At 43.2% G+C, this 72,089-nt stretch overlaps 1 protein-coding gene across 1 annotated transcript; it reads right to left on the reverse strand.

Moving 5' to 3' along the window:
- Positions 1-18,841: 18,841 nt before the first annotated feature.
- Positions 18,842-45,564, reverse strand: CRACDL (CRACD like; the record flags this gene model as incomplete). Its single annotated transcript, XM_082496359.1, has 10 exons — positions 18,842-18,987; positions 19,812-19,947; positions 21,694-21,893; positions 32,578-34,198; positions 36,781-37,011; positions 40,242-40,310; positions 40,944-41,108; positions 41,479-41,614; positions 44,361-44,526; positions 45,498-45,564. The coding sequence occupies 10 exons, from the start codon at positions 45,562-45,564 to the stop codon at positions 18,842-18,844; spliced, it is 2,937 nt and encodes a 978-aa protein (XP_082352485.1).
- Between the last annotated feature and the right edge of the window lie 26,525 nt (positions 45,565-72,089).

Below are 72,089 nucleotides of genomic sequence, written 5' to 3' on the forward strand. Positions count from 1 at the left end.
AGAGGTGGACATAATGTCAGGAGGGTAGGCAATAGTAATTAGGTGAGAAGATAAAAGTCTGGGTGAACTTTAATAACAAGAAGAGGCAAAGATCTCAAAACCCCAAGGTTTTGTAAGGCCTGTCTACATGAATTTAGAAAGTTCAGGTGATTCCCAGACTAGCAGATTAAGTGACTAGGATACCAATAAGCTCAATGACACTAACCGTTGAATACAGCTCAAGTAGCTCTGAAGCAAGGATGCCTAAACTGTAATCTACCTATACCATTATTTTAGCAGCAGTCAGTTCTCTCTGGAGCAGCTCAGGTGTGCACAAAGGACCAGGCTGCAAGCTAGAAGGATTAACACACTGAGGGCAACAGACAGCTGGTCCGACATGCAAACAAGAGAAGGCAGCCAGGAAAGGAGAAATGTCATCTGATAATGCAAGGAAAGTGAACCACCTGCCTTGCCAGAAAATGCAGGCATCATTTTTACATCTGCTGCAACAAAATCAAGATGTTGTGATCAGGGCTTCTCACTGTGCTATCCGAATGTGCAAAAAATACAGCCTGAAAGAATTCAGAAAACAGAACACCCTAAAAATAATAATAATAAAAAAACAACAACAGCAACACGATTCAATTAGCCATGAGTATGCACAACATTGTGTCAAATTAATAATTATCATGGTTTTGAGTTGGCTGGTTCTGCTTTTATGGTGCTATACCCACTCCTTTTAGCACAGGCAAGCAGCAGCTCAGCCGCAGCTCAGCACTACTTAGACGATTATTCAAGCATTTCACTATACCAAACTGCACACATCAAGGCCACGCATACAACCAGAAGCCTTCCAGCTTTTAAAAACGCAGTTAAACCAGCAGAAAAACCATATGCAGACGCACATAAATTACTTAACCCCCAGGTGGTCACTTTAGGTTTGTTCAATAATTTACCACTGAAACGCTTCAGCAAACCCCCGTCACCGGCGGCCGTTAACGGCCGTTACCTCAGGCTCGCCGGCGCCCTGCCATTTCGCAGCCCAGTCCCCCTCAAGCCCGGGGAAGCGAAGGGGGGAGAAGAAAGGATCCGCTCCCAACCCTGGGAACCGTCCCGAGTTAGTCGGGACCTTCCCCGGTGTTTCTCCGCCCCGGTCGTGGCTATTTAGTCAGGAAAGCGGAAAAAAAAAAAAAAAAAAAAAAAAAAATCAGGCGGGGAAGATAACGCCCTGGCGGGCGCCGACTCTGCCGGGCGGCAGAAGGGGAGAGCGGAGGGAGGGGAGGGAAAGCGCCGGTCCGGGAGCTGCGCAGCGCCCGGTGCATCGGAGGGAGGTTGCGGGAGGCGGGGGGGGGGGAGGAAGAAAGACAGGAAACTGCAAACTCTGCCGACACGGTCTCCCGGCACGCAGGGAGGAGGAGGAGGTGGTGGACAGAGAGAGAAGGGGCAGGGGCAGCGGCGGCGGCAGCGCTCCCCAGCCGGAGAAGGAGGCGGGGGAGCAGCGCCGCCCTCCGCACGCCCCAGGGGCACCCCTAGCACAGGGCGAAGGGAGGGGGCGGCAGCAAGTCCTGAGAAGAAGCCGCAAGCGCTCCTTACCCCGCCGCCACGCAGGTGCATGAGAGCGCGGAAGGGTGCGGGCATGCAGATGGGGGAGCAGGACGGCCCCCAACCAGCCTCCCGCCTGTCCCCCCTCTCCGGCGACACCCGCAGAGACCCGTGGCGCTAGAAGGGGAAGCGCCTCCACTGCCCACCCGCTCCAGAAGGTGCGGGAGAAGAGGGACGCCCGGCCCCCAAGCCTTCCAAAAAGCCCAAGCCGCCTGTGGCTGCCGGCTCCAAGCCGGGTCCGAAAGGCGGCAGCAGGGGTCCGGGGCGTACAGGGGGAACGGGACCCACCGACCGTCACAGCCATCCTCACCTGTGCGCGGCGCTCCGGCAGGGGGAGCCACGGGCAGCAGGCGCGCTGGCAGCGGTGGCGACAGCGGGCAACTGTGTCGGCTCACGCCGGGGCTCTCACTCACCCTCATCCGCTCGCCCGCCCTTCCCTCGTCAGTGACGCACCTGGCTCGCGCAACCGCCCCCCCTCGCCCCGAGCGCCATGGAACCGCGCGGAGGTCCGCCCCGCCCCGCCCCCCGGCGCGGAAACCCCACCCACCCAGCCAGGCACCGGCCCCGACGGCTGCCAATGGGGCGCCGCGCCGGTGAGCGCCGCTCATTGGCTGCGCGGCCTGTCGCTCTCTCCGGCCGCGGCTATAAATGACTCAGTCTCGCGAGGTCTCCCTTAGTTGTTGCGGCGGAGCCGGGGAAGAGGGAGGGTGCTAGTGGTGGGGGTTTTTTTCCGCAGTGGGTTCCCTTTTTAGGCTGTGCTTTTTGGGGTTTATTGTTCTGGAAGAGTCCTAAGAAAGGTTTAGCTGCCCCAGCACTTGGTTACTTGTTGCCCTATGGTCAGCTGTAGGAGGTCCATCTCCCTGGTCACTATAGGTCAAGCCCCTGGCCAGCTGTGTGAGGGTGTACCTACAGTCCTGAGAGGAAGGTGAGCTCAGCAGAGGACATTGCAGACTGCGTGTCAATGCTAAGCAAATCACATGTATTGGTGCTCTATGTGATGTCCTTGTTCACCAGTGACAAGAAGTCACAGTTGTGAATTTTCACAGTCATAAACTTTACTGTTGAGTTCGCGCTGTGCTAATCATCTCCTAGAGTTTGTATCAAGAGTTGTTTGAATTAAAGAACCTCTTGTTGCTTCACACCAGTTGAATGAACCCTCTGTCTGTTGTGCTGTTCACAAGTGCGGCTCTGAGGGGAGCATTCACGTCACGCTGCATGCTGCCCAAGATGCTGTTAAAAAGGTATGGCTTTGGAGGTGTGAAAATGAATTCACTTCCCCCCAGAGAGTCGTCACTGCTGTGTTGTGCAACTGGTGAAAGAAAGTCAGTGGCAGCTTTACTCTGTGGGTTCATTATTTAAGGTTGTGATGTTTCTGTTCTGTAAGTAATCCCCTATCTTCAGTGGTTTGTTTCATATGTTCCTGGAATTTAATGCATGTTTTGCAGTTTGAAAGCTCCCATTAAAATCAAATAGCACCCTCAGGTTAGGATCCTATCTACCTTGCAAGAGCCATGCTCTTACCATGTAGTGCTACCTTGTTAGCAGTGTTTGATCCTTTTGATTGACTCAATTGCTTCACCTTTTTTTCTCATCTTCAGCCTAATTTAGACAAAGTCTACAGTACACATTTTTACTCTTGGTCAAGGCTCTTATGCTAGATATAGTTGGATAGTTCCCCATGAGATCTTTATAAACTGTGCAAAAATCTTACTAGTTATTCTGTCTGAAGAGTGACATTTAACAAGTCTCCATAGATTATTTTTTTTTAACCAATGCTTAAACACATTACAGTATTTTTGCACATTCACAGTAGCACATTTTTGCACATACACAGTAGCCCTCAGTGATTTTACCAGCTTTCTCAAAGCTTGAAAAGCAGGGCTGGTGGCAACTCAGGCAGAGCGCAAAAAAGAAGCTCAGGAGTAGTTTGCAAGGTCTTGACACCCAGGCTGTTCTGTGATTTTATTCATTGAGTGGTGTGAATTTATTATGTAAATGTGGGCTTCAATCTTCCCTTTTATAAAGAAGTGAAATGAAGTGGACTTTTTATTGAAAAAAAAAAAAATTCAGCACAATAACTTTCAAACAAAAATTTCTGAATGCACGTCCTTACGTGTGCACACACATCTATGGCAGAATTTTTTGTAGAGTTCCCAACAAGCTAAGAACATTAAAGCCACCATTGTTTGCCTCTAATAGATTAGTGTTGCTTAGGGATATGAATTTTTTCATTTCTGTGCCAGAAAAAAAAACTGCTGGAGACATTTTCACATAAAAGTCCTTTTGTCAGGAGAGCTTAGTCTGCTGAAGAAAAGGCTCTAGTACAAGATGAGTTTAATGACAGTTATTTTACAAGGACTGTCTGAGCCTTCCTACTTTTTGTTCTTTCACTGATTGAACATTTGCATGAAGGTGGTTTACCAACTGGACCTTGACAGTACCCAATTAACTATTAACTTCCCCAAACAATAGAGTAAGCATAATGTGGTTGTTTCTCGGTTCCTCTGACATCTTTCCTGAAGTTAGTTTCCCAAGAAAGAAGGCAAAGTCCAAGACAGGAAAAAAAAAAATCAACATTGCCCTCATCTGACCTACTACAGCAATAATCAAATGCCCCTTGGCGTATTCCTCTGCTTGATACATGGAAAAAGTGCGCAGTGAAGGAGCTGCCAGAGAAAAGGAGTTGGGGCTGTTTGGCTGACACACTAAAATGTTGCTTACTTCTGGTGAAGGTGGCAGCTTCCTTTTGGGCCTGAACAAGATGACAGCAAATTTCTGAATTGCCTGAATGACGGCAAGTTTCTGAATCCTTTCTTCCTGCAGAGTTATTCTTTCATCCTGCAGCTACTGCTGTTCAACTGGAGTATCAGTTTGAAATTAGAGAAGATTAAGCACTTCCAAACACTTAGTGTTTAAATGCAAGTTTTAAGGTACAAATGCTATAACAACCATAATGGAAGAGACTTGAGAGAAGAAATTGTTTTAAAAAGACGGGAAGTTTAAATCCTTATTGTTCCAGCTTTTGGTTGCTGAAAAAAAGAGCTTGCTATTTTATACCAGCAGGAGAAAAAAAGCCACAAGAGAGAAAAACATAATCATATTTTAACAGAAGGAAGATTTCACACTGGGAAATTTTTGCTAAGGTATTACCTAAATGTCAGAGTACAGACAAAGTGGCAGAAGATGGTCCAGGCCTACCGTAATTGCACGTATGCTGCAAGTGACTGTTTCTGGCATACCTGAGCTGCTGACTTCTACAGGGCTGCGCGGTTGTTGCCATTCATCAGATTTTGGGCTCGTTTTACCCAGGCACTTTTCCTAACTCATTCAAAAGCACAATAGTGGTGTTGTCCTTGTGTTTCATTGTGCTCACATTCTGGCTTTCTCAGACACTAGGAAAGATGCAAAAAAGGTAAAGGTGCTTGGCAGTGGCAGCAGAAGTCTGAATGGTTGCTTGGCTGAAAAACAGCAGTCTGAAAATTGTCTGTGTCTCTTGACTGACAATTGAATCCTGTCTCAGAGATGGAATTTATTCCCGGCCTGCCACTAACCTTGTTTTTTAACTGAGCAAACACCTTAGGACTCTCAGTGCTTCTACTTCCATTTCACCCCAGTTTTGCCTTTTTCAACTGTAAACCTTTCATGACTGAATCGTTTTAGATATATGCTAGCTGAGCACCTCGCTCAGTGAAGCTGTATTTCTGTGGCGCCTTTGCTGCACTCCCATATCAACATTAAAAATAAAGAGGAATGCAAATACACCTGGTGTGTGTCACGGAAGGATTGTCTATAGTTGCCCACTGCCCCTGCAACCAATCTGTGCCCCAGGCTGTCTCCTATGTAAGGCCACAAGCCATTCCCTGCAGCACACAGCTGGTGAAAGGAAAACCCAACTCCCCTTCAACCACCTTCTTGCACATGCTGTGTTGAGGAGACAGGCTTCAATTCATGGTGCAACATCGGGAAGACTTGTGGCCCTCACCTGGCACTGTGGCAGGGTGGTAGGAAGCCAGGCTAATGGGGAGGGAAAAGGAGGGGAAGGGAAGGGTTGGTTTCCCATTCCCCTATGACTAGGTAAAATGGTGCATGTGTAACAATACTGAAGGTTTTCCCATCTCACAGACAGGTTTGATGATCATACAAATTCAGGTCTCATTATGGCTTTATAGACCCAAACTGAAACAAATGAATTCTTCAGTGGATGAGCTACTTTGCAGAAGAGAGTTTTTGTTTCATAGTACTGTAAGCTTATTTTACACACGAAGCTGCTAATGTACATTTCATGTATTAATGGGTGGCTTGTGTAGCACCTATTGTAGTGCTAATACTCAACAAATAGAGATATGTAGAAAATTATCTTAAATGTGATTGTAGATACAAATGCTTAGTAGCCAAAAAAATGCAACTGTTATGTATTCTTTATTCTGCCTTTTCTGTGACTACATTATGAAATAATCTGCTGTTATGTGTCATGATGTTGCTTCTCCACACACAGATGTGTCTCACTCAGAAGTCGTGCGCGATGGTGCCATCCTTTCCAGTAGGTAAATTGTTGTTTCACTTTAACAAGATAAAAACTGAGGTGGGAGACAGCAACGGATCTGTCCAAGAAGTCTCTCAGGGAGGTAGGAACAGAGCTCGATCTCCAAACTCATGTTTCTCTGCCCTCACCCCCACGTCACCATCATTTCACTCGCTGTGGAGGTTCTGAGCTGCAAATGCCTCTACCACATGCTCAGTGGTGATGAACATTTACATTTGTTCATCTCCTTCTGAAAGCAGAGGCTTTTAAATGCATTCCTACGATTACATAAACATAAAACTGTAAACCATGAAGTTCATATTGTGCCAATATTGCTGATGGTAGCTGAGGTCCAATGCCCAGGTAAAGAACAGCCAGTTACATTTACTATTGAAGAGATAGTCTGAGTGAAAGAAAATCACATTAAGAATTTAGGATTTTGATTGCCAGTTCATTTTCCATATGCCTGCTTCATGGTGTTCTCTCTCTCCGGATTTAAAAAGATGGAAAATTTTTCAGGGAAGTTTTGAGAACTAGAGTTCATGAGTTGGATATCTTCATTGTAAGCAAAACACACTGAGAAGATGTCTCCTTTCACTTACCTTGGAGTAACCTGGTGGTTGGTCTACCAATGGCAGGGAAGCTGCAGTCAAAGGGAAGTCTGAATCAGGCCCTCAGCAAGTATAGATTCCCGAAGGTGTCCTTTCCTAGCAAAATTAAGTACAGGTCCAGACAGCATGGGGAAAGGATCCAAGTCAAATTACATAGGCAAAAAATAAGATGTTTTGGAAGGAAGGATTTCTCAAAATCCACTACATCGTCTCATTGGTAGATGAAGCTTTGAGAGGGACTGTGACTCTGGTATAACCCTTAATTTATGTTGTGCAGAATTACTACAAACTGTAAAGATTTTCTAGCTCCACCCACTACAAATGCCCAAATACATGCTGAGTAATGTGCAGTTAAGATTCTAGCATATTCTCCAAAGATGTGGAGATTTGTAAAACATGAGCTAAAATCTGAAAAAACAATGCAAATCTAAATTTCTGCCTGCCAAGAAACACAGGCTAAAACTTCATACTTGACTTCTGGCACGGGCTCCCTTGCCAAAGAGTGGGCCGGCCACACGTTAGTCTTTGCGTTATTTTCTTCTTGTCTAGTCCAGACCGGCACTTTGTCTTTAAGCCTCTTCCCCACAGGAAGGCAGGGTTGCGCAGGACATGGTTCAATCACTTTGTTAGGACCAGACGTTAAGAGTCAAAAACAAGCACCAAACTGTTGGCTAAAACCCAACTCTGGGGCAAGCAGCTCCCTTCTACTTTTTCCCTGTCACCCAGGAGATGTCTGGTCAGTGGGTGTTGCCTTCTTGCACTGTTGGGCAGATCTGGACACCTCGCACAGACCAAACTGGATTAAAGTGATTGCTGCCACATTCCTTCACTTTATTCTCGGTTTCTGATGGAGGTCAATAGCCTGCAAGGAGCCATGCTATGGTGAGGGCTCTGCAGATGGAGGAGCAGGGGGAAAGCTTCCTGTGCTATCTTGCGCCAGCCCGCTATCTTTCTTTGTAGAGGGTGAAGGGTGCACTAGGTGAAGGATGACCTTCATGCACGTTTTTTGCCACTAGGGACAGCACAGGGCAGGGGATGAAAATTCCTTCGCCCACCAAAAGTTGAACAGAGGGGGTTTGTAGCAACAAGTTAATAGATGGGGTTGCTTACAGGGATGGAGCAGGCTGCCTCTCTGTGAATAACAATAGCTGTATGACCCTCTGCATTCATTCTTGGCAAACTAATTCCCAGCCAAAACTGTATGTGGAACCTGATGCTCGAGACGATGGTTGAGTGAGCATTTGCACTAACTGCAGTCATCGGCTGTGGCTTACTGACACTTCAGAGTCAGCATCGCCTCAACAGGCAAAGAAGCATAGCTCTCACTCTTGTACCTTCCTTACCCCGACACCTCCTGCTCTGATCCTGTGCCACTCTCCTGTCTTCCCTGACTGCTTTGCCTTCATAATCCTGTACTAAATTTGTGAAGAACAACCAGAAGTTGTTAAACCAGCTCACACTGGGATGATGGGAAGAAGAAACAGATTCAGGAGTGCCTTGACAAAGCCTGACCGTGCAACTTGTATCCTTCTAATCATGTCCAGCCCCATCACATCAGATACAGGTAAAAAGTTCAAATCCTAGGTGCATCCCTAATCATTGGTATGGTTGGTTTTTTTTGTCTTGCCATCAACCTGTCCTTTCTAAATTTTACCCTGAGAACGCACATTCACTGTGCATGTAATTCCACATCGCAGCAGGGCAGCAGGGCCATGGACAAGTGGGCACAAATCCACTCCATGGAGGATGAGAGCTGTTATTTGAACCCAAGGCATGTGCCAAAGTGATTCTGTCAGCAACTGATTTGGGGCAGGGAGCAGAGAGAAGGAATAAGAGAATGATATCTTTAGATCCCCTTGCTCGAATTACCTATAGTACGTATCATTGACCTTAACTTGTATCCCCCTGACACATGGCAAGTGTCAAGACAATCCCTGTGAGCGTGTGAACGCTGCAGCACTGAAAATTATCAAAGCCACTCTCCATTTTAACTAGCAGAGCTGTTGCTCTGCTGTAATGAAAAGATCTCATGCTTTGCCCTATCACAGCAGCAATCCAGGCTGTATTAAGTCATCCTGACCAGCCTTAAAGGCTTTAGTGATGTTTCTTTCATTTGAGCGTTATCTTTCTGCCAATTTAGAATCCCATCTCCTCCCCACAAAGCAAACCTATAGTTAACCAAGTAGCAGTAGGAGTATGGTAGATGGCAAGGAAAACATAGATAAGACAGGAGCATTCTTCATGGCATTTAGAAATAATGAGTGCAATTTCCCATGTCTTAGGACTTTTTAGACCAAGGTTTTAGGAAAAAGAGAAATAAACCTCGGTCAGACAGGAGCCCTACCCATAGATCTGGAATAACGTGCAAGCAGCAACAAGCTAGGCACTGCTGCATCTCCAACAGGCAACAAAAAATGACAGTAATAACATAAGAGCTTTTGGACTATCAGATAGCTCCATCCCCCAGGAAGGACACCGAGGACACACATTTTTAAATGAAGCAGTGTATTCCTTTCTTCACAGATTCAAAAGAAGCTTTAGATTCCATCTCCACATGCAAACTAGGTGTTCAGCCTCCTCTCAATTGCATGCAGATTACTCTCCTGGCACACAAAGGGAAACCAGCAGTTGAAGAGCAATATGTTGATATTGTATTTTATTCCCAAAAAATACTTTTCAGGATGACAGCTCCCACTGTGATCCCACGTGCTGTGCAACCGTGTGGGCAAATGCTAATTCCACCCACCGAATGTGCAGGCAATGAGAGTGAATGGGACAGGGGTCAGGAGCAGACACCAATCAAAGCTGTTAAGTACCACTGGCAGCCAGAGCACACTGAGCAATTAATAAACTCTTTCTGAAGTTTGTAACATGTCAGTGATGATGAGTTTGAGAACTGCAATTGTTGTATCACTAGCATATTGCATGTCATGCATACTAGTGCTGTTATCCCTATCCTGAGAGAAATAGAGCTGTAAGAAATTACAAGACTGACACATGCAGAGTCCTTTGGTTTTTAGGGTGATTGCACCTTAACCCTAGGTTACAGAGTAACAGCTCATGGGTACTGACATGTTCAAAGTCAGGCCTCAGGACGACGCATCTCAACATGAGGGTGTTTATGGATAATTAAATACTAAAACCATCAAGAGCTGGGTTTTTTCCCTGACCACTAGACAGGAAAATGCAAGGACAAGGTGGAGAGCATCACGCTGGGTGGAGAGCATCATGTTGAGCACAGGTGAAATGGGCTTGTGGGGACAGCAATGGCTTTCCTCCCTATCTCTTCCACGCTGCAGGCTGTGTCGCAGCCCACAGACCTACTTCTTCCCTCTCCCTTTAGGTGAGGTTGCCGGCTGCAGGAGGGTGAGCCCAGGGCTGGCCTTGCTCCTCAAGGAGCACAACTGGGATGGCAGGTGGGTCTTGGGGGAAAATGTCTCACCTTCTCCTTCACAGAGCATAGCTGCAGCCTGGCCTTACCCTCATGCTCATCCTGTTTCAGCAGAACATGTTTGTATTTTTAAATCACAGTAATACCGTATCTGCTGCTAATCACAGCCCAACAATACTAACTCTGTGTGCAAACAAGGCCATCATCCAAGTATTGTTTTGCATAACCAGAATGCTGGGGTTGTGAACATTTGCATAATGTTTAATTATTTAGTCAGAACATAAAATTTGTCTTCCTCTCAAAAATGTTTTTATGAAATGTCTCAATAATTAAACACCACTATGTTTATTAACAGCAGGGAAGATTCATAAAATGTATTAGTCAGAAACAAGCAAGTAACTACATCTCGCTGCAGTAATCAAAACACGCCACTCCAAAGTAGGTCCCCAAGCACGGCAAACACCAGCGTGAACTCCTACATGCGACTGAATGTGATTAAAAGTGTAACAGTTCAGTGGCTGTACCTTGGAGGGGTCAGGGATCCAGAATTCGATAGCTTAATTCACTCATTAATCAATATATATCATTTTGAGAAGAGCGGTTCAATTATATTGAGTCAGCTGAAGTGAGCCCTGCATCTCTGAAAGATAAAACTTGGGGTCAGCTGGAGGCCCGTGCATGGTGCCGCAGCCTGGGGAAAGCATCTGCAGGCTTCTGTTCCCGCATGCTGCCCGTTGGAAGGCGGCAGGACCCATGCACCCGGTGACGGGCCCACCTTTGCACCCCTTGTGTGGGACCTGGGAGCAAGGAGGGGTTCTTCATGGGGTTCCTCTAGGCAATTCCTAACAAGGCTGAAAAGAAGTAAAATAGGATTTGGAAAAGTAGCCAGAAGCACATAATAAAAAGGAAAGCGGTTCCTCCTGCAGTGTTTCTGCACCATTGCTTGCTGATAGGGAAGAGAGGCCAGCTCCAACTTCAGTTATTCTGGTGTGTCAATAGAAAAATATCCCTAAAATGAATGGTCAGAGTCTGGGCTGAAGCTGCTGAATGTGTTGGGGATGTCCCCAGCACCAGGCAAGACCCCCAGGTTCTTTTAAGCAAGTACAACTGACAGGCTGCAGAGGAAGAGATGGACACCGGTTATCACACACTGGAATCCAGTTTGATCAAAACAGTTTCTGTGCCCAAGTGTAAAAGCTCCAAATTGCACTAAGTTGCTTGAAGGGAAGGCAGAATTCAGGACCAGAAATTGGAGTAATCACCCGCTAAATTAAGAGGAAGAATGTCTTCTGTCCTGGGAGCAAGCATTTGCCTCTAAAATAAAATATTTTAATAATTCAAACTTATTAGCTTACATATAAGAGAAGAATAAAATTCAAAGTTTATTTTGTTTACTCAAGATGGAGATTTTTATTGTCCCTTTTAATTTTGACTTTGTACTTCAGTTGTATTTCAATAACATTATGCAAGAAATTAAGCTTGTGTCCTCCTGCCCTCTCTGAAACTCATCTGTTACTTGCTAATGAGGATTGCAAATTACTCGAGCCAATTTCTGAGACATGCTTATTGTTATGAGGCTCCCTTTCTGCCCATCAGTTACACAAAAGCAGGCAAGGAAACCACCTCCTCTCCTCCCATATCCTTGGCGTAACTTCTAAGACTCAGTCTGAGTTGTCACTATTTCACAGCGCCGTGCCAGGGGTCGTGTCAAACAGGAGCTGGTGAGGGTACGGCTTTATATGGTAGGTAGATTTGAGGAGCTGTTTGTGCAACAGGGTAAAGCAAATGGGGAAATCAGGACGAGTCCACCTGTTTAGATGACCACCCTCTGGTTTCCCCGCATGAATGTAAGCCTAGATGAATGGGCTCTCACAGCAAATGCTGCCTTTTTCCTAAGCCAAAGCAAACCCCTCCTTCCCATCCTGCTTTAGGGAACTAGGTCACAGTAAAATCTGCCTCCCACGATTGCCCGTCCACGATCACAAGGTGAGATAAATTACATCCTCACAATGTGGGAAATTGTGGTGTGAAAAGGCAATTCAAGAGCTCTGTGTCTCTCTGGAGAGCAGCTGATGGCATGATCCACCATCAACAATGGCTTGCAACCCGCTGCCCCAAGCTGCTTGTGCCCCACTCCCTGCTGACGGACCGAGCTCGGTAGCTGGATCGGATGTTGAAGAAGTGCAGCCACCCTTTGGTAGCAGGCAACCCACAGGGGGCCGTTCAGCGCACCGGGAAAACAAACCGAAAATCACAGAGGAGGATGAAGCAGCAAAGAAACCAGGCAGTAAGAACCCCCTGCTGAGCAGGAGAGGTTGCCTCTGTTATCCCTAGCTCCAACTTCTTTTTTCTTGTGCTTCCCAGGGGCTCCTGTGGGCGCTGGAGCTGGATTTGCTGCGCCATTGAACCGCTACATAGCCTGGAGGTTTGAAAGAGCGTATGGGCGAGCTTGGCAACGCCAGGAGGCCGGGGTGTGGGGAGAGACTCGTGCCATGGCTCCTCCTACTTGGGAGTCTTTTTTTTTTTTTTTGAACCCAACAGAAGGCTTCATTAAGCAAAAAGCAAGCCGGTTTGTGTACTCGAGGCGAGTGCTGCTGGAAGTGGCAAAGGAGTTAAAATAAGTCAACCTTCGTTTAAAGGGGTGGCCAGATGGGGAAGATGATGTCTGTTTTGCCTGGACAGGCTCAGGGCCTTATTCTTCTGCCTTGTCTGCAGGCAGCCTGCCCATCAAAATTATCTCCTGTATTGCGTGCAGACAGGACGAGCCAACAGCTTATTAAGGAGTCTCTGTTATTTCTGCTAAGAAAGGTGGCTTTTATTTTCCTCAAGGGTTATTAACTGCATTCTCCTCTTGTCACAACTCTGGGTGTTTTCCTCTGCTCTTTCCAGACAGTTCTCCTTGGTTCTTCAACATAGGCAATAGTTTGGAGGGGTTTACTGATAGTCTAGTTACATTTGGGGCAGGGGGGGAAGAATAAAAATAACATGGTAACAGGATTTCTTTGGGAGACATGATCACCAGAGCATGACTTTCGGACAAATTCAACTCTGCAGTTCAGAGACTTCCAGTTTCTGATACAGTGTTGAAATCTTTACAGCACCTTGGGCGGTCACTCGCACAAGCAGTCCCGTGCCTGGAGCTGGAACTGGAGTTTTATTTAGCAAATATTTAACAATGTTATATTAACAATAATAAATATTACTGAAGTAAATATTGTTGCCTCACCTCAAGGTGATCTGATACCAGCTGCTGGCTGGGGAGGGCAGCACAGGTGGTGCCAGACCTTGCCAGACCTTGCCAGATTCCTCTGCCTCCTCACCATCTCTGATGGGGCCATGCTTTTCCATGGTCTGGCCCAAGGGCAACACAGGTGGCCCAGTTGCTTTGTCATCCTGGAGCTGCCGGCATGGATAACAAGTGACAGCGTGGATGCCACATGCTGGTAATCACCACAGGACCCACTGGTGCAAAGTGCCATTTTCCATTAGACACTGAACAAAGATTTCTTTCTTTTTCCTTTTTTTTTTTTTTTATTAAAATGTTTCTCAGGCGGAGTTGACTTTCAAAGGCAGGGTAATAAATTACGTGTCAATCTAAACTTTAGAAATCATACCGTATTTGGGAAAAAACGACAGTGAGTTAAAGAGGCTCTCAGATACCTCAGTACCTGGCTCAGCATCCTTGAATAGGCTTCAGTGGAATTAGGAGCCTGCAACATATACCATTTCATATGCAAATAAGTACATAAACAAAGCAAAAAAAGAAATCAACAGTGAAAGCTCTCAATGTGAAGGTGTGTGAGACAGAAGGAAGGAAAATTGTCCTCTTTCACTTTGCTTTAGGAAAACCTTACCCGCTCTTACTGCATTCCTAACAGTTCTCAAGAGAGTGATTTGGGATCCTGGAGAGGGGGATAGTTCAACGTTTTCCTGAATGACCTCCATTTAAGCTGCCTTAGATGAGCTAGAGAGGTTTTCTTCTGGGAATGCAGCCAGTGTATGTAGAGAATTAGAATCTGTAGGTGAAGCAAAGGCGCTGTAAGATACTGCAAACGAAGAAGATCTGAATGAACTGTGTGAATACGTGTCCCATCAGTCTCCAGCTTCAAAGAGTAACGCGAGGCAGAGAATTATCTGGGAGTAATAATCCATAAAAGTCTTCAAACAGTATTTATTATGTGAAGTCAGACAATAACAGATCCCACGCTATAAAAACCTCAGCGGTTCCTGTCGCCTGTTGAGCGGCTTGGTGAACATCGGCAATATGTGAGCTGAGACCTGTGCCCACTTGGAACTGAAATGCCTTCTCCTACAAGAGTTAATCCCGTGCAGCCACTCCGTGCTAGATCACACAGGGTTACATTCCCCCCTGAGGATTTATGAGACATGCAGCACTGCCCAGCGTTCACAAATGGCTTGCTTTTTTTTTTGCTTCTTTTTTTGACTCTATAACAGTACAAAAGTTATCTTCGAACCGCAAACACAAAATCCTGTAATTAAACCTTTGTTACCCACAGCAGAGTGCTCATCATGTATACAAAGCAAACGTTTTGGCAAGTTTATTATGCTCCTCGAGACTAAGAGGGAATTAATGGCATTGCAAAATTACAGCAAGCTGCTCGCTATGCTGCTGCTGGATATTTTCACTGGCAACAAGATTTTATATTCCTCTTCATCTTGAAAAAAAAATACAACAGAATTAGAAAACATTTTTACTGTCAAAGGCAACACAGTGCAAAACACCATATCAAAGTAAAGGCCAGAGGCATATTTTGGCCTTAAAAATGTATTGCACTTTGCTGTACATTAAAAATAATCTAGTTGTATTTTTTTCGCTTAAAATTACTGAACAGTGGGATAATCCCACTAGTAAACTGTGTAAGTCATCAAACCTGAGGTTTTGCGCTGAAAGACGCCTGCTACACAATTTCATTTGCATTGTGCACAGTCCTTCACCGCTGGGAAGGACAACTGCTTGCAGACTGTCACCTTGCTCGTTAAATGGAAAGCCTTATCATGCAGCATCTCTGGGAGAAAGTCTTCTATTTTTCAAGTCCATTTTGTTGTTGTTCTTTGACTGTAATTCAGACTGTGTTAGTTTATGTGCATGAGTCACGAACCAAGGGTGAATTTTTGCATTTTATTTCACTGTTAAATGTTATACACCAACAATATATATTGCAGCTGCCTGAGCAAAATGGATCAGCCTGGATCGGTCATACTGCTTCTCCGCTGGAAAAGTACAATGACGTCCTTAGGGAAGCTGATCAGATCTGAAAGGTTCTTCAGGTGGTATTGAGTGTGAAACATAAATCATTGTTCACGCAGAGAAGAAAAATATATTTGTATTTGCATCTTTCCATTGTCAGAAATAAGCCATTTGACCAAAGAAGAATACATGGGCTCTAAAACTAGTTTCTGCCTGCCTGTTGACAAGACAGCTATAGGAAGACCTACTTGCATGACTTAGAATGAAGAAATCTGGGTAGAGACTGATGCCATGAGAAAATAAAAATTCCCCCTAGTCAGTCAGATCAGAGGTCCAGGTAGCCAAGTGTCCTCTCTTGCACAAAGGCCCGGTCCATTGACAGCGGTAGGAGAATGTGAATATGACATGAATAGGAAGGAGAATATGAAGAATATGACAAGTCCACCCATCACACGGCCTCCCAAAGCCTTTTGCAATCTCCCAGGCCAAGGCCCTGGCTTTCACGATGAGCAGCACTTGCTGGATTTTGTCTTCCATTGATTTTTCTAGTGGCTTTTTGAAGTCATCTAAACCTTTGGTGTTGACAACCTCCTATGAAGTTTCTCTCATGAAAAGAAGAACACCATGTTACCACTTCTCTGAAGCATATTTTAAATACTCAGAATTCCTCCATAATTATGGCAGAATCAGTCAAGATCCTGAGTTCATTTCACGTAGGTCTGTGGGGCTGTAGCCCCATTCCCTTGGAGGTCAGGTGAAGGTTGCTCATGGGCTCAGAAGGATCTACAAGGCCGGCTGCCACCACTCATGGCAGTCATTCCCACCCACTCGGCGCTAAAAAGCAGAAGTGAGTGGAACCAGTGGAAACCCTAAGGCAGCAATACCTGGACCACGTTGCTGCCAATGGCAAAACATGGGCTAACATCTGCCCCGTGCTTCCTGCCTCAGCATGCTCCCAAATTCAGATCCCAAATGCTGCACAAGGAGTCGGGCTGCACTCCATGAAGAGCTGGTCTCCCCTCACCTCCCTCCTTGAGGTGTCTGCAAGGCGGGGGGGATGGGACACATGGGGCTTGTTCTCCTTGGGAATGAGCAGGTCTTGCCACAATACCTCCACCTTTCATCTCTGTTATTCCTGAGAACCCATCTATGAAAATGGGAGATAGTCCAAGAAATTTGTACTCTTCCCCATACAGCTGCACAGGTCATGTCATGCTCCAGGAAGTCGGTCATGATTCAACGCAGTTTTAATCATTTTAAACAGGGAGAGAATTGTATAGAGACAGACTCTAACTAAATTTCCTGAAAACACTGTGCTCTTTGCATGGAATGGCAATAATTAGAGAATACAAATTCAGTCTTGTTTTTATCTATTATATTCTTTTAATACAGTAACCGGGGTTTTTCCCAAGATTGCTACAAAAGGTAGTAGCATATCTTAAAATTACACTTTATGCTAATGAGCTTTTTATTATAGAAAGGGTGTTTTGGAGAGAGAGGGTTAAGATTTTTTTTTATTGCATCTGAAAAATGTACCTATTTCTACTGTAGGTCTTAGAGTATGATTTGAATACCCTGAAAAAAATCACTTGAGACTAAGGACAGTTCATGCTTGCTCATGGGGCAGGAACTTGAAAGTTGTTTGCACAACCAACCTTTGGGCAATTGAGCCCAAGGTTGCATGTCCTGTAATTAAGTTACTATTTCTGTTGTGGATCTGTTTAACAAGAGAGCTCTCTTGCCACTTCTGATTTCAGCGGGTATGTCCACACTGCCTTGTGTGATTCACATAAAGGAGAAAGACCTTGGCCAGTTGGCAGAAACCAGTTTGCGTGGAGACTGCTGACAGCTACTGTGATGGGCTGGAGCATGTCTGTCCAGCGGGTGCATCAGACCTTCAGCAGCGATGCAGCCTGACTGGCTTTATTCAAAGGCTTTGACAAATAATATAAGACCTGTTTTTCCCCCTCCTTTTGACAATGAAATATGACCTGTCTGAAAACCATTATCAGTGTCTTGGGTATTCACGTTCCACTGCCCTGTCTCTTTATTCATTACAAAACGCAATTGTCATTACCGAGGGAGTTTCCTCCCTGCCTCCTTAGAGAAGACAAGGTTTTGAAACTGCAAATGCAGGTGTTAGGAAATCCTCGGTTTCCTAACGTCTCCCTACATTTTTCCAAACAGAATGTTAATGCAATGAGAAAAACAAAAATCACAAATATATCCATAAGTAAACCTAGGGAGTGCAGCGCTAAAGTAGTACTTTGCACATATGCACGTACACAAAGTGAAATGTTTGTCTTAGCAGTGAGGCATTTAGTTTCAAAGAAATTAGCTAAGGGGGTTTGTTGTCAGCTTCTTTAACACATGGGGAGGTTTTACAATATGTTCAGAATGATGTTGGTCAATAAGCAGAAATAATTTCTCTTTTCAGTCTCCTTAAACAGGTGAAGGTGAAGAATCTAGGAGCCTTCATGAGTAGGAGTCCCAAACTGGTGCAGAAGACTCAGGCCAACGAGCATGAGAATTTTATATTAAGGCAGTAAAGTACAGAGATGCTATACATTACTATTTTTTTAATGAGCGTAATTAAGATTATGTAGCGGGTGGTATGTGAACTTGACATCACAATGAAGTTCACAGTTTTTCCCAGCATTTCAGGTTGGACTTTAGCTGAAGGCTTTTCGGTTCTTATTTTTTAACTAAATTCAGATTGTCCGTTGCTACTAATACTATCCTCCTAATTGAGAATGATTTTACATAAAGGAAAACCAGTTGCAACCAGATAAATACAGATAGGAAAGTAACTGTGAATGCATTGATGAGCTTCCAACTGCAGTTCAGTTTCCTTACCGCTCGCCTGCTTGCAAACATTGTGCGACCAAGGTTGCTCACAGAAGGAACTGAGGAATTTCGATTCATGGCCACGCATAAATGTGCATATTTGTGCCTCATGAAATGTAACCTAAGCCCAGAAACTGGACCGCTTGCCTCAGTGAGGCAAACACGCAGCTCAAGCAACGCATTTTAATGGAGTACTCACTAGCTGCTATTCATGAATACCTCCATGATCCAAACAGCTTTGATAGAAAGAATGTCAGGCGATTCCAGTGGAACACATCAACAGAATCAGGATGTTAGTGCACAATTTATAAATGTAAACAGAGAAAACCATAACAAATAGAAGTTTTCAGCAACAACAGAAGTTCAGCAAAGTTTAGCAAAGATCCTGTTTTGATGCAAATGTCATTAAAAGCAGAAAACACAAGAAACACATAAGGTAAAAGTTTTATTTTCCAAAGTGTAAGTATGTCCTTAGCATAATTTAAGTAATCCATTGCAATCCTGATTGCTACAAAGTTGAAGGTAAACTTTTTGACTGCACCTATTGCACACATTCTCCACAGCTGTATAACAAAACCTTTCTCCTGTATCAAGAGATTCTTCACTGTGATTAGCTGGTCTGTAGAAATTCAGTTAAGTAGTTGACTTAATTATGAAAGATGCTATTTGTTTGCATCGCTCTATTTTATAATCTGCGGCATATCACTCCAAGCTTGTGATTTCTTTTTGGCCAGTTCCATCCACGATGGCTGATCCGGAGCTGCATTACTGGCTTTCTTAAAATGGCTCGTTTCCTCTTTATCCACCAGTGCTGGTGATGGAACTACTGTGAATAAAACACACAAACATTTAACGTTTGCTTGCTGTGCAGCTATACAGCCTAGCTCTTTCATTAAAAACTTCCCATGCCTTGCCCTACAGAAGAAAATCTTTACATTTCACATGAAAGTTTCTTCTGCACTACATAACTGAGGCAATAACCACTCCACGCTCAAAAGAATACAGTGTTTTTCTGATGAATGATATCTTTTGGTCCCTAAACTTACCAAAACCAACATGATGACCTGGAATCCTTGCCATGCCCTGTGTTAACACCCAGGCCAAAGAAGAGAGAGTCTTTTCATTAGCAAGAGCATTCATTTGTGAATTCCTCCTTTACCCAGCCCCAAACTCACAGGAGTTTTATTACCTTCCAGACGTCTGCCCTTCTTTCAAATTTTAATTTATCAAAGAGATTTGAAGTTATCATGGGAGGACTGATGGGCAGATGGTATGTGATCACATCATTCCAGCTTGTTGAGGAAATCACATTAAAATTGAATGCTATTGAAAATAACGTTGCGTGCATTTTACAATTTACACTGGGATAGTGCATTTGGGACCCCGTCCTGTGAAATGGCCTAGCGCTCTCAATTCACATTTCTTTCAACACGAGTTTTGACTACTCTGTAATCAAAGAGGTTAAAAGAATATGCCACCAAATAAAACCCCAGGGGTGAGTGCTGAGAAAACAGTCTGCCCTTTTGCTGATACAGGGCTGGGGAAGAGATTAGGATCTAGCCCCTACTCCTTTTCCAGCACACTCAAGCAGGATTTCTTCTGACAACGCTGTGAGATAACAGCCTACATTTTAAGCATTTTATTTCCTACCGGGGACATAATGTGACAGTGAATTGGTTCTCAGGAGCAGCTCCTTCACATCGGACTTTGTCTCTTTCCTCTCTTCCTCAGAAGTGGTTTTAGGCACCAAGTGCGAAGGTTTGCTCTGTTGCTGCTTCACTGACCCCTAGGCATAGACAGGGATAAAATCCAAGTAATGCAGAGAGAATGAGACCAATTTGGAAGAACACAAGCAAAAGGAGTGGATGTGGTGCCTGTCACAGTCCAAAGATCACATGCGCTCATCACATATTGGTCCCAATCTTATCACTTGAGCTGATACCCATTCAGAAAGCTCCAGTGGTTTCATGTTAGTGTCCATGATACTCAACTTTACACATTACAATGATCCCTCTGTATCTGTCATTCGTAATGATATCCATGAATACGTTATTATAGTCTTGAATGCAAAATGGATTCCAAGCCCTTTGCACACCTCTACTAACATAGGGATAACATTTAGGATATAGGATTTGGAAACAGCCTTGTTCTCCCATGTTTCCCTTCCACCTCCCAAATTTTGTGGGTTAGGGCACTGTTTTTTTGGATGGTTGACGGCAAATGGATTTTCCATTAAAAAAAAGAAATCAAACACATCCACCCATGGATTTTCTTGCCAGTATCAAAAACTACCCTGAAGTGATAGTGCCTGGTGCCATGTGGGAGAAGGCGAAAGTGGGAGTAGTACAGTGGCACCAAGCCTCACACGCTACAGTCAGGAGCATCTTGGCATGTTTCTCTGTGAGCTGATATAGGGAAATAAAATGCATGGCATGAATTTTAGGGAACACTGCCAGCTAAGAGCTGGAGTTTCCTATTCTGTCACAGAAACTGTATTTTGGGATCATTTAAACCCTTGGTGTTTTAAGTGCTATGACAATGTTGAGCATTATTGCAGTTCATAATCTTGTCTAGACATTTTATTAAGCATTATTTCTTGTTAATCTAACCACTGCTATTTTTCATCACCTGGAGATCTTCTTTTTTTCCAGCTATCTGGGTTTCTAACAGTACCATCTGAAGCAAGAAAGTAGGCCATTTGCACTGGGAATGCTATGCTGGTATAGGACACACACATTCCTGCATCAGTGCAGGATTCTTACTGTGCAGGAGGCGATACAGGCAGCACTCGCACACTACTGCCTCCGTGAGCTAGCCCAGTACCAGGGAAGCCTTGTTAGTATTCTGGATTAATGCCAAGCGCTTCTGCTAGCGCAGCTTTGTCATCTGGGAAGATCACTTGCTACAGGTATCACCCTCTTTTGCATGGGATCTTTGAAGAGGCAGCATCAGCCCACGTTCATGGCACCACATGGGCATCCAAGTTATCCATATACAGAGAACCAGAATTTATATCTTGGCACTGTCTGTAAGTGCAAAAGTTATTTTTATTCTATTTCACTTCTCAAGGCTCTAAAAATTGTTACCTAGGAGCTTCTGGGACCGAGCTGTTCATTCAGTGTTACTTCAGTCAGGATATATAGGAGGTTCAATGAAATGCTGTGCTTAGAAGGATAGTTAAAGAGAGTGTGTTCCCTCTGTATGGAGAGAGATCTGAGACTGTACAATTTAGCACCTCTTTGGGGATATTTTAGCATGCAATACTTGCATTAGATCTGGTAAGTATGTATTGGGCACTCAAGAAATTTTACACACCTCACATAGTTCCAGGATTTCTTGGAGATATAAAATTACATATCTGAACAATCAGAGAGTTCTGAACCTGTAACACATTTCCAACAGCCTTTGTTATTTAAGATTATACTCATTAAGTATCTGTGATCATTACGGTATGACTGGCAATATAGCAGTAGATCCAAAGAATACTACAGGAAGGTGATATGAAAGCATCACAAATATGTATTGTAAGTACCTCTGTTCGTTCCTTCTCTTTATTCTGTTTCTCTGTATCTGACTTAACGTCTGGAGCCACAAGTTTTTCTCTGTCGAGTTCCTGCTCCTGCTGCATGCCCCTCTGCTTTTGCCTTGCTATGGAAATCCAGGCTGGCTCTGCGGGACTGTTGGGATCTCTGCCGGAGTCTCCAGCAGCCACGGGGGAAGGCATGCTTCTCTCTGTTGACAGATTATTTATGTATGTGGTTATATGAAAGAGAGTTGTAATTAGCTTCAGCTCACACTTGCTTGATACGCTGATTGGTCCCAGGATGTGTGACCAGCCTGGGTAAATAGGAATTCTGTTTAGTTTGGTCTCCAGAGAGCAATCTTCCTGTGCTCACTGTATTAAGTTACCGTTCTACTGGTGAAAAACGCTTCGCATCTTTGTTCAGCTAAAGTCACAGTGTCACTGCTCTCATGTGAGGGAGATGCAGAAACATGAATCAAGTTTCATTAATCTACCCATTTGCCAGTGCCTCCCCTTCTGCTCCCTCCTCCCATCTGCTTCATGGCCGTTTAGGGACAAGCAGCAGCCAATTCAAAGCTGGACACAGCTGGACCGCGGTATGGCAAAGGCAACTGCCCCTTCCCTCACTGTGGCTGCCTTTGGCTCCCGTTCTTCCCATGCCCACACAGCAGCAGTCAATGCCTTAGTCTGGTTCCTGCCTTCCTCCACCCCTTTAGCAGCAGCCTCCCTCGCACAGCCCCTTGGTGCCTGCAGGTGCTGTGGGTGACTGAGCACAACAGTCTGAGGCAGCTGAACACACAGAAATACTGCGAAAACCACAGGGTTAATTCACGGTCTTTTGACATGAGGTTTACTTTGACTTATCCCTGCTGATGCTGACCGTGCTCTCTGTTGGGGCCAGTCACTTTCATCGTGCTCTACCAGAACTGAGATGTCAGTAAGGCAAGGAAAAAAAAGCCCTTCCTAGAGTAAGGGTTAAAAGTGCTACCCTGCTGTCCTCACAACTGCTACCCAGGGATAAGCAGTATCCAGAGGTATGGGGAAGTGAAATACCCTCTATTCAAATATTCTGTGAAGGGAAATCCTGTTTATACACTGAACAGAACTGGATCAAGAGAAGAGCCTTAGCTCCTCTGTTGGCTCCAGCCCCCAGGTTCTCCACTTCTTCATTGGCTCACACTGCACCCCGAATTCAGTTTTCCAGCTAATGTGGAGCCTCTGCATGGTTTAAAAGATGAACAAGAACAGTACAAACACTCTTAGAGCCATACTAGAGCCATAAGGAAAGACGATTTAACCTTTCCCAGCCATTTCTGGCCACTAACGTACCCAAATTTATGGAAGGCTATTTCAGAGCAGAAGTTAAGCTTCTCATCCTCAAAATCATGCATGGTCCTGCCCCTAGGAAAAGTTTGTTACCTAGTCAGCATCCTGTTCAGGGATCGAGGAGGAGGCAGACCCAGCCAGGAAGGATTACTGCCCCAGAGTCCCTCGGGGCTCAGCTGCTGTGCTGGCATAGAGCCGGGCCACTGAGCCACAGGACCCTCTGGAGCTGTCAGACGCGTTTCTGGAGGGCTATGGTCTAGTTTGGAGGAACATGGCCCTGATCAGGAAAGCAGGCCAATGTGTCTGAAGGCGTGTTTGAGATGCCTCATGAAGGCATGGGACATGAAAGGGATGATGCTCTCCCAAGAGCTGGAGTCTGCAAACTCAGGCACATTATGACAGCCCACAAACTTTCTTTGCTCAGGGATTTTCTCAAGTCATGGTTCTACCTCACCAGAGACAGACTAGTTATTTGAGCAAGAAAACATTGTAAAGCCTATGTCAGCTGAAAACCACAAAAAGAGAAAACACAAGTTTTGCTTTAAGGCCAAAGCAAGATGTTTTGCCAGCTGATGCCTGCATTTCCCTTCACGTTCACTTCACGTGATCGTGCAGGGAAACCTCTGAAAAAAACAAGCCAGAAAGTCCAGCTGTGCAAATGCAGCACAGTAAAGCACGGCCCCTGGACACGGAAAGAGCTTCCCTCCCTCTTGCATGGCAAGTTACTCCAATTCTCTGCATCCCACTTACGCCCCATCTTTCCATGCCAACAGCTGTTCCTCCCATGATCTTCTTCCCTTTTCTTCACTGGCTGCCCTTTCTTCATTTTTGTATCATTTTACAGGATGACAGAGAATGAGACTGGGAGAGATCTCAAGATGTCATCTAGTCTATCCTTCAGCTGCAAGGCAAGATCAGTTTGCAAGATCAATTTCACATCAACTGTTTCCAGACAAATACATATCTAACCTGTTCTTAAAACTCTCCAAAGACAGGACAGATCTCAGTCTCCCTAGACAACCTATCCCATGGCTTGACTTTTCTTTTACTGCTACCTTTTTCCCTATTGGGTAAGTTACATCTTCCTTGCTGTAATTTAAATCTGTAACTTCTTCCCCTATACACTATGGACACAAGCAGATTACTCATAGCCTCACTGTGGCAGCCTTTCATGCATTTGCAGACTTAGACCATGTTTTCCCCATTTTTTAAACTTTTCTGATTAGTCATATTCTCTAGATCACTCTTGCTTTTGTAGGAATTGTCCTAATTTGATCCAAATCTTCTTCAAAATATGGTGCTCAAAACTGGCACGTAGCACTTGAGAAGAAATGGGGCTATCATCAGCTGAAGTGGGACTAGCCCACTTCACCTGAGATGGTCTCCTGTGCATATCACTCAGCATGACGAGTTTCTTGCAGAATTATGTTATTGCTGTTTTGTATTTAGTTTGTGAGCTCCAGATCGTGTTACTTCCCCTCTCCATCCCCCATTTGTATCTCTGCATCAGGTTATTTTTGCACACAGAACCTTCTACTTGTCTGTAAAGAAAATATTCTTTTCAAACTATGTTTCCACTTTCTAAAGATAACCCTGATTTCTATTACTGTCCTCCAGTGTGCCCACAGGCTTTCCAGCTTGGTAATACCTGCAAATGTAATAAGCACACACTTAATTCTGTCACCCATGTCCTTAAATATACTGAATAGTGTCAGACTTAAGATGGCCACCATCTAATATGACAGTGAATCATTACCTGGCACTCAGTAGCTTTGCATCAACCCAATGAATAGCCTCACCAAGACTATATTTATAGGAATGTCATGATATTTATAGAAATGCCCTATGATACCAGTTATCATTTGATTTGACTGCTCTTGACCAAGCCATGTTGGTTGGAACTTCTATCTATGTTATGTTGTAGACATTTAGAATGGCTCAATTATTCCTTTCAGTATTTGATATTAAGTGGTATATAACAACTGTTCTCCCCCTCTCTCTTCTCTATCTCAACTCCCTTTTCAAGAAGTGCCCCCTTCTGGAGTTCCCCTTATCTTCCACAGGTCACCAAGATAATCACTAGCAGCTCAAGGACTGCTAGCCCATCTTCTCTGAGTATCTTAGGACAAATTTCATAAGGATCGTCATCAGTAAACCCACACAGTTGAATTGGTGTGATGTCTGCTAATGCATCTGCCACCACATTCTTTTGCTTGTAGGCCATGTCCTTGAACTCATCCGTACCTTTTTAGGTTGTGAGCAATTTGGGCAAGACCTGTTAGTGCACTGCCCAGTAAAGCCAGGTGCCACGCTTCATCCCAAAGCAGTACCATGACACACAGACTGACTGCCACTACGGAAGGTGTTGGTGATGCCTAGTCTCCCTCAGAGCTGAGGATCCCTCACACAGTACATAAAGCAGCTTTTCACTTTAGTTACCTTCTATGCGAATTAGTCAATTTGTTCTCCTAGCATCCTGTAATGAATAACCATCCAACAGTTAGACTCAGTATTATGAAGATGTTTCCCCATTGAAGCCTCCTTGTGCCCTGCCAGACTCATCCTGTAAATCCATCCCACCAAACATACCCCTTTCCCCTAGGTACAGGCCTCTTCTCAGCCCAGAGAAGACTGGGCTGCTTCTTCTCTGACTGGACAGATACAGACACACCACCACACACATACTTTTCCATCACCTTTTTACCTTCCTTCACTGTCTGTAATGCCTCGGTGCTCACAAACACCAACATCTTTACCCTGAAGGTCCTTTTCAATCCACCCACCAGCTTTGCCATGATACTGGGAACTTGGCTTCACCTTGACACTTCTAGTGATGTACTTAGTCTCTGTGATTCAAAACCACCCCTTGTGTTTTGTCCCATTTTTCCTGTCGCACCACGGGAGCTTTCTGTAAACACCAACTGAATGACACATTGCTCTTCCTCTGCTCCCATCACACAATCAATACCCACAAAATGACTGCTATGCCCAGACTCTATTTACTGCACTACATGTAATGGTTTTATTGCTACCTGTGCTCCTGTTTCTCTGTCATCCTCATGGATTTAGGATTCATCTTTCTGTTATTTCGATGTGCATTGCCTAGCACAACAGGGCTCCCAGTCCTGCAGTGATATGTCTGGAGGCTGCTATTATAACAATGTTTTTATAAGGCAGATACTCTTAACGAAGGCATCAAGCACTTTGGCTCTTCAGTTTTCCCTGACGAGATGCCAGACATCCTAGTCAAGCCAATTAGAAGGCAGCCAAATTAGAGGCAAGTATCATCCCATAAGAGACGGTATCAAAATGCCCCTGTGATAGGAGGCAACAAAAGCTCTTTATCATCATCTTTAAAGATTTTATATGTATCTGTACAGGCCTGACTTAGGACAGCAGAGTAGTATCACCTGCAGAGGATCAAGAGCTGATCTGCTTCTGAGAGGGGCCTTCTTGTTTCTTTAAGCAATTACGTTCTGCCTTTGTTCCTGTGACACTCCTTGCTGCAGAAAGCCAGGCAGGCAAGGCAGAGGAAATACCTTCTCTTCAGCAAAAAACCCCATCAGATGCAACTCCTGCAGGAGTTGCTACCTCATCTGTCAGCCAGAATTACTGTAAGGGGTAGAAGAGCTGTATTCACTACTTATTATCTTTCCCATTGCCCAGAGGTCCTTTAAATCCTCCCACTTCCAACTAGAGAAGGTTTCTTGGCAGTATACATGCACTGCTGTTCCAACCAGAAGGATGAAAGGTGGTGAAGTAATCCAGGAGATAATATGGTGAAGTAAGTTGGCAGTTCAAGGTGATTTGAGACTCTACCGTGAAGCTCTTGGTACCCTGAGGGGCACTAAGAGGCCGGAAGCTTTCTCAGGAAGTGACTATTCACAAGAGGAGTGCTGTTTGCACATCTTCTTCCTCAGTTCAGTGATTGTCTGATCACATTAAACAAGCCCTCCTTATCTTAGCTCATCCGGTGATGAGGCAGTCCACATGCTTTTAGGGTTCACCACGTGGCAAAGCACAGGTTTTAAGGAAGCGGCTAGCCAGAGCAGAACAAAAAGTACTCAAAAGCACAATCTAATTCCTGCTTCTGCTGCACGTCATGCGCACAGCAGCTAGCACAACAGTTCCCAGCTGGTAAATGCCACTTTTAGGGAGACAACATAGTACGAAATGCAAGCAGCGGCATCCTCCGTCAGAAGCTGTGCAAGTTTGACAGGCCACAGCCACTGCAAACACCCCGTGTTTCACTTCTCCTCTGGTAAAGCAGGGCTGAGCCTCTTGCTTCCATGTTACACTCAGGAGATTTTCTGAATAAAACTAAAATCTGAATCATATTCTTCAGTTCTTTTTACAACATGTTATTTTAAACAATATGCTATTCACCTCGTTACTTAATAACTTCATAAACTAATAAAGGATATTACTGGCAGCCATTTGTCTCTCGTTCACTCACAGTTTTAACCTCGTGATTGCATCTTTCTCCGGTTTCCTAAGAACTGGCTTGGCCTGAGGCTTTTGAAAAGACAAGCGAGCCTCTTCTTCCCCTTGGGATAAGTCACCAACAATGGGAACATACCAGGTCAGAACTTGTCAAGCTGCTCTGTGCATAATGTCACCATGTATTAAAACTAGCATTTAATGTAGGCTGCCGAGATCTTCTGCTGCCCCTTGAAACCACACCCAGAGGCTGCTGAAGCCATCCCTTCACCTCTTTCCCACAGCCACCAAACACACATGGGCAATGTCAAGACCAGCCGCTCCATCTGTGTTCTTCACCATTTCCGCAGCATCCAGACTGACCACCAAAGATAAGCCCTGAAGGCAAGTGAGCCATAGCCACCTGCTCAATTCCCTCCTGCAGATCAGAATCACCCCAGCTTTTCTCCGCTGGGTGTGACAGCAGCAGGGCTGGCTGCCTCAGTGGTCCCTAAGGGGGGAAATTCCCCTGCTGCAGCACCATTAAATGCAGGCATCTGTTTCCTTCATTATCTTACTAAAGCAGCTTTTTTTATTTTTTTGCTCAGACTAAAGCTCTGATCTTATAGATGAAATTCCTTCTGCCTAAATATTGTGGAACTGAATGTGTACACTTCTCATTGATAGCTGGATATTATCCTTTAATGTGTGTCAGACTGGTTGTGTGAACAATAAGATGAAGATAAAACATTAATCTTTATGTGCAAGAGGAGATCTATGATTGACTTGTTATTGTGCATTAGTTTATACACACACATAGAAAGTGAATGAGAAATACATACCTATTTCTGTCTATTGATAGACAGATATACTCAGTGTATTCAACTGTATCTGGGGGTGTATGTGCTGCTTATATGGATAACCACAGCAAAGCCATATTGAAACATTACCCTGAGATTTAGGGATTGATTTTTTTTTTAGACATAGCCTCAGATATTGTACCTGTTTCCTTTAAATCTAAAAGCCTTTGTGTGCACAAAATATAGCAGAGGTTCTTTATAACATTTAAATCTCATACCTGAAAATGAACATCTTATGCCTGCAAGGACTGCAAAGAGGGGTTACTCTTGCCATACATCTGTCCAGGTGAAAGGTCAGAGGCAGAATATTAGAGCCCTTTGAAAGTCACACCTCTAACAGCAAGCAAAGCTAACTTGTGGATTCCCTGCGTATTTTAAAAGCAAACATACTCAAAACTAATCCAAACAACTTTACCCAGGGAGATAACACCCCCTGTATACAACGGTGTCATTGTTTTATATCCCTGCTTATGCACGCATATTTAATTCCACACTGTTGTATCTTTGCTCATTTATAAAACACCAGTTATTTTAAGAAAGCCTTTACAAATGCACATGGCATTTAGTATATCCTGCCCTACATATTTCCCTTTGTTTATTAAAGCACTACATGCATTTGTGCCAGTGTACACACCCAATTCCTTAATTTCAGACAAAGCTATTCTAAAAGATTTGGCTAAGTATTTTTGACATTTCTTTCTTCTCTAAGCTGCTCTGCAAGGGATTTGACTTTTGGTTGGATCTATACCACCGATGCCAGGAGAGTCTTTTTGACACAAGAAACTGCTATGTTTGCATCAAAGTCTATTTCACTGCTGGAAAACAGCCATATTGCAAAATAGCCTGACACAACTGAAAAAGCAACTTCTTTTGGAAAAAAAAAAAAAAAAAAGACAGCTTTCTTTTCAGTTGTAGCCAGGACAGCATTAAAGCAATGTCTTTTTTATGCAGAGAGAGAAACATTTTTCTTGTCATTTCAGAGCCTGTATTTGCTAGACAATACACACCAATTTCATTCACTGTTACATTCACTGTCACTATCCGAGCTCCTTTTCTCTGTTAGAGCATGTCTCCCTGCTACAGCTCCTCAGTCACTGATTTTGGTATATCCTAATATGTACATTCACACAGGTATTGCTTATGGTTTTGCTCTTGTAATAACCTGTTTGCATACATTAATTGTTTCTGCTCTTTACAGGATTTATGGCAAAGTGTATCAACCCCAAACAACACAGCTTAATCTTTTAATTCTTGCAGACTTGTGCCTTTAGTTCCAGAAACTTAAAAATTTCCCCTCCTGAGGTGACTAATTTCACACAGCCATTAAAGAGCCACCTTGCAGCCTGACAGAGGCCAAGAAATTCCCCACTAATTCCCCAGAAAACTCAGGAGAGCAGGAGCGCTACTTTGGCCTGAGGTGGTATGCCAGCATCCCACCAGCCCTCATGTTGCCTTTGGTACCAGGAGTGCTGAAGAGCTAAAAAATGAGCTGAATGAACCAAATTGCTCCTGCTCACCCCATGACATAGCAAACTGATTTTTTTGAGATGAGTGTACATGAGAAGGGAATTGCACCCCCTTACATCACCATTTCACAGCTTGCCTTCTTGTTCAGCACAAGGATTTCCTAACGCAGTGGGAAAATACTCCCTGACAGCATAAAGTGTCTCCTGAGGGTGACCACAGCTCTTCGAAAGGGCTGATGAACTCAGGCACTAGGAGAGGGCTGGGTGCCTGCATTAAGGGCGGTTGGACGAAAAAACAAGAAGTGGGTGTTCCAGCAGATCAGGAGGCCAGAGACTGTGGATCACATGGCTTGCCAGCTAAGGGCCGTGCTGATCGCGCTGGTCAGACTTCTGCTGCTTGCGGTTGCAAAGACACACTCTCGACTCACTGGGCTAAGGCAAATGTTTCAAAGAGCTTAAAATAGCATTTGGGCAGGGGTATTGCCCCACTAAACCCTCATTGTGTCCCAAGGCTCTCCTCATCTTGGAGAGGGGCATCGCTTCTGGGGTTACTGTGCAAATCCCCCCACCAGGGCTGGTGTGGTGCCAGGGCAACCAGAGGAGGTGGACACACCTCGTTCAAACACAACTTCAGGTGGCCAGCTCAGGCTGATGTGGTAACTTAGCACAAGGAAGTGCTTGGTCAGATGTCTAAGGAGAAAGGTCTGCAGTGGGGTAGGAAGGACCTCAGGTCAGTTTGGAGCAGACCGCTTTGTATCTAGAATTAAACTCTTTCTGAGTCCTGGCACGCACACATATCAGAACCCATCACCAAGCACTCCAAAGCTGGAAATACATGGAAAACCATAGCAGCTTTGCTTAAGGTGATACAGTAAGATCAGTGGGGCAGTAGATAAGGAAGACAACTAATTACCATCGCAGACCAATTCGAACAACCGTGTTAAACAACCCCAAGCCAAATAGTAATACTGTCAGGTGGAGAGGAACGTGTCCAAAACAGGGGTCCTCGACCTACAGACTCAGGTTCAAGTTCTAGGTGCATGCACCCCTGCCAGGGGGACTGGGGCACAGCTCCCACCCACACACCCTATTTTGCAGAGGACAATCCTGAGCCTGGGGGCAGGAATCTCCTTCATCTCAAGGCTGAGGAGCCAGAGGAGAAGCCTGGAGGAGAAATGTGCTCCCTGGCTCCATTTCCTCCCCTTCTCCCTCCTCCAGGACTCACTGTCTCCCGCCCCACTCCCACTGCAGGCACCCTGGGACTCAGCAAGAAGGAGGGGAAAAAAGGCTGTGTGCAGGAGCACTGGTACTCCCGCTGCTTTCCTCTGTTCTCTGCCAGACCTACCAGCACACTGTCCTAGGTCTTCTCCTTGCTTGTTCCCAGTATGACTCTCCCCAAAATCTCAATTTTGACATCACTACAAATAATCAACTGCTCTGCAGGGCAGGGCAGAAGGCAAAATGCCTTTAAAGGGAGCACTGGGATTATATGAAGGGAGAACACCTTGTCTGTGGGGTGCAGGGACACTCTAGCTGGATGGCTGTGGGAGCCTCATCCAGCTGTGGAAGCAATGAATCCCCTTTATGGCCACTGGGAGAACAGGAAACTGTAAGTGTGGCCAGAGCCCTACAAAAAATATCTGCAATACTGCAGCATATGACAACTGGAATCTGCTGTAACTCAGGGCATCAGCAGGTTGCTTCTGGGGCCAGGAAGAGGCTTTTGTCACCCTACAGGACAAGTGGCCTGCTGTGTCCCAAGGTCTTCTTTTGTCTTGGTGTCCCCCGACTCTGAAGCTCAGAGACTGACCACAACGGGAGAAGAGCAACCATGGAGGGGAGCTCTGCAATGGCACAAAGAAACCTTTTCATTTCTTTGGCCAGCATCTCATCCTCACATTTTTAACATCAAACTCGTGATCAGACAGATTCAGGGCAGGAAAGAAGTTTCTCCCACATATCAGAGGACCTAAAGATTTTTTTCCCGTTTTGGCTATTCTCTGAAGTGAAGAGCAGAGGTCTCCTCCTAGAATTGCTTGAACGTACTTCACCTAATTTGTTTACTGTCGTTGCAAAGACCTCAGACTTCCAGTCTTTTCTGTTCTCTTCCTGTAACATACAATATATTAGTCTCCAGAGGACTGATTTCTTTTTAACTCTAACCCAATTATATAATACAGACAACAGGGTGAAATTTAACAATCTGCAGTAGACACAATCTTATGGTCTCTCCTGGCTTTAAACTCCAGGAAGCTGCAGGGTAATTAATTTTTGTTTTTACACAAGGAATGAGTAATTATAAAGATGGATAAATGAATAAGCAAAGCTCACAGGAGACAATAAATAAATGGTGTGTTGAGCATGCCAGGCAGTTACTAGTATTTCTGCCTCCATGCTATGGTGAAAAAGAAGGGATAGAGGTCTGAGTCACTCATCCCACGCAGGGCACTCCACTTAATACGTGCTCCTGGCTTTTGAATTGCCATACAGCGGCTCTAAATGGGGACACTTAGTGGCTTGATATTTCTGTTTCACAATACTTGTTAATGCACTTTATTTTTTGAGTGTCACTGAACGTCCTTTAAACAATGCACTGAAATGCAAAAATCACAGGCAAAAACATTCTGTCTGCTGCTTCTTCCCTGCTGTTCTGATAATCTTTTCAGCAAGGGAGAATCAGGGAGCAACATCACTGAAGGCAGAGCCGTCAGCTTGCACTCACCAGTGTTGTGACTGACACAACATGGCTGCCTCACGCTCTCTCACAGGTAAGGTCATTCCTTGCCAGTTAAGGTAACTTTATAAAGTATCGGGAGTCTTACCAGGCATTTTACAGGGATTTGACTTTTTCTCCAAGTCTCTATCTTCACTTCCAGATTCAGGAGAGTGAATAGCTTTGTCCTGCTTCTCCTTGTTTGCAGTAGTATTTGGAACAGTTATGTTCTGCAAGGCTGGCTTTTTAGGCAATGGAGGTTTGCTACTAAGCTGTTCAGAGGACTTTGCTTTGGGTTTGATCTTTTCACTTAAAGAATCACCAATATTTGTATTGGCTGGTTTTTTGATCTGTGCCTTATCACCTTTTAGAAAGGAAGTCAATCCCTCATTTTCTAAATTAAACTCTGCACTGTATCTTTTAATGCCTTTTGATTCTGATGATAAGTTGTCTCTATATTTCAAGGACAGTGAGGTGGATCTAAGTTTCACTTGAAAAGGACTTTTATCTTCACAGCTTGGCTGATTCTGAGATACCACCAAAGAATCGCTTGGCACTGGCACTGCATCAACAGCCAGAGAAATGCAGCCAGCCAAAATTTCTGTAGATTGGCCTGTATTCTCGGAGTCAGACTCTGGCAGCAAAGTCTGCTTTTTGCTGCTACTTTTTTCCTCCTGCAGATCTGATCCCTTCTGTAAGTCTTCTTTCCGCTTCTCATTTCTTGAGGAGACCTTTGCTTTGGACAGGAAGAATCCAGTATTTAATGGGCTTTCCAACTCTGACCTTTCTGGGAAGTGCAGGCTTCTGGTCCTTGGTCTCTCCCGTGCAGAGGAAACAGAAAACTTTCTCAAGGCATTGAGTTCATTGGCTGCTTTCTCAGCTTTCTTCCCCAAAATTTCCTCCTTGTGGACCAGTGACTGACTGTTCTCCTTACCAGAAGGAGACTTCTGCGTCTCTTGTGCAGTCTTTGTTTTCTCTAGAGAGCGGGAAGCAGATGATCCCATCCGTGTTGAGGAAGCAGGATGTGAAACATGGAACGAGTTCGTGGGCTGGAAAGAACCTAAGGAAAATTGCTTGCTGGACTCTGACAACAGAGCAACTTCTTTCTTTGCCTCTTTATTACAGGGCATTTCCACAGGTATCTGATCATCCTTCTGTATGCTTTCTGACCCTTCCAAGCAAACAATACTATTCCTACTAATTGAAATATCTTCTTCAGATGGTATTTTATTTACTGAAAACACAGTAGGAAGCTCCTTATTTTCTTGATTTAAAATATCGATTGACACATTGCTTACTTCCCCAGACAACAGAACTGGTGTTTCTGAGGCATCTTCTTGCTTGTGTACTTCTCTGTCTGGCCCAGAGTAGGAAGAAGTTGCGGAGTCTTTGCCTTCTAACAGCAATGAAGACTCAGACTTCACACACGTTGTTTCCAGTATTGGTTGGCAGCCCTCCGGTTCATTCTCTGGTAGCAGGGCTTCCTGTACAACAGCAGGCTCAGAAGTAGGCTGAGTCATCGCTGGTCTCAAAGCAGGGGGAAGGTCCTCAGGCATTCTGGGCTTTGGCCAGGAAGCCACATCCTGCACTGCAGCTGTGCCGCGTGGCAGTTCTTGATTGCTGGGTTCGAATACAGTATCTGGCAAGTCTGTCTGCATCTCTTTTTCATCACCTTCTTCTTCTTCTTCTGGGGTACAGCTCAAATCAGTCAAAGATTCAGACTGGGTCCTCTGCAAGAAAGAAATTCAGAAAGCTCCATCACCATGTACAGATTTACTTTTTCTGTTATTCACCATTGCATTTACAATCAAGAGCTTAAAGAGGAAGGCAATACTTGCCTCCAATACTGAGCTCGCTGTTTTCTTAACCTACATACTGGATGCTTTTTTAGCTAAGCAGATCCTGGAATAATTTATTTAACCAATATAAAAGCAATCAGTGACACTTCCTTCTGCACAACTAGTGCTTTCATGCATTTGTGGATAGGAAGTTCATCACAACAATGGCCATTGGACCATCCTTGGCACTTGATTCCCCAGAGCATACTGGATTTGTTGTGTTGCTCTTGGGCAAAAAGCAGCACTTGAAAGAGAAAAATCTGTCCCTTTGTATTTTGTTACCGCATCCGAGCATTAAAAATAAAACAACCCATTCTTGCATGACTCTGAAGAGGGAAGGGTACATAGAAGGAAGAGCAAAAACCTAACAAGGCCATCCGGTTTTGACAGTCTATGCCAGCTGAGTATCTACCCCCATATGGCAGTCTTCTGTCTAATCCCACTGCCATACAGCATTACAGCCTTGCCTCCTTTGTATAAAAGTCTTTTTCTTTCAAGAGTTAAGACTATTTGATAAAAGTTTGTAAATGCATATGTAGTTACCTGTGAGGTCTTGCGATTAAGCTTTAGGTAAGGACTGGCTAAATATACAGGATTATTTGAAAGCACATTATTAAGCTGCTGAATAAGCCTTTTCATATGGTACCTGTATTAGCTCACTGATTCCCTGTAGTTTGTTGGGTAAATATATATTTTGGATGTAGGCCCTAGTTCTAAGAACACAAAACTTGCACTCTGAAGATACTTTTAGGGTTCTTCCAACTTCTTGTTTTGCAAGTGCAACTGCAAAGACAGAACTGCAATGCCACCTGCATTCGCAACCCGTACACACAGGAACATAAAAGCAGAAGATATCAGTTAGCCAGAAGCAAGGTGCGCAGGCAGACTCGGGCAGGAAAATATTATGAATTGTATTATCGAAAGATGTGAACACTCTTCACGGAAAACCAGGAGGGCTCGGTCATCTGGCAGTTTATAGGCAGACTGGACAAAGCAATAGTATTTTGGTAACAATGTTAAAATGGAAGAGGAGGTTTAATCTGTGACTTATCGCTTTACATAATTTTCTAAATAACTAGTATCATCGTGCTGCTTGCAGCAGTGCTCTACCAAGCCCAAAGATCACTCACAGATTTTGGAAAGTACAGAATATCAGCTAAGTAATATTTAGAGGCAGAGGGAATAATATTCCCTCGGGTCTTTTTGCTCTAGAGAAAAGAAGATTGAGGGGGGATCTTATTAATGCTTACAAATACTTAAAGGGAGGGTGCCAGGGGGATGGGAACAGTCTTTTTTTCTGTGGTGCTCAGTGATAGGACAAGAGGTAATGGGCACAAACTTGAACGTAGGAAGTTCCATCTTAACATGAGGAGGAACTGCTTTACTTTGAGGGTGGCAGAGCACTGGAACAGGCTGCCCAGAGAAGTTGTGGAGTCTCCCACTCTGGAGACATTCAAAACCCGCCTGGACGCCGTCCTGTGCAACTCACTGTAGGTGACCCTACTCGGGCAGGGGGGTTGGACTACATGATCTCCAGAGGTCCCTTCCAACCCTGACCGTTCTGTGATTCTGTCATTCCTGTTGTTAAGCAAGCCAATTTAATCACTTTAGTGTATTTAAAACATTGAAAGAAACCACAAACAATAAAGTGCAAATACTGTAGTAAGAGCTGCAAACTTTAGTTCTAAAAAGAGAAGAGAGAGAAGAAAAGTTAAGCTACGCCCTTCATAAGCTATGACAAAGAATCAGATAAATGGCGTTTTAAAAGGATGGTTTTAAAAAAGTTTTTTTAATAGCATACACTTTTTAATAGTTCTTTTTAATTGTACACACTTTTTTTTTTTTCCTGTGGAAACCTATTTGAAGTCTCTGTAGTGCAGATAAAGGGTTTACAAGTCTGGGGCACAGGGAGAGCTGAATTCAAAACAGTCCTAATGACAGAATTTGGCTCCAATTAATAGGTCACAACTTACTCTTTCTGTACTTTTTGAAAATATAAGCGAAATCATATTTGGAAAGTTAGAACAGCTCCTCCATCAATACTCTCTCAAAGACTCAAGATTTTACAGGAACTTTCAGACTAGGAAAAGTACTGAAGTTGATCATAACACTTTCCCTCAAAAATGATTTAAGTAAGAAATTAAGCAGTCAGCCCCAACTTCTGCATCACAAACAAGATACTAAATTGTACTGGCCAGTAAATTTAAGAATAAATTGTTACATAAACTGCTGCATCAAGAGTGCACTGTGATTCTGTGATTCTGTGAAGAGTTAACAAGTAATCTCATAATATTTAATCTGTTCCTAGTGTCTACTCCAGATACGTAGCCTCATCAAATAACAACTATTAAAACCCAATGAAATATCCATGCTGCAATCTGACTTTTCTTATCATATCTGAGTTTGAAATACAAAGTCCAGAAAGAACTTCCTGGGTTTGTGTCAAAGGTGACACTGTTTATTTTCACAAGTACCTGAGAAAATCTTCTCATTTTACTGGATCTCTGGTTCCGGGGTTTTATTAAAAGCTTGTGTTTAGCAGCAGAATTATCCAAGCAAGAGGAAAGCTCAGGTGGATTGTCAAAATTGGCAGCAGGCGAGATGGTACTGTCAGATATCTGGGGAGCTCCAGTTTTAGCACTTCCATGCCTAGGGAACAGCTGACCATCTGTAGAGTGAGATCTAGAAGAAGGACCCAATGTAACCTGAAAAAAAAATAAAGCCCTCAAATAGAGAATAAAACAAAGAAACAAAGACATGAAAATATCAATTCTACAAATAAGGGGCATATATATTGGCATTTTAAGGTTGCCTCTTTTTCTTTTTGACATCTTTTTAAAATACATTGCATTCCTTAATGTTGCATGTGGAGCACTGGCGTTAGCAGTTCGGCACTTTTAGCTGCTTGAATATCAAGCTATACCATCCAGAGGCAAAGACCAAATCACATTTAACTAGAAGATCCAAAGCACACAAATACATGGCCAGCACGTTTTAGAAGACAGATTTATGAAGAGTACTCAGTTACAGAACCTAAAAGGCCAGTTTCCTTTCTGGGTCTGTCCTCCAGCATCTGTGTCTAGGTTCCTACCCACAGTTATGCTGGGCTGGAGCATTTCTAGCTTCCTATATGTCATCAGGTCGCTTTCAACTCTACAACACCTTCCTAAAGACAAAAGAATCGAACATCAGTGCATTGACACTTAAGTCAGCTTGCATTTTCTCCTTATGTATTTACATCTGCAAAATAACTAGGGAGTTTACCTGAAATGTAAAATTTCATTTGTAGATTATTCTGGGGAAGGAAACGATGGACGATTCCTACTAGAGGCCAATAACCCATCCAGAAACAACTCCCGAATGCTTCAAAGGGTACAGTACTTTCACAAAGCTGGAATCCAGCTTGCCTGGGCGCTTCACCAAAAACTACCCTAGTCCCAGGGCTGATGCAAAAAGGAGACTGAAAAATTTATGAAAAATGACTCTAAAAATGGTTCTCCCTTTCTCTCAGATTCAGTTTTTGCAAACAGGCAAAATATTGCCAAATCAGCTGTCAAGGCGTTAACATGACCTCTGACAACTCATGACAGCCCTCCCTTTGTTGGCTTGAAATTCTGGTTCATTTCATTAGAGGAGCTTTCCTCCTTTGTCATGCTTTCTTCTGCAGGCTTTCTTCTTCTCTCTTCTTTTCTTCTTCCTCTGGAAGTGATATTTTACTGAGAGGGTTGGATGGGAGAAGGGAAGAGAAGGACAGCGTTCATTTTATTTAGGGAGGGAAAAAGCATCAGTGTTTTCTGCAAGTAGAATTCTGCATTGTGCACTGCAGCCAAAAGATACTCTGTAGTGTAGTGAGGGTCTGCTACAGCATCCTCAATGGCCAGGGGAAAACTCCCATTGATTTTAGCGGAGGCTGGATTCACAGCTTCTGACTATGGTTTCTATTTAAGAAAAAAAAGGTAGCTCAGCCGAGTTGAATAATGGATGCTCTCATTAATTTTCACTCTACAATATCTTCAGTCTAGTACTCAAACATGACTAATGTACAACAAACGATACGTGGCTGCATTATACATTAGTACCTAACAGCGAATACATTGACATTTCAGCTCCATGATAAAGACACAGCACATGTTCTCTTTCAAGGCACATCACTATTTGCCTGCCTTTTTTCTGGCTTCTCTTTTTCCTTGAGAACTTTGCATGTCTTCTTGTTGGCAGTGCTCAGTGTTGGCCACTACGCTGGAAAATCAAAAATCTGGTTTGTTACTTAAAATTTCAGCAGCCCAAGTGAATGCCAGCTCTGAGCAGGCTGCAAAAGTTGCCTGTCCCACGAAGTCTGGCTCTGGTGAAGCCGGCTGGAGGAGGAGATGGTCAGCAGACCCCCTTCTCCAAATCTTATGTGTGTATGGCTCAGTTGTCCTTCAGCTGGTCATGCTGGGTGGCACAAGGTGGAGGATGATGAGGAAGCCCCATCCCCAAAGTCCAGATCGGACAGTCATGATCTATTTCTCCCTTCTTCGATTCAGGAAAGCTTCCAAGACATGGCAAGGTGTCATTGCTCCCCAAAACCTCAGGGTTGCATTGTGCAAAACTCCTCAGCCCTGCGAGCTGGTCTCCTCTGACTTGTAGAAGCAGGGCTAATTTCTCTGAAATGCCAGGTATTAGACCCTGCAGTTTGGGAGGAAAGCCTTCAGATGGGGCTACTTTCTGGCTGTGCTCCGAAACTGGACTGGGATGAAGAGAGCTCTGAGCTAAATGATGGGGCACATGGAAAAAGCTGAGCAACCACGTAGTCACCACCACGTCTCAGGAGTCAGTGAGTCAGAGAGTAATGTTAATGAAATGACAGGGAGACATAAATCCTCCTTTAGCAAACATGCATCTGGACTGGACAAATTTTCAGTGAGCCTATATTAGTTTTCAAGAAATACCTTCTTCATGTGTTCTGTTGTTTTTCTTTAAAAATATTAAAATTCCACCACATACAAGCAGTCTTTCAAACAGCTTCATGTGGAATCTAACAAGTATGGCCAGAAATCTTTGCTAAGCCCTGTTGCAGCTGGCCTTGAAATATATTTTGCATAATTACCAAGGAATAGCCAGCTCAGGACTAGCTTCTCTATTTCCTTTCTGCAATTCCCCTCTACCCCTCCTCCTATTTCTAGGAAATGCTCTTCTCTTTACCCCCTGTGTTGTTTCCACTATGACTCCAGCTGCGGACAACTAAAAAGGACTCTTCAGAGCCTTTCAAAACCGCCCTTTAATCAGCCAGAACGGCTGGCTGCTGATTGAAGAAAGCCATCTATTTGCCTGTATTCAAGTCCTGAAAACATCACTTCAGCAAAATTCACAGCTCGCACTAGCTCACGTGGCCAGAATCTGACTGAAGGCTGAACATCAGACTCCTAAGCAGCAATGTCAGCCACTACCATCAGGCAAACACTTTCTATATCAGTGAGAGTTAACCTTGTACTTAAAGCAAGGGGATGGGCAGATTTCAGAGGATCTAGATTTTGTTCATGGCTCCTCAACAAGCTTCCTCCCTTATCCTCTGCATGTAACCCAAGCAGCCTTTACTGCAAATTCCCATCTTTAAAAAAAGGGATACTGTTTCAGTGTCTAAATCTCACTGGCCATGTTCAGAGATTAAATCGTGTCTGTAAAGTTTGCTAAAGGATGTAAGATATTCTAGAGGGCTTAATTATTATCAACAGCAGATTACTTGGCATCAGAATTATGTTGATAAATAACCATAACTTCACGTTAGAGGGACAGGCATAAAAAAAGCAAAGCAAATGGGTAAGCATGCAATTACATACATACAAGGTTTTTTTTTTTCAGCAGATGGGCAACAAAGTAATATTTATGTCTTACATTTCTTTAAAATACTACTATGCATAATTGCTTGGCCCTTAATACATTTGGCAGAAGTTACCTGTTCTTCTTCTTCACTGCCTGTTCCAGCTAAACTCAAAGAGCTAAGGTGCTTGTGAGAGTCAGAGAACTGTGGGATGGAATGAGGAAGAGATTCAGTAAAAGATGACAAACAAGGTGGATATACTTGCAGAAACCATCTACGCAAAGTGCACACAGATACTGACAATGTAAGTTGTTTTTCTCTATAGTCTTAAGGATTAGCAAGGACACTGCAAACATAAAGTATAAGACAAGCAGATAAAGAATGAAATAATGCATAACAAAACTATCATTTAAAAAGAAAAAACAGTTTCAAATTCTTTTATGTTTCTTTTTCTGATGACAGCCTAGAAAAACATTAAAGAAGAGAGCACTCTTATCAGCACATTCAAGGGACAACACAGATTTTTCAGGTTTTTTTTTTTTTATGCCTGGCAGCTCTCTGTAGTCCTTAAAAAAACCCCAGCATCCCCATGCACGCGCACAAACACATTGTCTCCTTTCTAGTTCTGCATTTTCTGGCATGATATTTGTATTTTAACAGAAACAAAGACTCTAAGTAGTTGTTTATACAGAGAGATAGCATTTTCCCATTTTGAGTAAGGTATTTCAGGCATAAAGTAGTGATACATATAGCAAACCAAATAATTTATTCTGCCTTCCACACATAGGTAAAACAAGTCATTAAACACTGATTTTTGCCAACACCAAAACTACTCACTCTTGTTGTTGTGCCTGAATATAAGTTTTCAGGGAGCAAAGACATTTCTGGAGGGCTCCTGGGTAATCCATCATCTTCAGAACTGGTCCCAGCGTCCTCTGTTCGCTTTGCATGAAATCCAAATGGAGGCGGAGGTCCCAATTTCATGGTAGGCTGGAGCTTCAACTTCAGCGTGGCATACAATACATTAGTATGTGACAGTGATGGAGGTTTCCCCTGTACGATTTTAGCTCAGGTCAATGAGTTACTTTTATTTTAACTTCACAACTGAATGATCCAGAGCACAGGACATCTCAGTTCATATGTTCTCTTGGGGAGCCAATCAATCTATCCATTTTTCAACTATCATTTAAGTAGAACCAAGATATGATACTGCCGTCTAATTAAATGTGACATTTAATGCAACATTTAATGTAAGCTGCAGACAGATATTACTTACTAATCAAATGCTCACCCACAAATACTATCCCAAAAAATCAAGCCTGGAAAGACATTCCATCTCTTGCATTTGAAAAAATTATGTTGTGTAAATTACCTGTAAAGCTCTAATTCGATCAGAAATGTTTTCTTGAGAAAACACTCTTACTGGCTTTGCAGGCTCTTGCCCAGTCTCAGGAATGAAGATGCTGTCATGTGACAAAGCTCTGCTTCCAATAATGCCTTTATGTGTGCTGGAATAATATAACAAATGAATGAAAATATACAGACTTTTTTGCCAGTCCTATTAATCTTAACTCGGGTGGTCGGTTGAACTACAGAGTTGAAGATATGTGTGCGCAGCACACATTACACACAAGATTCCAGACTTCGACATGAATACAATACAGTCATTCAGGCTAATCTAGGTAACACCTTTAAAAACCAAACAAAAATTTGCAAATGCTGTTATCTGTCATGTTAACAAACTGAATTAGGTTAAAGAGAGTTCAACCCTGGCAATTGAGTTATATCCTATGGAAAAGGTACTGCCCCATGGCTGGAAGCCAGCAGCTGGTGGCGCAACAGTGCTGCAGGCAAGTCCAGGTGCAAAATGAAAGGAGTTCACATAAACGAACCTGTACCTGAGATGGACTAACTTCTTGCTAATGCAAATGACTGATCATTATCATAGGAAGAATAAGTACCTTTTACTATTAAAGGCTGTAGTACAGCATTTAATGTACCTCTGCCATGCAGGTCATTAAGAAAAATATTCCAGGCAATATAGTTCTCATATAGAATCATTTGCATAAATCCTTACAAGATGCTTTCAAGGTCCTGTACTAAATATCAACAACGCTGGGATTTTCCCTTACGAGCCTGGGGAACGCATTTTTTTCATGGATGCTCTTTGCGGGCTGCTAAGAGGAAGCAGGAGATGCTTCCTAGCTGCTAGGAGGTCTCTTGTGCTCATTTTCCTCAGCTTAGCTCATAGCCTGACTGACCAGGGACCAGAAATGTGTGCACATATGTGTGCACATAGCATTTCTTCTAGGATTCCCTTCTTTTAAATTTTTTAAACAAGACAGCTATGAAATGGCAAAGCAGAGTACAGAATAAAGAACTGTTCAGGTTCATTTAACTATCAAGTTAATTGAGTAGACATTCAGAGAAAAAAAAAAAGAAAAAAAAGGAGGAGAACTGTGTATTTTTGGATCTTAGATACTGTCATAGGGACATCAAGGAACATAAACAAACATGGCAGAAAGTAACATTTTCCTTGTAATGGCTGCTATAAATATGTTTGATAAAACAATAGGAGGAAAAAGTTGATCTGTATTCCTGCTGCAGAAGGAAGGAAAGCCTGCTGCTTCTGCTTAATGCATTAAAGACATTAGAAGAACAATTCATCTAAGTGAAAATGTGATCTCTGCAATGCATCCAAGGTCAGACAGATCTATAACAATTTGCAAAGCAAGTGCCAGTCAGGGCTGCCATGGCTGCTCAACTCACCAACATTTTACAAAGGCTGCAGCAGCAGCCGGATAAGCAGCGTTATTGCATGTGCACAATTATCCCAGCATGCTACCTTTTCTTTCTCTTTCTAGCAGACGCGTACCTCCCGGATGCGTAGAGGAGGTACCCTAGATGTCTCCTCAGATTATGAGTGCTCAAATTAATTTTCCTTCCTTTCAAGGAATTTCCTGGTGTTTGTCTGTCTAAACAAATATTAAGAAACAATAATGTAGCAACCCTGCAAGTAACAGCACAGGAACATGGCCAAACCAGCCAAAGATTGTACCCACTCGGACATGACCTTATTGAGTCGTGCAGGAGGGAGAGAAAATCTGACCATCCATGTCTTAAAAATATGTTATCGAACAACAAAGCTATAGCCCACTGTTAGACCTGGTGCTGACAGCCCGGAACTCCCGGGGCTTCAAGCTGGACTAATGTTCCTGTTGCCAATGCCACCAAAAAAAAAAAAAAAAAAAAAAAAAAATTTCTTTCGGTTGTTTGGCGCTGCCTGGTGGCCGCATTGTATAATGTCGTCTTAAATGGCGGGGATGATTTGACTTTCCCGTCCCTGGGCACAGCAGCATCTCGCCTGAGGACCAGGAGGCTTGTTCTGAGAGACACATCCACCAACGCAAAGACTTGCTTTTTAGGCAGCCAATGGGCTCTTGAGTAAATCTCTCCATCCAGGAACACATTTGAACTTTAGACTGGGTAACATTTTTGGCAATGCCTGAACAAAGACAAGATTTTCAGAGGCAGACAGATACACAGGCTGGGATTCATCTGGTCTAACTTCAGACATTAAACCACAGGTATCTACATCAGAGCTGGTCACCCCAGTTCTCTAGAAATAGACACTTCTAGAATCTGGTTCATCTGAACAAGAATGTCTACACAAGACTGATATGAGCTTTCTTAGTAACGTTGACTTCGCTCTGCTGATTATAAAAGGCAGCTGGTGACTAACTTAGATGCAGATGTTTGTCCCTTGGTCAGATGAATCCCATGGACACAGAGGAAATAAAGGCTTCACAGCCTCTGGTTCCTGCTGATTTCAGTTGCAGTCACCACCTTACCCCTTCCTTGCTTTCAGAACCTGGCGTAAATGGTTAGGCATCTAAATTTCTTTAACAAACTTCATGAGATACATCTTACAGGCATAAGACAATTCTGGTAAGATATAAGCTGAGTACCTAATTAATTTTTGAAGATGGGAATTATATTCTTTTGAAATGATAAGCTAAGGCTTATTGACGATTAAATGAAAGCATTTTTAGTTATTGTTTCTTGCTGCACCCCATCCGATTCCTTTGCGATTTGCCTTACATCAGCCATTTTAATTTGTCCTTTCCTGAAAAAGCCAACTATTTGAGAATGCAGCATTCCAAACCAGAGGGGGAGGCAATTTTGGGGTGTCTTTAATCTATAAACATGGTAACAGTTCTGTATTTGTTTACCAGCCACAGTCCAAAGACTTACTTGAGTTCGTCTTCAGAATCGTAATTAACGTGCATGTCGTGTGAGGCTGTGACATCACTCGTTGACTGGAACAGCTTCAGACTGTTGCTCCCAGAAGAAGGTGTTTCTTTCCTTTTCTTTTTACCGAAGAACTTTTTGAAAGATTTGAACTTTGATTTTTTCTTTCCTAAGCAAAGAAACATAAAGAAGATGCAACCAACAGCATTTAAAAGTTTTTGGAACAATAATAATTGCCTTATAATTTCTTCGTAAGTGATTTTTTTTCCTGGAAGAGTCAACACAGTCTGCTCTTGCATTAATGTCTTTCAAGACTATACTGATAGCATGAAATTACTATTATATTACAATCCATTGGAGAATGGATTGCAATGTTCATGACACATAAGAAATAACCTACAGTGTAGGATCTTTCCTAATAGAGTTTCTACTTGCCTCTTGTGATAATTAGACTGTGAAGAAGATTTTGGTATTAACAGCCTGGGATACAGAGAAGAAATTACAACTTGGAAACCCACTGCCTTTGTTCAGCAAGCTAAATAAATAGTGATGATAAGGACAATGTTGTTACCAAAACCAATTTAAATGTAGAAAAGGCTTACTTAGGTGGAATGTGCAGTGTTGGGAGGCTAATGCTTCCATAATATCAGTTTTATAATACATCCCAGAATATCTTGAATGCTAATTATGAGACTCAATGGATCATGAAGTATTAAATCAAGTAATAATCTTGAAAAGCAATACTAGTCTGCTCAGTAAGGAAAGACCTGAATTAGGATCAGTTGCAAGCTCTGTGCAGGAAACTACTTGAAATGAAATCAGAGTTTTGCACGAGACATCCCAACCACTTGTGCCTGTCCCATATAAGTCGGCATGACATCACTATGATGCATCCCTGTCAGCATTTCTCTTATCATTGGATCTTGTTAGGTAAAAAAGTTAACTTTGTTATAAGATGCTAGAAAAATCTTATTTCAAGCCTCTGAAAATGTCAAAAATATAACCGCTCTTGGAGACAGGAGGAGAGAAAGGGAGAATGCATTTGCTAGACAAACAGATTCACTCCTGTGATAGAGCTAAGGCATCGAAGCTCAAGAAGTCACAGCACTTTTCATTCACTGGGGAATGGAGCAGTTCTACCTGAATTGTCCTCTCCATCCCCTTCAGTCTCTCGCACCTTAGGGTCCATTATCCTTGAGGAATTCATGTGACAGTCACTAAAGGAGGTAGAAAAACCATCAGTCATCAACAAAATAACAGTACTTCACTACATATATGTATACATACATACAGGCAAGTTACTAAAATAGCAAAGTATAAAATATTGTGTGCATGCTTTTATATATAAATACAAAGACAATATAAGTCTAAATATACATATTTTATATATATACACATAAAATATAAAAATATCCTATAGGATGAAGCTTCTTAGTCTAAGGTATAACAAATTCCATAGAATCTTTCTACTTTCATAAGACAATAGTACATTATGGTTTAGTTAACCAACTATCTCTCCTGACTGAAAATTGACTTTGATGTGATTCTCAAGTGCTTCTAAAAGCATGCATCAGAGGAGGTGGGCTTCTTTGACTCTCCCTCTCTGTATCTATTCAGGACCACAGGCAAAATGTCTTTGATATAATTGCACCATTTGGGTAACATGTACAAGAAACATTAGTAAAGAACATATTTTTCCTTTATTTATATGCAATTTGAAGTATTCTATGGATTCTAGCTTTTCTGCTTTTCTAAGGAACTTGTGAAAAGGTAACAACTCTTTTTATTCTTTTGTTCATATAGACGACAGAAAAATACAAGTAAAAATAAAACAAGCAATTTTCTTCTTTTCTTTTCTCTCTTTGCTTTTTGGAAGCAAACTATCACTTTGCTTATTAAGGTTCCTAAATTAAAAATATTTCCAAAATTGTACATGTCCCAAGCCTGAGGACAGATTATCTGTAATTTAAAATGCGTTTTCAGAGCAGTAGTAAGTCTGTGCTCTCTTTTCTTCATCCGGAAAACCATAATTTCTTGATCAAGGCAGAATGAATTCATGGATGTCATTGTCTGGATGGTGAGTTAAATGCTGTAGAATAACTTCAGAATAACTCTCCCCTCCCAGCCAGACCCGCATGCTGGTTGTAAAACACCCCCTGCCACGACCCATCAGGAAACCAAAATCAGAGTTAAACACAAAGATGGGGGAGAGCAACTTTTGGTCAAGGGCATCTGCCTAATGTAGGCAGAATTAGGAAGGAACCAGCCCTAGAGAAAACAGACTTGGATGATACATATATTTTTAAAGTAAATGCCCGATGGGAGGTAATAGATAAATATGTATTGTGGGCTGTGGCACATCTAGTCCATTATTAAACAGGCTCAGGGCACTGCAATAGCGATGACAGGAGTGCAAATCAATACCTTTAAAGCCTCAGCTGTTATATGCATGCCCTGTAGCATCTATAAGCCATACGCATCCAGAAGTGGGATCCCACAGTCACTATATAAATTACAGATACCATAACTCAGATCCCCAGCTGTGGCCCACTGGCACAGCTCCGCTGCATCCAGGTGCACTCAGGTGAGGGTGTATTTTTTTTAATCTAAATGTTTACATGCCATACTTCACCAGTTCTGAACAGCAAAGCCACTGGGGGATAAACACCCACATAATGGAAATGTTAGTTTGAAACATGCAGCCAAGTATAAACATGTTCCCTCTGGCAAAATCCAAGCAGATAATATATTATATTTCTGACAATCCAGAAATATGTTGCTGTCCCATCTCAAACCTTAGCAGCCAATTTTCTAGAGAATAAAAAAGATTTATAAAAAGGTTAGCTCCACCATAATGTCAGAGAAGATTTGTGTGACTGATCTGTGACATCTCAAGTCCTGAAGAGCGCTTCTACTGGGTGTGCCAAATATTTGGGGACAGTAGTATCTGTCTGGGGGTGCAGCACACATCTCCTCACTTGGGAGGAACACAAAGACCCTGAACACCAATGAGCTCTTTCCTTGCCAGCTGTGCATCTTGAAGCAAGGTCCTCACCCCCCTTCTGACCTCACACAGCCATTCCTCCGGTCTGCCATATTTTTGCTGTTTTCCTAAGGCTATTTTAAGAATTACTGTGTCTTTCCAAAAAGTGCCGAAGAGCTGGGAAAGGCAGCCCACTACAGCTGTGCTTTTGGAGATGTGTCTTGCAAGGGCGCAGCACGGGGCGCAGGGCTGGAGCAACGGCTTCTGAGAAGGAGCCAGGTCCTTGGCCAAGTCCCACCACCACTACCAGAGTCATCCCTGCACAACTCCCCAGTGTTGCCTGCAAGAAGACCTGGCTGCCTTGCTGTGGGAAAGCTGCCAAAGAGATCTAGGCGGTGTGCAGGAAGCGAGGTCGTCTGGGCAAGACAACTTTGGAGTGAAGCAGAAAGTGACCTGAAGTGCGGGTCAGAGGTGCCCACGGTGGAGGAGACACTGGGCGCAAGCACCAGCAGCCTCTGCCTCCTGTGCAGGAGCCTGGAGAGTCTCATTGCCCCAGCAGGGATGTGGTTATTTTAAACAGTAAATACAGTAAATAAATCCTAGAAGTTTGGGTGAGATGAATGACATTGTTTTCACAGCAGGGGGACTGTAAGGCTTTCATAAATATTGCTGCATCTCAATTCAGCACGCAGTTACAAGGATCGGGGAACTGTGTGGACCTTCCACTGCCCAGAGCTAGCAAGTGAACACATCTCAAGTTTTCAGTTCAAAAGGGAAGTTTCCAGCCTGAACCCATGGTTTGACATGACTTTCCTGGGCCCACACTGGCTGATGCGCAGGAGGAGGAGGTGGTGGCAGCAGCCCTCGCCACAGTCTCTATGTTGTGCAAACACATGCTGTGACAAGGACTACGAGGTGCGGCCGCCCGCCCAGTGCCAAGGGTGCAGGAGGGGTTTTATGGCTGCTTTTACCAAGGCATGAGTTGTTTGCATCAAGAGACGAACAGGCACCTGCTTCCTTAACCTGAGGATGGGGGGGGGTTGGCAGGCAGTGGATAGAACTGCTGCAGAACGCTTGGTGGGCAGCCTCCTGGTGTACGGGTTTTCAGAAATAAGCACGATTGTCAACAGATGGGTTTTTGGCAAACCTTGATTTTAAGCAAATACTGAAGCTGAGACTTAGCCATTTGCTTGAGTGTTTTGCCGAATGACTGTTTCCACTGGAACAACATCCCAACACAGCACAGAGATACTGGCCCCCTGCTGAACATCCGATTGCTGCCAGAGATCTCTCTGTACTGCTTTGCAAGCGGGGCGCTGCCCAGCTTAGGGTCTTACCAAACCTAGCTGTAGGCAATCACATTCATTTCTACCTTAAAATTTACAGTGACACTTTTATTGACATGGGGGGAAGTAATTTTTCTTTTAAATGCTTCCTTTGCCGAATGCTGTTAAGAGAAATGCTGGTTTTCACCTGCTCAGCACCCACCATAAGATAACCCTTATTTTCTTTCCCAAATATATAAACTTGGAGAACTGCTCTATCTATATCTTCCCTTTTTTTCCTTCACTATAACCTATTTTAACAATACTTTTAGGCAGGTTTTCAATCTTTCAAGCTTTTTCCTCAGCACCTGTAACAAACCCTCTGGTATTAATGCATTCATCATAGAAAGATTAGATTAAAACACGATGCTTAAGAGGAGAACCCCAAAAAAGCCAGAGGTCAAAGTTTATCTTTGGTATGACTGTAACTACTTGTTACTTCCCTGGCATAAACAGATACTTGATTGTTTGCTCTGGAGCTAAATTTTATCTTCCTCAAAGCTTTGCTTAAAATCTATGACAGCCTCAAAGTTTAATAGCTGTGCAACAAAATGCTGACAAAATCCAGCAGCTTTGAATTGGCACCCACTGGCACAGGTGCTATTCAGTGTACACTTACACTGGGATCTGGAGGCTCAGCTGTGGAGAAGGGCTGCTGAGCTTTCTCATTTCCAGTTTCCCTAAGGATCTGCTGAAGTCCATCACTCATTTAAATCACCCTGGGATCTGAAGACTCAGCAGGATTCGCATCCTAGAGGAGCAGTCTGCATCACTTCTCCTCTGTTAGCAAGGGCAAGATTTACCACACCACTGGCAGTTGTACTCTTTTCCTCTTTTTTTTTCCTTTGTATTTTATGTGTGGTTCTTTTCACAGCAGAATACTGGAGATACCTGGTTTATCAATTTATTATGAGATTTTATAAACCCAAAATGTCTGATGATAAATTGCTAAATATTACCCAAGCTTATAACAGTATTTTCTTGATATTGGACTTTTCCCAACAGAGACTTTTTTCACTTTCTTCCTTCCTTCCCATGCCCCTTCTAGATGAGTTAAGACACAAGAAATACAGCTGAGACTACATGAATGCAGAGAATAGAGAGGGAATATGGCAGCACAATGGGCGTTTATTCCCCTTCTTATCCCTCCCAAATGTCAGTACATTCAAAAGCGTGTATCCAAAAAAAATCACAGCTGAACTGAATGACACCAATTTACACCTTTTATTCCTGTGTTGTATAATAATATTCTATTTCTAGTAGACAAAGATATACCAGGAAGCAAAATGATTTTTAAAAATCTGAATTTAGGGAAATTATTTCACATGAGAAGACGACCTGCCCTTTTCTCTCTCCAGTATCACGATATGTGCTAAAATTCTCACTGGTATTACACAGCCTTGGGGGTTTGGGAAAGAAAATGCAGGAATTCTGGGGATATAAAGAAAACCCAAATACTCAGAAAGACTCCTCTAGCTGAGGTAGTAACCAAACTGAAAGCATCCTAAAGACCAGGGGTGAAGACTGAAGCAGTTTTTCTTCATCCACACCCTCTCTGAGGGCTCAGACCTGAAATGAAGGAACCATCCATGGACCATGCAGCCCCTTCTCCTGTCACATGGACCACAGAAAAGGGACAGCTTGAAGTTTCCAGAAGGAGCACGCCCAGGGTGCCCGCCGTGATCCCCTGCCAGCAGCAGGTGCATCAGCAGAGCTTTTGCACCTCTGGAGATGCTCCTGTTCTCTGGCAGGGACATTAGCAAGAGCACAGCCCCAGGACGCCACTCCTTGGCGTAGTGCAGGTCCAAAAGTGTCCTGCATCCCAAGCACCTGCATCCCAAGCAAAGGTTTACACCTGCAACTACGGGAGAACGTGTGCTGAAGACATTGCACAACAGGGTGTGGTAGAAGGAAGTGTAAGGGAGCAGGGTAACGAGCTTGTGATGAGGAGGTATTCACAAAGCAAAAGAAATGCTGCTGTTCAACACACCTCTCTGCTCAGACCTTCTCTTACTAATAAAGATCCCAATATCACCCCTGCTTTCAAGTTCTCAAACCACTTCTAGTGCTCCCAAGTGATAACGCTTGAGCCTAGCCAAAACTAAATCTCTCGCAGTGTGCCCAATTATAAAATCCTTTCCAGAAGACATCCATCATCTTGAGCTTACGTTACTAAGATAAACCTCTCCTCTCTACTTCCCCTTTTGCAACAGGAGATCTAGGAAGCACAGTGAAGCGCTCCCCCTGAGCTAACACGGCACATATAAGCCCAGGTATTAGGAGTGTCCGCATGAGTGAGATGCAAGTCTCTGGGAATCCAATTAGTTTGTAAAAGCACATCCAAAAAGCTCACGAAAAGGGACAGGAGAATTCGATAACAATTGCACCGCCATTTCCAAAGCCATACATCTTCCTGCTCCGGACCTCTTTTTCTGTCAAAGGAGTACAGATTTCACTTCTTATTTGGCCTCCAACTTTGAAATCAAATGAACAAATGTACCTGAATGCACGCTTACACACACGCAGCCATCCTAACAGCTTTATCTGGAGTCCCAGCAGTGTGACTGAAGGGCCACCCTGCCTTTCTACCGTGTCAGCACCTGCATAGGATCTGCACATATTCTAACCGTGTCCCTGTCCTTTTTGTATTATTAAAAATAATTTACAGAGAGAGGACATATTTTCTGAGAAAACTGCTCTGTTTTCCTCTACCCAATCTATATAAAAATATCAAATTTATATTTTATATAACAAAAATATCAAAACCAAGAAGAAAAACACCCTGTCACTTTTTGTATACAACTTTGCCTTTTGTTTTCAAAGTTGGGCAGATGATCATCTCCTTCCATTTTGTTCAAATGCTTTGAATCAGTAAACGGAAAGTATTACTTTAACTTATGTGTTCTCTCCTTGTTTTAATAATTTAGTGCGGATGCTGTTAGCACATACTTGTTTACGCTGACTGATGTCCATGGGGATATCGTCTTCAAAATGTAGTATTTTCACAAATGGTTTGCTGTCTAAAACACGATAGTACGCTATCCATCTTCATCTGTCTCACACTGAACCCAGCACACTTTCCTCACCTTTTCTTATCTGCATTATTGGTTAATAAACAGTTTTGTTTCCTTGCTTGTGGCTAACATTTTTCTCCAGCCACTGCCACCCTTGTAGCATGCTCTTACATTATTAGAAAATCTGTATATTGAGCTACCACGATGGTGTGGTGAGAGCCTGTGTGCCACTCCTCATGCTCAGAGCAAGGCTGGCTGCAAGTAGCTTTACTGCCAGCATCCTCTCCCTGGTTGCGTGAGTCCTAGGCTGGCATTCAGGTGAGAGCACCCCACCTGAACACAAAGTCAATGCCCTCTTTAAAACTCTGCCTTTTAGGGATCCTCCCATCCTCTTCCCAGTGAAAATGAGTAGCGCTAGCTCTGAGTCATTTGCCCTTTCTCTCAGAAATGACTAACAAAAGTTAGTTGCACCAACACAAAATCTCTTCCAATGCTGCTCCTTGTGCCAGAGTTTGCTACTCCACCGATGTTGGAGGTGGAGGTAGAGGAATAGAAAGCTGTGGCGCAGAGACCAGCTACGTATAACTACTGACATGCCTCTATCTCTGTGCACCAGCCCTTTCCTTTGTAGTACTCACATCTCACTCAAATCCCTGGTTGCATACTGTGTAAACATAAGGTGGTGCCCGATGTCTCTGTGATCACTGACTGAAGAGACATCAAGGGATCTCAAGTAATAAAATAGCTGCTAAAAGGAAGATGGGAGATGAGAGATAGGATACAGCTTACTGCATGGGCCCCCCTTCCAAGCCTTTGTGCAAACAGGGCGAGACTTGCCATGACCAGCACGTCAGACTTCACAGGCTACAACAGGCTACAGCAGAGGCAGTGGGTGCATCTTCCCGAGCCTTTCAATGGGTTTTCTGGGTGTCCAGTTGTCTTTACTTGCCTCTTTCACTGTTGTTGGGCAGTATGCATTTCCCTTCGCCTAAACTCCTCCCTGGTGCATCTGTCCCTGTTATTCCAAAGACTGCAGATTCTCAAGTCAGATCCTCACCAGCCCTTCTGCCATGCCCCTGCCAACAGCACATTCCTTTCTCTATTACAAGCACAACACACTTCTAAGGGACAGGGGGGAAAAATCCTGCTCTCTCTACCTGTTTTTGTCAAGAACTGATAGACCTTCCTTCCCCCATTGTTTCTGAGAGAAAGGAGAAACACTCCATAAAATAAACATGCCTCCCAAGCTGCTTTGGAAGAGCGAGCTTTTTGTTGTTATAAAAGTGCATTGCAACAGAACACACAAACATAAGAGGTCAGAAGGCAGCACTGGGATTGCCCAGCCTGATGTCCTGGGTAGTGCAGGGAATAGGCTGTCCCCCAGAGGGTGAAGGGAACTCTGCTTCCATGATAGAGCTCAGCAACTCAGGGCTATACACCTTGTCAAAGGTCATATTTTGTTCATGGGAAAAGCCTTAGCTTGCATGGTTTCTCTAAACAACAACAAAAAAACCAACAACAAAGCAAACCAAACAACCATATAAAAGAATTAAAAGGGAGGGGGGAGGAGCTGACATTGGCAAAAGAATAAAGCAAACTCATGTGAAATGTCTTATTCCTATGGACTAGCCCCCTCCTTCTTGCTTTCAGTTCTCTATTTTTTGTGATTTAATAGAGGAGCCAGGAGATCTATTCTACCAACACGGAAAGCATTATTATCAGAAGACTTGTTAGAGTAATAAAGCTGCATTGGCTCTCCTTCTTTCTCAGCACACAAGGATAATAAAGGCATAGCTGTTTTACACAAAGACACAAGACCTCCCCTGGACGGCTCCCTATCAGAGATCCTCTGCTATATTTAGGAGCACAAACAGCTCAACAGAATACCAGAGTCTTAGGCTTGTATCAGCCATCTTTACTGATAGAGCCACAATATGTATTTTTAACTTAAATAATATCAAGTGTTCACATAGACCACTTTGGCTAATAATGTTCTGAAGAAGTTCATCTTTTTTGTACAATAGCAGGCTAATGTCACTCAGAAACAAGGGTCAGTAAAGTATTAAAAATTCACCGTGCCTCTCCTTGAAAAGCAATAGAAAAGAAAGTAAAATGTCTTGCTCTAGTTAGAACAAAATTACATTTGATTCTACATGTCACAATTGCAATTATTCCTGAATTCAGCGCTGGGAACATTCCTCAAGCTATTTCACAAAAATAATTATACAAGGTTTTTTTGGTATTCAGAATAAGTAGAAAAATCAACTTTGTTATAAGGTCTCGATGCCTCTAAATTAAAGGAAACATAACAGGCTTTCATTGATCCTTCCTTGCTTTTTGGAATCATAAATACAATAAATTGTCTACATACATACACACTTACTTTGTGTCAAAGAAAGAATAAGACTCACCTGGAACCACAGCAAGCCCTGAGGAACGGCGCACTTACATCGGCTGCCCCATCAATTAGGCTAATGTAAGGGTGTTCTTGTACAGTTCAGAGGTTAATGGAAGTTCAAGATGCAGAAAGTGTTTAGCACTACCCAGAATGAGATCCTTATTTAGCTTTATCTGCTCTTCAGAAGAAAACTCAGTGGGCCAAGATAAGCATACAATGAAGGTAACTGCTAACATCAGAGCTGAATGTGGCCCAATTTTTATCCATTATGAGCCCATCTATACTGCACGCAGTATTTAATCTCAGCTGCATAATGTGTGGTGTAGTCAACAGTGTCATTTCAACAGTTTTATTAAGTTTCCTTAAAAGTTAATGACAAATCTTTTCAAATGTCAGGTTTACCTGAACGCAGAATACAGCTTTATCCTGGGCCTACTTCCAAATGTTTTGCCATTAGTGTGATGAAAAATACAGTCTGGTTTGGCCAAACACAAAGTAATGAGGAAAGTGCATGAAATAAAGAGACTAGGCTAGGCTTTACTGAGTTCCTTGGGAATTCCTGTGCTGGAAGGATGAAATAAGGATTGGGATCATTTATGAACCATGTGCAGAATAGTATTAATATTGAATATTTAAAGTAGAGAAAAAAGAAAGAAAGTAGGGAATGCAAAGAGAATGAATTAAATATTCTAAGAGAAGTCTGAGCCCTTCCAGGCAGAGATATATCAGCCTACCAGCTGAGACTAGCCAGAACATAAGCAGGTTGATTTCCAGGAGCTGCTCATGGAAGATGCCATCAGGGACCCACAGTCCTCAGCACTCCCTTGCTTTGCCTCATTTCAGCCCACACCACTCTGCCGAACTGGCTGCAGTCATGCGCTAACCTGGAGTCACCTCGGATGCAGGGATAACAAGAAGCCATGCCTCCAGCCCAAGGACCAGCTCCCCTCCTGGGTCATCCTAGCATGAAGGAGCGGTGAGGACGGAGTGAGATCCAGCTGGAGCTGCAGGAGGGCAGCGGGAGGCGGAGAGGAAGAGGAGCATCTTCCCCTGCACTCCCTCTGCAGCGCTCTGACTGCAGGCTCAGAGGCCAGTTTCTTCCCCAACATCCACACAGACCGTCCAAGAGGTACAGCAACTGTCAGTGCAATCTCAATCCTCTGAAATTTCCCCGGGCAACAGCACTCACATATTTCAGCAATAACTGCTACCTTGTAAACACATTCCACATTCCTGTTGCGTTAAACCCCACAGGCCAAATGCAAAGCTGAACAGGCTCTTGTCTAACTGTTGTATGAGGCTTGCTCTGAAGCAGTACATGTGGCAGGCTTTTAATTGGGAAGGACCTTATTTAGCCTCTTTTGACCCTACCTAATTTAGTCCCTCTCAGCTTTCAGTTGATAATCATTTTCTTGGGCCCAGATGGGAGAGAGATGAGCCATGGGCTCCTTTATCTTTCCTCCACCCGAGTAACGCTCAGATCACTTCCAGAAAAAAGAGCACGAGACTCTTAATGCAAGGTCACAGCAATACATGACTACCGCAGGGGTTTCAGGTAGGAGGCCAGTTAAGTTGGACAGTCTTCCTAACCCAAATAATTTCTTCTGTGAACAGGCTGGAAGGTTGCTTTCTGACCACTCCACAATAAACAACATTGCTGAGTCCTTTCATCTTTGCTCACAATCTTTCTCCACAGTCTATAAGAAAAACACAGTCAGGATTTCACAAATGTAAGAGCCCTAATTTTTTGTCATTTACTCCCTCACGAATATGTACTTGCAAACTTTTCATTCTTACTACCCATTCAGGACATATTTGTTATTTTGTGTTTGAAAGAGAGAGGAGGTATTTTCCTGTAGCTCTTCTCTCCCCATATACTTGCAGGTCTGTGCTCCAAACCACACTCTGTGCTCCAAAGCAAGGATATGAGTGAATGGAAATAACTGCTGCTTGCTCCGATTCTCATTTTCCCCCTCACTCCTTCCCTGCAGCAATAACCTCAGTGAAAACAACCTCTGGCAAGTCACTCTGCACATTTCACCTCCGTTTGCCACTTCAGAAATGCAGCTTAATAGACTTTACCACTGCCTTGTCAGAAGTCCAGAGCCAAGTCTCTAGGGCACCCTACACCACCTGCACAAACCCAATTGTTCCCTTGGACTGGGAAGAAGAAAGCATTTGCATGTGCCAGTTTGTCCAGGGCAAGTAACAGTGAGCATGTGTGCTCACATATCCAGAAGATTATATGCAAAAGTGTGACATGCAGAACAAAATGAGGAGAGGGGACCGGAGGAAACACAAGAAAGGACAGTACTAAAGAGCTCAAACCTTCCCTGACAGGGTTTATAACAGTAAGGGACATAGTCACTGGGAGGGCTCCTGCTCTTTATCTATCCAGAGCAGCAGAAGAATATGCTACCAGTTACAGTGTCATACCAGCTGTGCATCCTCTCTCATCTGCAAAACAAATGGATTCAGCCCTGACAGTGCTTTCATCTTAAACTGGTGCAGGAGGACGGGTGATAAACATCACTGTACAATGCTGCTACTCCTTAGGCTTAATTTCCTAGGGAAACAACATTCATGTGACTGCACTGTCTATCCTGCTCCATCTCCCCATTTCCCCACCACTTTTGAAGCCATTGATCCTTTTCAGCTGGGTTTGATGGAGAGACGTATCTCAAAGCTATGAAGCTCCTACCAGTTTTGTAAGAATTGGTGATTGTGCAGAGTCCCCACTGCAGGAAAGCTGACAGGAGCAGCAAAGCAGTTGCTTGTTGCTCTTGGTAGCCAGCTGAGCAGCCGGTACAGTTGTAGCCCAGGCACAGCCCTGATGAGCCTCTAGGCTGGCCATTAGAGGATATGGACAGTTGAGGGCATGGTAGAGAGTCAGGACGAGAAGAGAGGGACTGAGAAGTGAAGTCCCGCAGAGAGCACGTGGTGGGGATGCATACTGCAGTGGGGGAGCATTACTAGCCTGGCAGAAGCCAGCTGCTGTTTAGCTGATGTTATCACAATGCTGCCACTTTCCTTGGAGGTGGAGAGAAGAGAGTAGAAGAGGCAGCTGCCAGCTTTTGTTGCTCTCTGAAAGACCTGAGATTCAGACCTGTCCCTGATCTCAAGTCACATGGGACTTTCTGGAGAACATCACGGTGTTTCAAGAAACTGTACTACAAAGGTATAGTCATTTCCATTCATACCACTACAAAGATTATGATGAATTTATGCTGACCCAGTCCACACACATACAATGTTGGGATGAAAACCAGCCTACAACTTGAAAATGCTCTCCAAAGGGGGAAAAGAATTGTTGGCACCTGGGTACAAGAGTGCATAGAGATTAAATGCTTTTCACAATGTCATTCAAGAAGCACCTCTCAGAGTAGGGACCAGAGTGAGTCTGTCACACAGAAACAGTGCTCAGCTTCAGGCCTGTCCCTTGGTCCAGCTCTGCTGGAGCCAATGGCGCAGACCAAAGTGCCCTCTCTGGTCCCAGGTGCAGCTCCCCATGGCATAGTGGAAAGCAAGAGGCAAAGGGAACTGGATCACTGGTGCAGAACACACCGAGAGAAATGTCCGCGTTTCCCACATCACCACTTGCCCTCAGTCTCTTCTCACTTCTGCCACCAGGGCAGAAATTCTCCCTGTCTCCTCTGAGCACTTTCCTTGTGAAAGCCCTCGCTGTTTTACGATGCCTTTGGCAGAAAGGTCTCACGTGCACATTTGTTCCCGGCTGTATCTCCCTCTGGGCAATGGAGAAAAGATATTCAGATATGTATAGGTCTAAATTACCTTACTCTGAGAAGACGCCTCTCTGCGGAGGAGGGAAGGAAGCCAGGGTTACCTAGCAGCTCATGGTTAGGTGTTCTACATTCCCATCTGCACTGTCCCACCCTTTGTGCCACGTAAGCCCCAAAGGCTACACAGGAACCTGAAAAATATGTTTAAACGGGGCAGAAAGGAAAAGAGCCATTTAGGGACTTCTCCCCAGGCTCCCTTCTTTGAATACACCACAAATGTTTTACTTCAATACTCAAAGCCCGATGAGATGCAGGTTATTAATTTATGACTATGACAAGATTATTATGGTTAATTTAACATGTGCAGGCACTTAACTAACTACTGTTGGGAAATATTTGTCATTAATTCAAAAATTTCCTGCCTGCAATTTGGCAGATAGAGCGTGAGCTGCAGAAATCCAGCATGACATAAAGAGCTCTCATCTGCCATCACCTTTACACGTGACTGTACAGTACTTGAGCTCTGCCTGATTTAAATGAGCACAACAAAATGTACTGCAGCATTCATAAATTAAATGGCATTGGCACTGAGACACTAGAAAATTCTAACTTAAGAGTACACTCTTTCAGACGTAGGAAGAGGAGCAGAGAGGCACACAACCTCCCCATGGAGAGTAAAAGGGAGACCACTGTGAGAGAAGGTGGCAGAGAAGCATTCCTAATCAAAGCTCAGGAAGCAAATCTATGTGAACAAAAGCTGTTTGTGATAGGCTTTCCTCCCATCCCCTCTGAGTCTGCCATGATCCCAACCAAGTCCAATGGTGCAGACTAAAATCACTCAAGTGGTTTCCTTCAGGGGCAACCTGTCTCTCAGGCATGACACAGCCTTTCAGAGCCATACCACACCCTGCCCTGGCCACTTCTGGCAAGGGAACTCCCCACCTCCAACTACTATTTCATTTGCTTTGCCAGGGAGGCGGGAGAAAAATCTGTGTATCCAGAGCTAGTTACAGCAACAAATCAAAACCGATGTCCAAAATGGCCAGTCTCATGGCACCTTTGAAGGGTCCTAGCACTTCTTGGCTTTTTCTCATCCTTTGGGCAGGTCCAAAGTTACAGAAGAGATGCTCAGCACCCATCCAGTGTCTTATATAGTTTAGCGATCCATTGTTTTGCCCACAAAGGCTCTTTAGCTCTGTGTTTTTGCAAGTTCTATCACTATTGGATGCATGCCACCTATCAGCCCTTACCAGTGCAGGGCTCCATGAATTGCTGGGCCTTTTTCAGTTCTCTCACACAGTACAGTCTCCTGAGGAAGGGTACACTAAGTCTTTGAGCTTCACATAGGTGTGTCAAGATAAAACTTGGGAACATACTACCAGAAGAGACTTCCTGAGCATACAGTCCCCTGTTGTTGCTGGCAAATCCTGCAGTCTTATTTTGAAAACTATTCAATTTTCAAAACTATTCAATTTTTAACATCCCTTTGACTGAAACACTATTCCAGAACTTCGTAACTCTGATGGTTAGAAATTTTCAGACTAAATGGACAGTCTATACCTGTCTATTTTTGCACCAGTGCAATCCTTTCCTTGAGGCAGGTTTTCTCTCCTGCCACGGGTATTTAGAGAAGATAGCTGTCTCTCCTTTCAGCCTTCATCTGTGAAGGCAAACAAGCCAATGCACCTTAATTTCCTCTGAGACATAAGCTCTCCATTCTCCTGGACGTCTTACTAACCCTTCTCTGCACCCGTCCCACTCCCAGCTCACCCCTTCTGGCAGCCAGATGCCCAGAACTGGACACTGGATCCCAAGCAGCCTCTATAGTTAGATGACACAAAGGTCACTCTTGGATTTAAGCTCCCCAGCTCCCAGCTAGACTTGCACAGGTTGGCAGACAGGCAGAGAGGAAAGCATTTGCCTTCCACCTCTAGCCTGCTCTCTACTGCAGAGTCCAAGGACATGTCCGAGGCATTTGCTATCAAGAAATGCCTTTCTGTGCAAGGTCTGTGTTCCAATAACCCCCCCAGACTTGGCTCTTTCCTACGTCCAGCCACCCAGATTGCTGATGCTGGCTGCCAATATCAGACTACAAACCCATTCCAGCTTCTTTTCAAACCCTGAAGCCTCAGTGTACGCTCCCTTGGCTGGACTTGCAAGGGCCCAGCCATCTGTGTATCTGCAGAATGCCTCTGGTGTAGGTGTAAAAGCAAAATATTTAGCCTTTTACATGCAGTTGGTAAATGTACTAGCTTAAGCTTGAGGAAAATCTGACCCTCTTTGCCTAGGGTCCTCCTTCCTTTTAAGATTCTTTTCAAACATTTAAAAAAATATTTGTGAGTCATGGCAATGGACAGGGAATGAGATGTCTAACAGAGCTCCCAGCTCTGGCAGAAGAGCATTACTAAGAGGACACTACAAGGCTTTGTGAACAGAAGAAAGATCAGGGAGTGCTGGGTGACTTAATCTCTCGGGTCCCATGCTATGCTCTGAGGTTGCTGCTTTACTAAACCAGCTAGAACAAAGTGACTAAAGAAATTTCTGCTGTTAACTGTCTCCTGAAAGTTCTTGACCTTGAGGCCAGAACAATTAAGTGAAATGTGAAGCACCTCCTCAAACAGATATTTCTCCTTCTCTGTCCTACATCACCTAAACACACAGTAGTGTGAAGTTACACACTTGGGAGAGCCTTTTGTAATAAAGAACATCCTGAACTGCATGAAGATCCCGACCTGGTATGGATTTTTTCTGTCTTAAGTGGACATATACATTGTGGGTCCTAGGAATGGATGTACGAGCTCTCCCATATGTATGATACAGACAAAAAGCTTAGGATACCAAATTAGGCATGCACACTTTGAAAAGCAGCCACTGTATCAGGTATGCAATGTGAGACTCTGGGAATTGTTTTTCTGAATACCAAGTGTGGAAAATATCAATTGAAACTGCACTTACTCAGTCTCTGAAGAAATTAGCTCCTGAATGCCTTAGAGTCAGCACTCAAACAGCTTCAAATTAGAGATAATTAAAATATACGGCTTAAAAAAAATATGGTCTTTTACGTCCCTATTCAAAATGCACCACTACAGTACTCCTGTGCAAAAAAACTATGAACAGTGTACCCATCCTAGAGATGTGCAGCCAGATCTTTGGCTGATGTCACTTGGCAGGCCTCTGCTGAAGTTAATTGAAACTGTGATAAATCATATCACTGAAGAGCTGGAACGTACTATTTATAGACTTTGGAAAAAGGCAAGTTAAATAGCTTGTATGCACCTGGAGACATTCATTTCCACATTTTTCAAAATATGAAAACTGTATTTTCTGTGAGGAGTGGTCCTTCAGAAAACTATCACGCCAGCCCTGTACCAGCACTAGATACAAATATATTCAGGTTTAAATCCTACCATTTCTGCTATCTCTGAGTAGAGAAGAGAGGCTACAGTACATGGAAGACAATCTTTTTTCCTAATTTTTTTTTTTTTTTAGAACAGCACATCACTTTAATTTTTACATTTGTCGAAGGGTTTCTACTTGTAATCTATCAAAGGAAAACAAAAAGCAGTAACAAATCCCATTACGTTACCAACCAGAGGCAATGATTGCCAGCCTCTGCAAACAATACATAGAGGGACTTGCTGCTTTCCATTTTGTAAATGTGCTACATGGAGCCAGTTACAGTGAGAGCGTGGCAACCAATAACTCTTGCTCACTTAAGGATTTTTCATTAGCCAATTCTACAATAAATTAACTAGAGAAGTTTAAAGGTTGTTTTCAGCACCTGATAAACAGACATCACAAGGAACTAGGGAAGACAGTTCATCTTTCCACTTAACTTTTTTACTTACCATCCGATGAAAGTTTAGGAAGTACAAAGGCAGGTCGATACTCCCACAACTGAATGTTGTGCATCTGTGTAACCAAGAAACGTGTTACACCTGTAGGAAAACAACCTTTAAAACACCTCAGACATAAATTTTCTTCAGCTGCTTACCTGCGTATGTTCCTGTTTGCCAGATTCAATGTAACACAAAAGGCTACCAGTGTTTCAAAAGGGATCTGTCACCTCGCCAGACATTTAAGCAGTACCAAAAAACAGCAGAGGCACTTTCACGTTTGCATGGACGGTTCTGTACAGTCTTGATTCAGTTCGACTTGGACAGTGCACCCTATCTCACCAGTTACCCAGCGCCGGGCTATGCTCTGCCTTCACGAAGCGTGAGTTATTAGCGCTGCCCCGATCCCTTCACCAAGTGATCCTTGTATCTAACGGCAAAGGAGCCGGTTCAGAGGAGAAAGCACCAGTATCCCCCAGTTGCTAGGAAACAAGCTGGGAGATCCTGACCTGAATTCTTAGCGGAGGCTGATGTTGCTCAGGAAGCTTAGCTGGGTCCTTCCTGGAAAGGCAAAAGGCAGGGATGTGCCAAAAAGTTACTCCTGGCTTTGCAAAGGCCACTGCTAGCACCAGCCAGGACAGAGGGACAGCAGCTGAGCTATTTTTATGCCAAAAGGGCACCTGTTTGTGAAAACGGGAAGCGCCGGTGCAAAAACAGAGGGTGAATTTTCTATTCTTCACGCCAATGAAACTAGAAAGTTTTTAACCTTGAAATAAGATCTTTGTATTTCAAATGTGGTCATTAGATAAAGTGGAAGAAATCATTCACCACGCGCACAGCCACAGCACTAACAAATGCAATGGCAGAATATTAAACATGTAAAAATGAAGCCATTAAGATTATCCCAGACACGCATGTTACAAAACATATTCTAAAGCTAAATTCATAACAAAAAACCGAAGAGAAGCAAATAAGGGAAGTTAATGATGACACAAGAACTCCACATTTTCTGACCTTTTAAATATTTTAAGTTACTGCCATGCCATTGTATTAATTACTGTATTTAGCTTCAACCTCCTCAGTATGCATTTTTAGCAGATGAAAAATAAGAGCTGAATTAGACCTGAAGAGCTAAAGCACCTCTGGGTCCCTTGCACGGGGTACAACTGGCCCTAGTTATTCCGCATAGTGAAAGGAAATAATGACTCCTCGAATGCAGCATAACATAAATATCTCAAATTATCTGAAAAAAATGCCTGTTTGCTTTCTACTGACTCTGAGGAACATCCATCTTTTTGGCAACAATGTCAAGAAGCAACGCTGCGCACACCACACACAGTGTGGCTCCCACAGGCTGGAAGGGACGAGGGGTGCTGGTGCAGAAACAAGTCCTTTCATTCCAGCTGGATGCCTCTCCATCACATGTGGGCACTTTCTCACATGTGAGCAGCTCCCTCCTCGCTCAGGCGGTCTCTGCCAGTCCTGGACAGGAATATCTGTGAGGACTCATGGCCCAGCCAGGACAGTAGCTCCAGTATCATCTTTGTAGGGCACACTCTCTGCAGGAGAGATCTGCAGCGGGTATACTTACCACCCAGCCACCACATGGGCAGAAGCTTTTTTAAAGAGGGGTCTCAGGCACAGGAAGGCTGGGCTGTCGTGTCTAGAGAAGTCCAGCTATGACTTTAAAAGGGAATGACTTCACAACTTAGGATAGCTTTTTATCTGTTAAAAACAAAGCAATGTTTTAACAGAAGGGAAATGTAGCCAAGTGTCTTTGTAGAAACGCCAGACCATCTCAGCTGCGCAACGGCACACCTCACGTTTGCGGCTGATGTGTGTAGTGCATCCCCAAAAAGGCTCTCCTGTCGTTACTACATACAGCCAGGTTCAGTGGCCTAATAAAGCTGTGTTCAAGACAGGCTCAGGGTCAGGCAACGGTCTCTTAGCTGTGCTTCAAATCTCTCCCTCCCCCATAAATGTCCATATTTACCCAGGGAATCAGTCTATCCCTGCAGCAATTATAACTGCCCAAAAGCAGATGAGTATGTCAGTGCTTCAAGTACCTCTCTGAACAAGAGCCAAAGCCCATCACACTGATAGGAAAATTGACATTCTTTTGTTCATTTCCCTTCTTTCATCTTTTTAGAGAAATAGGAAGAGCTGAGTTTTAAGTCCTATCCCAAAGGCCCTTAAATTTACAAACAAAATAGTTATGGATGTCATAACCTGGGGAGCAGCAAAGCTGAATTAATCCAGGTTTTAAAAAAAGTCACAATAAAAAAATCTTTATAGATAACCAAGCAACATTTGGAGGAAGCAAACTGAAAATTTGTTAAGTATATGCTCACCTGCTGCTAAATAAAAGCTGACCACATAAGAAAATACTGAGTTCAAGTCAGAAATCACTGGTCTATCCAATGCAACTGTATTTTAAGTAGTGCAGGTATTTTGAAACCATTTTCTCTAAGAAAGGTCATCCTAAAGATACCATCACTGGAAGGCAGAATGATGCAGAGAAACTACTCATAGAAATATTTGTATTTTAGATAGCACTAGAATAATTTTTTACTATAGATTCCTCTTTTGCAAACCAAATGTAACGGATGTCACTTCAGTTCATTTTTTCCTACAAATTCTTCCAAATGGCCTTAATGTTCAGTAACACAGCAAGTTGACACTAAATAGCAGTAACCAGAGACAACAGAGAAAGCTGGGCAAAAGGAAAGGTACGGCAAATACAAGCTTTCAATAATGAGGTCCTTAATAGAGGCAAAGAGAAATTTAAAGACACGAGCATGAAGATTTGATTCCTCTGGTCATGTCTTGAACAGCAAGAACAGGTGAGTAGTAAAAGAGATTGGGATGGGGTACAGAAAAGCCATTCCCTAGTGTTAAAAATAACCTGTCAGATCTTCCTATTGTCTAAACTGGCATAAGTCCACCAGCTTCATTTTATGCCAGCTTAAGATCTGGCCAAATGCACTGAGTATGAGAAAGGCAGCAGTTTCTCTTATACGCTTCACTTTGCCTGTGGGCAGGTTTCAGTGAGGCACGTGTCTATTCCAGGGGAAGATATTTAATGAAGGATTTAATCTTCCTGATGAATACGGAAGAATGCTGAAGTATCAAATTTGTCAAACACACCTTGCAACAAAACACACTTAAAAATTTGCTTTACTCAGCTATGTATTTGTAAAGTCATGTAAAACACCCAGTTCAAAATTGCCTGACTTCAACCACTGAAAGTCAAATGCTGCTGTCCAAACCTCTCTGCAAACGTATAGTTTTACAGTAATTGAGATAGTGCGTAATCCAGTCACATCTCCGCATACATCAGTAATACAGTACCGAGAAGTCTCCCGGTTGTTCAGACGCAGAAGGAGCCGCGTGAAGCATTGATTCACGCTGATGAATTGTAACCAGGCAACACTGCCAGCATCCCTCCAGCCCATTGTTCGCCTGAGCTGGGGAGAATAGCAGCAGAACAGCACTGAAAACCTGCCAAACTCCGGCTTCCCCAGTTAAAGGATACCATCCCTCTAACACTAGATATAGCAAATCCTTTAACCAAAATTTAACAGAAATAAACTGTTATTCCCCTCTCAGTAAAAAGACAATTACATGTCTGAAGGCAATAAATGAATTTCTGCATGTCCACTACTCTCTTGAAAAGAATCATTACAAAAGAAAGAGTTCAAATTTACTTTACACAAAAGTGCAGGGCAATGAATTATTCATCTGAGCAGAGGGACAGAAATACTGCCTTTTTGTTAGCCTGGCTATTAGCTGCTGAGGGAAACTAAAGACAACTTTCTCAGATACAATAACTAATCAGTAACAACACAGATGAGATGGAAAGGAAGTAAATACTTGAAAAATTTGTTCAGTGAGAGCTGGCAACCATTTTCCACGTAACTGTCTGAAACTGACAGTTAACACACATAATATAGCTACTACATCATCAACATGAACCTTATTATCAACAGAGGCATTCAAAAATGATATTACAATACTGAATTTTTTCTTTTTATTGCAGTTAAGTCTGAGTGGGGGGATTATTTGTTCTGTTTAATGCTACAGGCCTGGACATCAAGACTAAAATTCATTGAAAAATGATCCACTGTTGCACTTTATGGGAATAAGAAAACAACACAGTCTGCCAACAAAACTGTTGGTTACTAGAGAACCTGAATTTTCAAGATGTGCCACAGTCCCCCCATTTTGCCAGGAAAAAAAAAAGCACATGTATAAGTTAAGAATAAGATACAGAATTGACTTGTTCTTATAATGTAAAAGACAGGTCAGCAGCTGTGTGCATTTCTCAGAGTATAAAAAACCAAAGCACTGACCTGTAAAACAGAAATAGTAATAACATCTGCTAGACTTCTGGGCTCTGAAATCACATTCCCTGAGAGCAAGTTTCCAAAAGCAAGGCTGGGCACTTATGTAAGATACCATTTCCCTTTTCAATGAATTGTGCTTCCCTTTTGAAACTTTACTTAAAAGCCTGAGTGCAAAACCACATACATCTCTCTTCTCTGGGAATAAATGTAGTAGGCAAAGTAACAAATGGCCATGGCACTGGCTTAAAAACAGATTTATCAATGTCTTTCAGAATTTGTAATATATTAGATCACCCTCTTTGCTTACTCTCTGCTCTTCTTTTTAGTGCTTTTCTACAAACCAGGTTCTTAGATGTGGTCTTCTCAATCCCATCATGGGGGATGGAGCAGTCCTGTATTCACTATTCTACATGGAGTATAACCAGGGTCTCACACAGGCAGAAATGCTGCTGCTGCTTAGGCGCTCTCTGCTTGGCAATTTAGGTTCTTTCTTCCAAGTCTTCAATGCTGCCAAAGGTTTTGACACTCCACAGAACTTCTTACAGGGTCAAAGCTTGCTCTCCCATGGCATGAGTTCCCAGCAACTTCCTCTCAGTTGTGAGCAGATATTTAAAACAGAACGTAGTCTCATCTTCTTCTTTCCCCTCATACATTTGCCAGATGGCTTTATTTAATGTCTGTTCCCTGGACTGGCTCTTAGATTGATTTTTTTCCTCTACACTTGCCATCTGCTGGTCCAAACAGCAAACGATACACTTGCTTTTCAATCTCACAGCATTGATTCATTCTTGCTGTCTACTTGGCATCCAAAGTAGTATGGCAGGCAGACAGGCAGGTCTGGGTAAAGCCTCCCTCCACCAACAGGAATTTTCTCCTTCTTGTGCCTTTGAGAGCCATTACCGCAGGAGCAAAGTTGCAAGAGGGAACAAAGCACAAAGCCAGAGCAGAAGACAAGTACTGAGAGGAACTGAACCATGTTGTCTCGATGATGGAAAGTGGTCTGTGTCCTGGCTATCGCCTGGAAGCAGGATTTGCAGCCCCAGCAGTTGGTGTTGTGTGGTCTTGTACAAAGAGAAGACATCATGTTGTGCAGCGGCTGATGGCAGAGAATTGTACACACACTTCCAAAAGAAACAAATGCTGTGTGGAAAAAAACTTGACTTAGATCTTCTGAATCCTTTTCCAGGAGCTTTGGGTACCATCTTGGTCTTTTCAGTGACAATGTACGGGGACTGTGGTGAAATAACTGATGTGAACAGGGGTACCATGCCCATGCCCTGCTTGGTACAGGCACCTGCTGGGCAGCAGCACTCCAGGGGAGAGGGAAAGGCGAGTGACCGCTGGTTAGCCCAAAGCTCTTGCAGCCAGGATAGGGGCCTGCGAAACTGCAGCAGCAGCAGCAGCTGGCTGGGAAGGGTGTGAGGAAGGGGACAGAGGCAGCACAGAGGGAGACAGAAGGGAAAAGTGCCAAAAGTCTTGCTATGACACCACCTAAATGCCAACGGCAAGGTATTACTGAGCTGCCTGAATGCGCATGTTTTACCCACCTTGTTACTTTAAACTCAGCTTTTTTTTTTTTTTTTTTTTTTTTTTTTTTTTTTTTTTTTTACAGATGATGCCATCTCTTGAGGGTTTGCACAGTTCCAAGCACAATAGCTCCTTGTGCTGGCTGAGTCCTTTGAATGCTAAGAGAATACACTTAAATAAGAGCAGTAAAAAGCTTGGTGCTATTCATACTTGAGAAGATCTTGCATGGCTCTGGACAAATCATAGCCACAGCAACACTCTCAACAAACGCATTTTCTAATCCTCTCATTATTATTGTTGCTCTTCCTTAAAGGTATTTTAAAGACAGAAAAAAGCATTCCTTTCATGAAAAAACATTAATTTCATTTCATACCCGAATGCCACAAAAGACCAACAATTTATCCAAAGAGTCTAAGTGAACAAAAGCTTGAGAACTCCTACTTCAATGCTTAAATTTGCATATACACTTGTCTTTTTCTGTTTCTCTTGTGGTTTTGGTAGCTCAGCTGACATCCAAATAGCCTGCCTGCTCTCAGGTTTGCATCACATGGTGAAGTAAGTGGGAACAGTGTGAGGTATGCAGCATCTAGATCTCTTAACATTTAGATAAATGCTGACACAACAGACCTGCTTTTCTAGAGCTTCCCACCTCAGTTATGAAACTAAAAAACCTATCCCAGCTGTTCAGTGTCCTTGGCCTCAGCAGCTCTGATACAATGCCCACCGAGGCCAAAAGAAAGATTTCCTAATTACCCAGTGAGTGCCAAATCAAGCACAATTAGACTCGATGGCAACTGAAGAACAAGATGTATAAATTCTTTTGCCACGCAAATTCCTTCGCTACTGAACTGTGTTGCGCTGACCCGTCTGCTCCAGGTCTTCGTGTAATCTGATAGTTCATACACCACCCAGCCTTCAAGGGAGTGGTGCTGAGAAACAGATCTCTTGAAATTCCCAAGCTGCTTTACGTACTTCATGTTAGTGGTTCATAAAGAAATGACAATCAGATTTCAGGTTGTCACCATCATGAATGGAAGGATAAAAATTCAGTAACAAGTTATGAAATGTTACATCTGCTCGAGAAGGTAGAACAACCAGCCAAAAACAACATGTCACAGAAATGTATAAAACAGCGCCAGATCTAGCCAGATGCCGCACAAGCCAGGTCTATATTTGAAAGCTGCACTGGTACAGATGTTAGTAGGTGTATTGAATAAAGGACAGGAAGACTGTACCACTAGTCTGCATATCCATGGCAACCAAGAGAGGATCTCCTAGGGAAAGGAGGGGTGAGAAGGGTAACAAAGGACTTTTATTCTTTTCCCCTTTGCTATAGGGCTAAACAGCTTTTGCATTATACAGCAAGATTATTTAGGTTGGGGCCATGTTTACCCCTGGATAACAAGAGCAATAAGGAAAAAGAACAATATGGGTTCATCAGCATCTTCAGTCCTCAGAGAGAGTCCTCTAGCTTGCATTGTGGTCCATGCCTCTGCATGTTCAGAGTTATTGTTCCACCCAGGCTGAAATCGATGCAAACACACCCAGTCACATTACAGCCAACCCATTATAATATACACAATACATTATAGTACCCAAGACATACACTGGTCAGCTGGGGCATGCAAGCTAAAGAAAGAAACAATGGCCTGCTATGCAGCTAGCAGTATACAGTATTTAGGTACGAAGTACCAGTATAGCTCATTTCTCTTTGTGTATATGAGTACGTTCTGAATACATTTATGATGATCCACTCTAGACAAGGTTTAACAATCTTTACTGTCTTATAACTACTCATAAAAGTTCTATTACTGTCAAAGGACAACATCCAAAGAAAGAATGAGCTATTGCCTAAGCAATGAAATGACTGGGATCTCCATACAATGCACAGTGCTACCAGCCTCCTCCCATGTGTTCCTACTGCATTACTCCAATGACCCAAAGGGCAACCCCTGGAGCTCCTGGTCCTCTCTGTAGCCCAAAAGACCCTTGCAGAACCACCATCTCTCTCCATCGCCTTCCAGTTACCATCAGGGAAAGAGGCAGAGCTGTGGCTGACCCTGAGCTGAGCCTATACAGACTGGCTGCTAGGTATCTGCGTGCCGAAATGCCAGGCAGGACACCAAACAAAACAAAAGAAATAGGCACGGTCTGCACTGTCACTGTAGGTAACCTCTGAAGTAGCAGGATGAAAAATTATTACAAATACAGTTATTTTTAATGTTTTCCTTTTTTTGTTCTCCTGCCCCTGCCACAAATTTCAGTTTATTCTATTCGTGAGTCTGACAGCTCTCTGCATGTGGTCCATTTCTCTGGCTCGTTCCTGGTGCAGGTTCTCTCTGGGCTTCACTAGAGGCAAGAAACAGTGGCATCAAAAAGAAAAGGGGAACAAAAGAAAACAGAGGCAATAAAACCTTAACATACTCAAAAAGCCATCTGAACATCAAAACAGGAGCAGAAAAGCTCCTTCTTTTTAAATATATATTTTGTTTCCATGCTATACTATCTACAGGGTATTTTTTTTAATAGTCTGTTCTAAAATAAGTTGGTCGTGGTCTTGTTACTAAATATTGTACGATTTTATAATCATACAGCAGAGCAAACTACTTTCCTAATCTGGAATAAGTTCTTAAATTCTGTAGTGCCTTTAAGAAAATGAAGCTTAAGTACAATTTATTTCTCCAATGACATATAAGCCCAGGAAAAAGTAATTTTCTCTCTATTTTAAGTTGGTTTTGAAAGTCTTGGAATTAACAGTTGTGTGTAAACAATTTGCACCTTCACTTTTACAGCTACATGAAATCAGCATTGATTTATGCAGCACACAATGTTTTTATTTCTTGATTAACTTCCCTTCAAGCTGTTACTGTAAGCCAGTGATATTTTATTAGAGATGAGATAACAGTGATACTTGTATTAATTTCCTTCATTATATCCAGTTGCTTGTAACTTTGGCAGGAGGTGTAACTTTTAGGCCCCTTGAGTGGGAGGGCAAAAGGCTGAATAGTTTGTGACTGAAGGCCACCCTATGTGCAAGAGGCAGGTTATGGCTGCAAAATGAACCTCGGTTCTGACACACTCAAGTTTGTGCTTTGGCTCAGGAAAGTAAATAGCGCTCTTTTCAAGCAGTCTGCACAAAGCTGTCAGGGCGTTCTGGTTTAACACACAGCATGTTATCAGACATTACACATCCAACACAATTAATTAAAACATTTAAAAACTGAAGTGGTTTCCCCTGGTATTTGACAATCTGCTTTTCCTAAGCAAAGTGGATGAGAGTTTAATAAGAAATGTCAGGAAGACTAGATAAAAATTGAAGTTCACTTTTATCATGAATCTTTTCATGCAAGTAGACCACTTGCATGTTCCTGTCGCAGCAGCTCTCTCACCTACAATAGCAAATGGCTTTTGTTTTCTTACCCTAACCTATTAAAGTAGATATTGTCTCCAGATCACTACACGCTGTACAGACCTGTTGTGGAATATAATATTGTAAACGACACCACAGCAAACTCTTGGGCTGAGCTAATACGAGCTCTCAGCTTTAGTCCAAATTTGATAGCAAAGTAAACGGAGTTAGGATGATGCTAAGTGCTATTGTAAATTCCAGCCCAATTCCATCCTGAAGAGTGCATGGAGAAAATAAAATGGTGTAATGGTTTATAAATATTATGACAAAAACTGTACGTTGGTCAGTTTTATTTTGCCTTATGCTTCAGAAACAGAAGCTATTAAAATAACAACTACTGAGATAAGAAAAGCTAATAGGAAATAAGGCTTTATATTGTGGAGATACTGCTGACAAAATTTAGTGCTGTAGGAGCAGATGTGGTTGGAATAAGAATTTGCAAGTTCGTTTTGTGGAGATGGAGCCAGGAAGACCCTGCTGGAGGCTCCCACCACCATCATCCATAGATCCAGAGCCCCCATGAGTCCAACAGGAAGGTTCATAGGGAGATGTACGTATTTGCACACGTGGTCCTCTGTTATAACCCAAATTATTGTTGTGATTGAGCTAAATCTTGTGGCTTTCCTTCAGAATATGACTGCTAAGCAGCTGAGCTGGTTATTAAACCAGATAATTGAAGCAACATGAATAAAAACTACAGAATTACACTTAAAGGTTACAGTCTAACTGCCAGTAAACCCATTTCTTTATTTTGCTTTGACTAAGAAACTTGTTCCATCCGGCTCATTGCAAGAGTTGGAGAGAAAATTTCTGACCAAAAATCTTTTGTGTACACATGACAAACAATTTACAGTGCTCTCTGCTCACAGAGTCATTTGGCGTCAGCTTCACAGGACCAGCTTTTACTAAAAAATCCTCTCACCACAAGAAAGGTTGCAGAAACAACCTCTTTACCCTAGAGCAGATAGCATTTCCTTAAAGCATGCCAACAGAGTCCAAATATAAACCCTCATATGCTTGTGCGAACAGTGCTGAGTTACACAAGAGATGGTAACCAGCTGAAAGAGCATAATTTTGTCAAAACAGCGGGTCAGCTAGCATTATCTTTCCGTATACTGCAGACTCATAGCAAATGTTAGACAGGAGCCAGACCA

The sequence above is a fragment of the Vanellus vanellus genome, assembly GCF_965231255.1.
Source record: "Vanellus vanellus genome assembly, chromosome: 1".
NCBI lineage: Eukaryota > Metazoa > Chordata > Aves > Charadriiformes > Charadriidae > Vanellus > Vanellus vanellus.